General features: G+C 33.3%; 5 protein-coding genes across 6 annotated transcripts; all 5 read right to left on the bottom strand.

The window, feature by feature from the left end:
* Positions 1–24,547: 24,547 nt before the first annotated feature.
* On the bottom strand, positions 24,548–25,771 carry LOC133819962 (protein LIGHT-DEPENDENT SHORT HYPOCOTYLS 4-like). The gene has a single exon (XM_062253351.1). The coding sequence runs from the start codon at positions 25,489–25,491 to the stop codon at positions 24,739–24,741; it is 753 nt and encodes a 250-aa protein (XP_062109335.1). The 5' UTR covers positions 25,492–25,771; the 3' UTR covers positions 24,548–24,738.
* Positions 25,772–30,850: 5,079 nt separating this feature from the next.
* On the bottom strand, positions 30,851–31,414 carry LOC133815753 (uncharacterized). The gene has a single exon (XM_062248557.1). The coding sequence runs from the start codon at positions 31,412–31,414 to the stop codon at positions 30,851–30,853; it is 564 nt and encodes a 187-aa protein (XP_062104541.1).
* Positions 31,415–46,864: 15,450 nt separating this feature from the next.
* On the bottom strand, positions 46,865–52,495 carry LOC133819966 (putative E3 ubiquitin-protein ligase XBAT34). Of its 2 annotated transcripts, XM_062253355.1 has the most exons (11): positions 52,217–52,495; positions 51,980–52,094; positions 51,385–51,465; positions 51,215–51,303; positions 50,982–51,073; positions 50,645–50,726; positions 49,251–49,353; positions 49,082–49,132; positions 48,723–48,808; positions 47,528–48,234; positions 46,865–47,254 (listed from the first exon to the last, which is right to left on the bottom strand). In XM_062253355.1, exons 1-10 carry the CDS (start codon positions 52,316–52,318, stop codon positions 47,560–47,562), a joined length of 1,476 nt encoding a protein of 491 aa, XP_062109339.1. In that variant the 5' UTR covers positions 52,319–52,495; the 3' UTR covers positions 46,865–47,254; positions 47,528–47,559. The 2 variants fall into 2 exon arrangements, with proteins under 2 accessions (XP_062109339.1, XP_062109340.1); XM_062253356.1 differs by lacking the exon at positions 49,082–49,132.
* A 1,166-nt stretch (positions 52,496–53,661) lies between these two features.
* LOC133819964 (PH, RCC1 and FYVE domains-containing protein 1-like) lies at positions 53,662–59,090 on the bottom strand. Its single transcript, XM_062253353.1, has 9 exons — positions 58,697–59,090; positions 58,169–58,255; positions 57,776–57,865; positions 57,609–57,695; positions 57,397–57,501; positions 55,229–57,295; positions 54,986–55,132; positions 54,400–54,809; positions 53,662–54,311 (listed from the first exon to the last, which is right to left on the bottom strand). Exons 1-9 carry the CDS (start codon positions 58,742–58,744, stop codon positions 54,089–54,091), a joined length of 3,264 nt encoding a protein of 1,087 aa, XP_062109337.1. The 5' UTR covers positions 58,745–59,090; the 3' UTR covers positions 53,662–54,088.
* An 831-nt stretch (positions 59,091–59,921) lies between these two features.
* Positions 59,922–63,799, bottom strand: LOC133819963 (uncharacterized). Its single transcript, XM_062253352.1, has 8 exons — positions 63,498–63,799; positions 63,305–63,400; positions 63,127–63,210; positions 62,266–62,426; positions 61,567–61,684; positions 61,184–61,319; positions 60,585–60,763; positions 59,922–60,354 (listed from the first exon to the last, which is right to left on the bottom strand). The coding sequence occupies exons 1-8, from the start codon at positions 63,750–63,752 to the stop codon at positions 60,118–60,120; spliced, it is 1,266 nt and encodes a 421-aa protein (XP_062109336.1). The 5' UTR covers positions 63,753–63,799; the 3' UTR covers positions 59,922–60,117.
* Between the last annotated feature and the right edge of the window lie 8,290 nt (positions 63,800–72,089).

Here is a 72,089-nt window from a genome sequence, read left to right as displayed (position 1 = left end):
GTTCATTATCAATTATGCCAAAAATAAATGCATTTTCAATTTTAACCATAATTAAAAATATCTGATTATTTATGTCTAAGTTAGATTTTAAGAATATATCAAATTACATATTATTCTTAAATAAATATTAACAAAAGTATATTTTGTAAAATAAGTGTATGAAGAAGTCAAATAAATTGGAAAAAAAAGTAATCTATATTTATGAATTTTATGGTATTTATTATAGAATATTTAGTGTGAAAAAGAATGTATTAAAGGAAGATAATAATGATAATTATAATAATCATAATAATAATTAGGTAAGCTGTAAAGCTGAATAGTCCATACTTTGAGGGGCCTTAGTCAGTTGGAGTTATTAATATTAATAATAAGAAGAATATTTTATATAATGTATTTATTTCTTACCATAATTAAACTCTCCAACTGCTTATTTAGAAAAACAAATAACAAAAATAAATAAAGCTTGAACAGTCTTAACAACCACTTGATTCAAATCCAGATATGATTAGCTATGAATGCCTCGTTGATTTTATTTTATTTTAGAGTTATACAATAATATACATTAATAAAATAAATAGTTTGTATTTTGTTTGATTAAATGTTTGGATATTTTGTTTTGACAATTAACTTTTTGAATTTGTGTATTGTAAAATAGTTCAAGTATAAACTTAAATTCGATTTTGGTCACAGTTTTCTGAACTGAAATTATAAATAGTTCACTAACTAATAATTCAAAACAAAAATAAAATCATTCTGTCTAACAACTATGTTGTTATATTCAATTTTTATTCATCAAAATTAAATTTAAGGATCTATTTGAATCATTTTACTAAATGTAGAGTCCGAAAATGAATTTTTCGAAATACAAAATTAAAATAAATAATGAAACAAAAGACATTAAAAATAGAATTTTACAAAAATATGGGAAAAAATAAATTACTTTCTATATTTATGGGCATTAAAGTTATGCCACAAAATATAGTAATTCTAGCAAAAAAAAAGTTTAAAATATGGGAATCCCACAAAATACTATGAACAAAATACCATAAAAAAAATGCACACACTCTTTCTCTTACTTTCCTCTTTCTCTCCATCTCTCCTCTTTCTCTCCATCTCTCATGTATTCTTCACTTGCTCTTTCCATTTTTCTCACAACAATGGCAGCCAACCATTTTCTCTCACAACAATAGGAGCTCTCTCACACCGACAAATTGACGATGTATCTCCGGTCACCGCCGACGCCATCTCCAATTCGTATTCTTCTTCGCATTCTTCTTGGTTTTCACATTCTTCTTCTTCTTCTTTACGTTATTCTGCGTCTTCTTTGTTGTTTCAGATCTGTTTTTTCTTATCTTTTCAGATCTGGTTTTCTTTTACAAATCTGGTTTTTTTTCTTTCTAAATCTATCTAAGTAACGAGTTACTGTCATGATTCTGTTTGGTTTTCAGATCTGAGTTTTTTGTAGACTTAGCTGCAACCAGTTACCTTATTTAATTTCCTTCTTCATGGTTGTTTTTAAATCTGATTTTGTTTTTTAGATCTTGTTTTCTTTATAAAACTACCTAAGTAACCAGTTACTGTCACGATTTTATTTTATTTTTCAGATCTAAGTTTTTTTGTGGACCTAGTTGTAACCATTACCTTATTTAATCTCCTTCTTCATGTGTTATTTTTAAACCTAATTTTATTTTTCAGATTTGGTTTTCTTTATAAAACTACCTAAGTAACCAGTTGCCTTCTTCGATCTTCTTCTTCTTGGTTATTTTCATATCTGATTTTGTTTTTCATATGTAGTTGTTTTTTTTGTTTTAAAGATTTGGCTAAGTAACTAGTTACCAATTAATTGTTATTTTGATAGGGTTAACCAGTTACCACCTCCTTTTTCTTCTTCTTCTACTACTACTACTTCTCAGATTAATTCTTTATTTTCTGAGTTTTTTTTTCTAGGTTTGACTCAGTAACTAGTTATCAATCAGTTATTTTAATAGGCATAATCGGTTACCTTCTTCTTCTTCTTCTTTACTAGATGTATTCTGATCTGTTTTTTTTTTCTTCAAAATCTGACAGTAGCCAGTTACAATTCACTCGAGTACTTGCCATGACAGTTAAAATTGATAGTAGTAACCAGTTAGTGCCACATTACTAAAAAATCTAAATTTATTTTTATAGTGGTAATCAGTTGTTATTTAAAATAAAATTAAATGACATATATACATCTCCAACAATAATCCAAAACATACATATGTATAATGACATAACCTAGACATCATCATCATCACAATTAGTAAAAGTCATTCTCATCACCTCATATTTGAATGTATATATAAAATTAATATAATAACAATAATAATACATCCATATTTATATGTATACTATTTTATAATCTTATATATATATGTGTATATACATATAAAAATAATAATAGCAATAATATATGTATTGTTACACCCAGATTTCGAGCTATGTTAATTATGACCTCGAAAGTTGGATTCGCAAATAAGTGGACTCATAAGGTTGGATACATGCTCCAGGATTGTATGTCGAGCTTGCAGGATATAGACGACCTCGAAGTATTCATGATCTCGAAAGATAGCTTCGGGAACACACTCATCTTTAGGGACTACTTCGGATCAGGGGTCCCGAGCTCGACGCACATACGATCTCGAAAGCCGTGTGGCCTCGGGAGATATTCCTAGCTCGATAGATGACGGGAAACCTGGGAGGCTAAAACCTTAGAAATACGCGATAACCACCTTGAATATCTACAAGTGTTATAAATATGAGATGTAATCCTCATTTATTATTGTAAATCCCCTAGAATCGTGGGATATTATTTGGTCAGTTATACGTCTCCTGGCCTTCAGGGGACGTTTCCTTTTATATCTAAATATAGGCATTTAAAGCCATTTATTTTATTTATACAAAAAGAGTAACTACCCAAAATATGTGGGATAGTATTCTACAGCCTTCTCTATAAATAGAGAGGCCATGCATCATTGTAAAGGACCGAAATTCTGATCCTTGAGAGAAAACTCTGGAGAATTCATTATTGAAGAATTCCTAGAGATAATCTTGAGTTTAATAACAAAGACTCGTGGACTAGGCAGATTTAACTGCTGAACCACGTAAAAATCGTGTGTTTACATTGTTTTATTTCAATTGGCCATTATTAACTATTGTTTATGTACTCTTCTTTCACTGTTTGACGAAAAACGACGTCAACAGTTTGGTGATTTCATTGAGAGCCTTAAGCGTTCATCCCTGAGAAAATCATGGCCACAAACAATCAGAACACCCCTGATGAAAACTACCCAAGGCATCCTGGAAACACAACCAATGGAGAACCCGGATGCTGAGGAGAGAAATGGGTCCTCTGATTCCCGGGGACCACCGCCTCCACCAAGGGATGAGGATATGTACTACAATCCTGAGTGTTACGTTCCTATTGTAGAACTGGAAAACCGGCAGTTGAAACAGTTGTGGCAGAGGCCAACAAACGGAATGAGGAGTTGACTAGGATAGCCGCAGAGGCGTAGGTGGCTCAGCCCCCGCCTCCGCGCGAAAACCAAGTCCCTCCTCCAAGGGACGTGCATGTTCCTCCCCGGAGGCCCCGTGGGCGTCCACAAAAGGATGCTGCCACAAGGAGGCCGACTCAACCTTCGGCGTCAATAGAGCCATCTGCTCCTCCTAGGCCTCAGAGGAATACCCGAGCTCGGGTCCCGCCTAACCCGCCTGTGGAAGTGCCTGCAGGAACTGAGAATAACCGAACCCCTGCAGAGGCTCGGACTCAGGTACCTGGTAGCGCACCGAATGCAACTGACCCATCTCGGGAAAATTCAGGACCCTCTAGGCCGCGACAAGGGTGGCAGCCACCGTCGCCTATACGGTTCCCTCCGTCACCCATAAGATATCCTTCGCCGCCCGGCAAAAACGCTCAACCTGTTCGAGATCAGGATCAAGGGCGTGCAGGGAATGGACAAGGGAACAGGGAGACTTTCCAGGAGCGGAGAGGCGCTCCATCTGAGAAAAGTCAGACGTCTCAGTCTCGCACCGCAGAGACGAGGCGACGTGGAAAGAATCCATCTCGAAATAACCGCGCGATGAGTTTTACCAGTGAAGATTCCGGAGATACCAGGTCGGTCAGTAAGCATGACCGAGGTCGTAAGAATACTGGAAGTCGCAAGAATCGTCCCGACCTTCGCAATCATCTGAATCAGAGTCGGGGGAATGGAGATCAAACAAATCCGGACCTAAGGGATCGCTTGAATAGGCGTAGAGATCCCTCGCGGAGACACGAGCCTGGAATCACGATCAATGACAGTCAATTCCAAACAGTACCTCCTACTAACCCAGTCCAAGAAAGAATCGATCAGCTCGAAAGAGCTTTTAGGCTTTTAAAGAATGAACGAGGAAATGGTCGATATGAGGACTCTGATGAGGAGCTCGAGCCGTTTGCTCCCCATATTTCTGACACTCAATTTCCTCAAGGGTTTCGGATTCCTCACGTCCCTACGTTTGAAGGAAAGACCGACCCGTGTAGTCACCTGAGCACGTTCAACACTATCATGAGAGCCAGTAACGTGGGTTACGAGCTCAGGTGCATGTTGTTTCCAACACCATTGGCAGAAACTGCCAAAAGTTGGTTCGAAAAGTATAAGAGACACTCAATAACCTCATGGGAGCAGTTGTCCAAAGACTTTAAGAAGCAGTTCAGAGCAATGGTAGGGGTCAGACCAGAAGCATCCACCTTAACTAACGTCCGGCAGCAACCGGGTGAAACATTGAAGAGTTACTTAACAAGATTCAATCTGGAAGTAGCCCGAGCTCGGGATGTGGATGACAGTGGACACCTCATGGCTATCCGAGCTAGTGTATTATCGGGAAGTTCCCTTTGGGAAGACATGCAAGGGAAACCGGTAAGGTCGATAACCGAGTTTAACAGACAAGCGCAGAGGTTTGTCAATGTATAGGAAGCGAGGTCGACGCTCAAAGCGACCTCCAAGTCCGAAACTACGACGATAAACATCAACTCTGCCCCAACCTCGATGGACCCAGCGGCATCAAAGCCTGCCTCGGAGAACCCATCCAAGAGGAAAAAGAACGAAGGAAGTAATCCCGAGGCTGAGGGAGGAAAGAAAAAGAAAGGAGAGAGGTATTTCTCCTTGTATAAAGTGCACACCGAGCTCAACGAGTCTCGGGAAAACATATTCCTGGCTAATGAAAACCAGGTCCCCTTCAGGCGTCCGGACCCAATGAGAAATCAAAAATCCAAGAGGGATTCCAGTAAGTATTGCCGGTTCCACAGAGACACCGGGCACACAACTGATGAATGTCGACAACTGAAGGACGAGATCGAAGGGTTGATCTCGAGAGGTTACTTCCGACAGTATGTCAAAAACCAGAATACTGGTCAGACGGCCGCAAGCCAGAGAGTAGCCGCGCCTCCGACGACACAAAATAATAACTCTCGATCTCAGGAAGAGGACAGCCCCCCCCCCCCCCCCCCCCCGATAGATGGAGAGGACGTAATAACCATCTCGGGAGGGCCTCATCTCGCAGGAGGGGGCAGGAATGCCCAAAAGAGATATGTTAACGAGCTTAAGACAGGGGACGAGTCTCCTTATGAACCCGAACCTAGGGCACCTAAAAGCCAGAGGATTGAATCATAACCCATAACCTTCACTGAGGAGGACGCCTCCCATGTTCAGTTCCCACATTATGATCCGCTGGTTATTACTCTTCAGCTTGCCAACAAAAGAGTCCACTGAGTTCTCATAGATAATGGGAGCTCAGTCAACATTCTTTACAAAGCAACCCTCGAGAAAATGGGACTCTCCCTTCGCGACCTGAAGGCATGTGCAACTACTTTGTACGGCTTTTCAGGAGAAGGAACTGCTTGCATGGGATCCATTGAGCTCCCCGTGACCTTGGGAGACTATCCAGTCTCGGTGACCAAGATAATGGAGTTCGTGGTGGTAGACTTGCCATCTGCCTACAATGTGCTGCTCGGGAGACCCGCCCTGTTCGGGCTGGGGGCAGTTTCATCAGTAAGGCATCTGGCCCTTAAGTTCCCGACCCCTAGCGGTGTCGGGACATTAAAAGGGGACCAACTGGCGGGGAGGGAGTGCTATAGCATCTCTTTGAGGGGAAAGAAGCAAACGAGCGCTTAGGCACTCATTATCATACAAAATAAAGATGGAACGGTCTTAGAAATCGACGAGGAGATTGATCCGAGGATTGAGGAGAAAATTGACCTCGAACCTCTAGAGGAGCTCGAAGAAATTCAGCTCGAGGAAGCTGAACCCTTGAGAAAGGTGAAGGTCGGGAAACACCTCCCAGATGAGACGAAATAGCAATTAATTTGCTTTCTGAAGAAAAACCAAGATGTCTTCGCATGGTCGCATTCCGACATGGTGGGGATAAGCCCGAATGTAGCAAGCCACGCTCTAAACATAGACAAAAGCTTTCCCCCAAAGCAACAAAAGCAAAGGCAGCTGGACGAAAACAGAAAGAAAGCACTGAAGGAGGAGGTTGACAGGTTAAAGGCAAACCATTTCATTAGGGACGCCTTTTACCCTGACTGGGTAGCCAATCCGGTGTTGGTCTCAAAGCCCAATGGGACGTGGAGAACCTGTATTGACTACTCAGATCTCAACAAAGCTTGCCCAAAAGACTGTTTTCCGTTACCAAGGATTGACCAGCTCGTAGATGCCACGGCGGGGCACGGCCTGATGTCGTTCATGGATGCCTATTCTGGATATAACCAGATTCCCATGCATGCCCCCGACCAAGAACATACGAGCTTCATCACGGATAAAGGGCTATACTGCTACAATGTCATGCCATTCGGGCTCAAGAATGCTGGAGCCACATACCAGCGGCTCGTAAACATGATGTTTTCAGAGCAAATATGGAACAACATGGAGGTTTATGTTGATGACATGCTTGTCAAGTCTCAACTTAACAAGAACCGTGTTGATGACCTCGAAGAGTGCTTCGGCGTGCTCAAGAAGTATAACATGAAGCTAAATCCTCAGAAGTGCACTTTTGGGGTATCTTCAGGAAAGTTTCTGGGCTTTATTGTAAACTCTCGTGGAATCGAGGCTAACCCCGACAAGATCAAGGCCCTAATTGATATGCCCTCACCTCAAAGGCATAAGGATGTCCAAAGTCTGACTGGCAAGATGGCGGCCCTAAGCAGATTCATCTCGAAATCTACAGATCGTGGTCTTCCATTTTTCAACTTATTGAGAGGAGGTAAGAAGTTTGAATGGACGGAGGAATGCGAGCTGGCCTTTCAGGAGCTCAAAAAGCACCTTGCGGAACCACCCATCCTGTCAAAACCTGAAACGGGGGAAATACTGTACCTATACCTTTCAACTACCGAACACGCAATAAGCGCAGTGCTCGTCCGAGAAGAAGAGAGGGTGTAGAGACCTGTTTACTACATCAGTAAAAGATTACTGGGGGCAGAGTCAAGATATCCATTGATGGAGAAACTCGCGCTCAGTCTAATTCATTCATCTCGGAAGCTCCGCCCCTACTTTCAGGCACATCCCATCCATGTGCTGACTGGTCAACCACTTAGACAAGTCCTATCTAAACCAGAGGCTTCAGGTCGACTTCTTAAATGGGCTATTGAGCTCGGACAGTTCGAGATCACCTACCACCCGAGAACGACCATTAAAGCACAGGCATTGGCGGACTTTATAGTGGAATGTACGGGTATAGCCGATGACGAGGTAATAACCACGGCCCACGAGCTGTGGAAACTCTACGTCAACGGCTCGTCAAATGAAAATGGGTGATCTCTTGGGAAGTTGTCCCAGGAAGCGTGCGAGTGAGGACAAAGCACTCTGGAAAGACTCGTGTTGGTTTGCAGGGTCAGTCGTCATTCCAGGAAACAACCATAGTGACGTGGGGCGTTACATTCCCTCCCCTACCCTTGATAGGGAATATGCAAGGATAAGGGGACAAAGATTAAAATAGTAAGTGGGGATGGGGTGGGGGAGCACCCTCCACCAATTCCCCACCTTGTTTATTTCCTTACTTCTCTAAATCATCACAACAAAGATCTAAGATTACTTAATGGTATTTAGGTCTTTTTAAGAGGGTATAAGGTTATTTTTGTAAAAAAAACATTAGGATTATGGGTATAAAGTTAACATTACGGGGTATATAAATGTTGTTTTGTGGAGTTTTCCTCTTTCAATTAGGGGTACACAATGGCTAGGATAAGTTGAGGAATGCCTCCTCCACCCATCTTTGACGAAGATCAATCCTGAGATGGTGGAGGCCCAATAAAAAAAATAGGTCGATGCTGATTGGGCAAGTTCAATTGATTTTCATCAATCTACTAGCTGGTGCATGACTATAGGTTCTTCTTTCATTTCTTGGAAATGCAAAAATTAGAAACGTATCTCTAAATTTTCTTCCGAAGCAGAATATTGTTCCATGTCTTTTGCAAGCTCAGAAATTGTACGGCTACGAGGACTCCTTAATTTGTCTATTTTTAATTTTGTCAAAAAGACTGTATCATTATTATAAATGAAATGAAAAACTAATACAAATAGGTGTAAGATTTAATCTATCCAAATAAACTCATTATCTAACTTAAGAACATGTTAAGCTAACCCATGAGTCAGTTTAATAAAATTGCGAACAACATGAAAAAGAGATGTCATCGGAACCCTAATTTCTCATAATATTATCGAGAACACAGATTTGGATTATAAATATAAATATTGCTCATTTATTTAAGAAAATCATAAAAAGCAAAGGGATCTCGTGTCTTTACAAAAATAAAATAAGGTTTGTAACAAAATAAAATGAGCAACATTAAGATATAAAAATAAAACTTAAAAGAAAATGCTTTAATAAAATAGGCCCGTTAGAGCATTCCTCGGCTATATGGTCCCCACGAATACATTACTAAGCTCTTAGGTCTCACTCGCCACCGACCTTTCTATCCTCAATTGTCTACACAACAACATAATAAGGAGTGGGCTTCTAAGCCTAGTAAGGAAAATACAAACAAAAGTCATATAACAAGTAATCATAAATCACATAAAAGTTCATAATACCCTAAAACATAAACATAATCTAGATCTTAACCATAGGTCATAAGAGGTCATAATAACAAGACATGTATAAGAAAAATATAAGTGCTTATATAGGGGTGGCAATTAAGCCCCGGACATAAGTTCGTCATACAATTTTGGCAACCGAGCCTGCCGGACATCAACTTAGGTCCGTCATACATTTATGAACACCTTAAGTCTAGCCACACTTATCCTCTTTTTGTACCTGAAATTTTAGAGTCATACATATCACAAACTAGGTCATAAACTAAACTACCCAATTTTCCTTACCTTGAGAGTGTGGAAAAAGAGAAGAAAATATATTGTTTTTGCTATAGAGAATCGCCCAAAACCTTTATATATGACATAAAAAAAATTATGATTAGAGACTTATAATAAACTAAACTTCCAATAACTCTAAACCTTATAAAGTTGTATCTTCACCCTAGAACCACAAAATTGAAATCCCGAGCCTATACAATATTGCTTATCTCCAACACAATGATATTAAGAGATTTAACACTTGGGGTATTTTTGGCTATACAGTGTTTTGAGAAGCTTGGTATTTCGGCTATATATGGTCTATAATGGCTAGAGTTTTTGAGACTATTTAAGAAAATAGAAGAAGAAAGAAATCCTGAGCACTATAAAGGCTATAGTGATTTCGACTATGGTGTGTTTATAGGGCAAAAATATGAGAGCTTTTGGGAGAGTGATTTTTTGAAAATGAGAGCTTTTGAAAGCTTTGTTTTGAATGTGAAAAATGAATGGTGAAAGACTCTATTTATAGGCTCCAACCCCAACTCATTTCCTTAAACTTCTCCACTACCATTCAACTAGTTTTTAAAATTCAAACCTTCTCTCCACTATGTAGTTTCGACCAGCCCTTGTTTTACTCATTCAATGTGGCTACAACATCTCTCAATATGACATATACATCAACAAGTAACCAAAGTAGTCAAAGGTCTTCACTTGGTTCTCTAAGATCATTCCCACACCTACACATGTACCATTTCAAATTCAAAACTCTTCAAATGGTTTCAACTATCACCAACATAGTTACTTAATTCAAGCTTAGTGTGACACCTATGTAAATTCAAAATTTAGTCCAAATCCTAGCCTAAATATGCTCCACACGCCTATGACTAAGCTAGATCTTCAATTTAGCTCTAATTCTTATTTCAATTAATTCACAAAAATTCTACCTAATAAAACTATAGGGAATTTTGGCTATGGCTATTTAAAATTAAAATTTTGTGACTTATTTTAATGCCACATGCACACTACTTAAGTGTCCAAGTAATATGTGTACATGTTTTTAATAGACTTAAAACTATACTTTATTTAATCATATGCTAAAATCTTATAAGTACTAACAAAAAATAATTATAATTATCTTAACCTAATTATAATTATTTTATAAGTCATAAAAATCATAACTCAAAATAATTAATTTAAAACTTAAAGTAATCTTTTTAAATTCCACCACTCAAGTTAAACTATAATAAATACAAACCTATGGTAGAAAATAATAACTTTAGTTATTACATTATCATAAAATAAATGTTGGAAGTCCAAGACCTTGAACTCAACTAAATCCCACCAATAAAGCAAAAGTTTTCGATTATTGAATTACAAATGTAACCACCCGAAAATTAAATAAGATTAATAAGTTATAGTAAAAATTAAATAATGGCTATGAAATGGGTTTTTAATACATTAAGCATGTGATCAAATTGGAGTTACTAATATTGAATATGAATAAGGATCCTCTCAACACAAATTTAATTCAGGAGGAAAGTGACGCTCGACAAAAGTATTCTGAAGTCCACAGGGCTTATTGTTCCTTTTTGCATCAAAAAACTAAGATCAAATGGAGCCAGGAAGGAGATTCTAATACTGCATTTTTTCATACAAGCATAAGGGAGAGGAGTAGGCAGAATAGAATATATTCTATAACTTCAGAATCTGGAGATTGGCTTGATAAACCTGATCAAGTTTCAGTTGCCTTTTTAGAGTATTATCAGACTTTATTAGGCAGCAAGATGGAGCTGAGAACAAAAGTAATTAAAAGGGTGGTTCAACAAGGTGCTATTTTATCTAGTGAGCAAGATAATTCCCTTCTCTTGCCTTATAGTAAAGAGGAAGTGCAGAAAGCTATTTGGGAGATTCCTGGCTCAAAGGCCCCGGGCCCGGATGGTTATGGTAGTTATTTTTTTCAGGATAATTGGCATTTGGTTGGATCTGAAATCAGTGATGCTATCTTGTCCTTTCTACACTCAGGGAAAATTTTAAAGGAATTAAATAGTACCATTCTGACCCTAATACCGAAAGGTGGTTGCCCCAAATTTGTGAGTGATTTTCGGTCTATTGCTTGCTGCAATGTTCTGTATAAGGTGGCTACAAAGATGATTTGTTCTAGATTGAGCTCTATTTTACCTGTGATTATTGCTCAGAATCAAGGAGGTTTTGTTAAAGGGAGGTCTATTGCGCATAATATTATGATATGTCAAGATCTTGTTTGCCACTATGGGAGAAAGAATGGTAAGCCGAAATGCATGATAAAGTTAGATTTGAGGAAAGTTTATGACACGATTGAATGAGACTTTATTGAGGAAATGCTTGATGCTTTTAATTTTCCTAATCATTTTATTCAGCTGGTTATGCAGTGTGTTAGAACACGCAAATTTTCTATCATGTTCAATGGGTCCTTACATGGTTTTTTTGGGTCCAAGAGTGGCCTGCGATAGGGAGATCCCTTGTCTCCTCTATTGTTTGTGTTGGGAATGGAATATCTCACCAGAATTTTGCATGGAGTGGGAAGGAAGCAAGACTTTAAATTTCATCACAGATGTGAAGGGCTTCAACTTAATCATCTCAGTTTTGCTGATGATGTTTTATTATTTTGTCATGGTGATTTCAGATCCATCTACTACTTGCTGCAAGGGCTTCAGTTATTCTCTAACACTTCAGGACTCTTTCCAAATAAATCCAAGTCAGCCATATACTGTTGCGGAATGAATGAAGTTGAGTTTCAAAGGATTCTTGTAATATCCAACATTTTCATTATACATTTTTTTATTATAAATCAGAGTTTTAATACATAAAATGTACAAGTTTACAAATTTAAGAAATAGTAATGGAAAAATAGTGTTTAAAATATCATTTTATGTTTTAATGAGATTAAAGAGAGAGAAACTTGAGTAGTCAAGTATTGGACCCAAATGTCATATAATTTTAATTGGGGATTTTTTTATAAAATTAAGAAAGTTTTGCTAAAGGGCTTATTTGAAAAGAATTTTAGTATTTTGGGTCCAAGTGTAATTTAAAAAAAAATAAAAAAAAAATAAAAAATAAAAAAGAAAAGAAAAGGCTTCAGCCTTTCTTTTTACCCGAGCCCCTCTCTCTCTCTCCTCTGAAACTCTCTCTCTCTCTCTCTCTTTCTCTCTCTCTACGTGCTACTGTTGCCGACGACGCAGGAGTACTTTCTAGCCACCACTTTTAGCCACGCGCCGGACCGTTTGATTCAGAGGCCTCCGAACTATCGTCCCACGCGGGAATCTAGAGCTCACTCGCCGATTAAACGCCTCAACCACTCGATTTAAGTTCGGCCACCCCGCAACTTCAAAGTTGCGATTCGGCCACCTCGGGCATCCGTTTGCCGATCCGTCACCACCACCGTGCTCCTCGTGTTGTGGGCTTCAAAACCCAATAACTTGTTCCTACATCTACCATAGTTGGGTGGTGGGCCCACCACGAGCCACCGCGATCCACCGTAGACCGACGGTCGAAACTTAGTGTTCGAGGTTCCGAAGTACGTTTTGAGTTTCAGAAAATCACCGTTTGACTTATTGTGGAACCCGATCATTGTGGTATAATTTCTTTGACCTATATTGTGATTTAATTGTGATTGATTTTAGTAATTGTTATTATGTGTATTTATAGTATATAATTATATATTATTGATATATGGAATATTTTCAGTAATTTACTGGTTGTCTGGGATTATATGTATTTTTTATACAGGTTTTGATTTTGGGATTGTCCACTTTATAGCCGTTGTACTGTCCAATTTTCTAGAAAATATTAGATATTAAATAAAGTATAAAAATACATATTTAATTGATTTTATATTAATATGGAAATTTTTATGATTAAGTAATTTTAATTATTATTGTTATTATTTTGTTAAGTAAATCAATAATATAGTTTCATATATATATATATATGAAAAGTGTGATTTATAGTAAACCTATTATTTAACAATTATTCTTATATATTAATATTTTGTTAATATTTGAATATCAAAATAATATCAGTATTAGTTTCTTACAGTTATTGATATTTGTAAGACCAGTAAATTTTGGATAAAGTATGTTTATTATATCACTGGAATTGATATTATGACTAATTAATAATAATATAAATATTTATATTTATATTATTATCATTATATCGATTATTACAACTTTATGTTAAAAATATGATTTCTTTTATAAAATGACTATTTGAATATATACATTCATATATGTATTGTTATTGAAGTATTTTTGTTATTAATATTGAAATAAGTTTATTTATAGACGATAATTATTATTCTTGTTATTATTATCATAAGAATACATTATCTTATGAGCAAGGTTTAAAGCATGGTTTTATATGAAGAGTTATTTGTATTACGTTGATAATAATTATTATTATCATTCATATAGTTTATGGTATTGTTAATATACACTATCAATAGTGTATATTTACGATTTTGATAGAATTTAATAAATGATGTGCTTTGAATAGGATTTGTATGGAATTGATTGATTGACTCTTGCTGAGCAATTTTAAAATAAGCTAAGGACCTAAGGTAAGTAAATCTCACCTTTTGTGCTTAAGTGTAAGATGCATGACTACATTGATTGTGTACATCTGATGAGTTAAGTATGGTATGATGATGATGCATATGATAAGTATGTGAAGAATGGTTATATGAACACCATAAGGGTGTTGTGTGATATGTAATTGATGAATTCCGTGATATGTGAAAGATGTCTTACTTGGTTAAGAATGATATGAATTATGTGCAAGTATGTGTTCTTATGTTGATGGATATGTGGATTACTTTATGTTCATGATTTGTTATATGTTATGATATATGAAGCGTTTAAGTTTTTAGGCTGGAAACCTTAGACCTGAGCCATAGCTCTACGTTAAGGTATAACAACGCCACCAACCCAAAGCTTCATGTATTATGACTAAAAATGTTTTGAGTTATATGAGATGTGATACAATGCCTTGATTGAATACCATCAACATGAATCATGAACATGAACATTGGCATTTCAGCATCAGCATGTATGCATGGCATGTACAGTTATGTGATACATTATTATGTGATATAAGACCATGCATATGAATATGAGAAAAGTTATGAAATGCCTTGAAAAGTCTTATGTAAAATTTAACATTTTAATGACACAAGACTTAAGCAAAGTGATAATAATATGTTTAAAAATGGTGCCACTGTTTTGATGAAGCAATTAAGTAAGTTCAGCAAAGAAGACGGAGGTCTATAAGACTAATAGTGGCTGCCCACTAGTATGGGCTAGGTCAGAGTTGACCATTCAGACATGCTTGCCATGTTCCCGACTTTTCTCCTCCATATGTGTAATAAGTATGGCAGCTATGGCGACGATGAAATGAGTGTTATGATGAGCCTAGCTGAGATGATGGCTAGCCGGAGAAGAACCCATGGGATTCTATATGATATGTGTAACAAGCCCTGCAAGCATTGGCCGAATCAAACAGTGTGCACAAGTGATATTGGGCCCATAAAAATGTGAAACTAAAAAAAAGAGCATACAAATAAAGTTTGAAAGTGCATGAGCAATAAATGAAATGCATAAGTATATAAGTCAGCATATTAGTATATGTGCACTACAAACTCACGACATTCATGTGTATGTGTATGCATGAGATTTGCTTACTGAGCGTTAGCTCATTATGTTATTTTCCAACATTTTTTCCAGGTGTGGCTTTAGCTGTTGAGCAACTTGTGAAGCACGGACTCAGTAGCAATGCAATAATGGTTTAGAGTTTTCATATGGCTGCCTTAAATTTAAAGTATTTATACGTGTAATAATTTCTTCTAATAAGTTTATATAAAAGTTTTAAATTTTTCTATATTTCTTCGTATCATTTTATTTAATTCTTTTGGTCAAGTGCCTTACATACTCGTAAACCCTAGAATTACAAGTATGTGGCAGACGTACCCTACCTTAGGGACGTTATAATTCTTGATGCCTCGGGATACACCAGAAGTAATCTTCCTTTCAAATATCTTGGAGTACCTATTTGTTCCCAGAGGATTTCAACCAAAGACTGTCAAATACTTATTGATAGAATGCTTGCTCGGCTAAAATGTTGGAGTTCTAGACATATTTCTTTTGCTGGCCGTGTTATTTTGATAAATTCAGTTCTGCTGTCAATTCATTCATATTGGAATCAGCTCATGATTATTCTGAACAAGATTTTAAAAGAGATCTCTGCTATGTGTAGAGCTTTTCTTTGGAGTGGTCAAGTATCCTTGGCAGGTCTGGGTCGGATAGCTTGGAATTCTGTCTGTCAGTCGAAGAAAGCCGGTGGGTTGGGTTTTAAAAATAGCTTAATTTGGAATATTGCAGCTATTGGAAAACATGTTTGGGCTGTTGCTGAGAAGAAGGATAACCTCTGGGTCAAATGGGTTCATCATGTCTACTTAAAGCAAGAGGATTGGTGGAATTACTCGGCTCCTGTTAATAGTAGTTGGTATTGGAGGAAAATTGATGAAGTCAAAGGGAAATTGAGAAGTTTGATAGAAAGGCTGCATGTGCACAAAGAAGATTGTCAGATTAGTAAAGGTTATGTTTATATTCACTCTCCTCTTGATAAAGTGTATTGGAGTAAGGAGGTGTAGGGAAGATTAAATACTCCTAAGCATAGCTTTATTCTTTGGCTGGCTATTCATAATAGATTGAACACCAAAGATAGACTTAAAAGGCATGGAGTTATTGATCAATCAAATTGTCTGTTTTGTGGTGAAGCTGAGGAATCCTGTGAGCATTTATTTTTTAATTTCCATTTCAGTTTAAATTGTTACCATCAGATTTTGCAGTGGCTGAATTGGAGAACTAAGCTAACCACCTTGAGGAAAGTTATTAGGTGGATTGAGAGAGCTTCTAGTAGCAGATTTCAGAAGCTAGTTTTTTCAGCTGTTATAGCAGCTTTGCTTTACAACATTTGGAAGGCTAGGAATGATACTTTGTGGCTTGGGAAGAGTATGCAACCTGAGCTAATTGTTCATAATACCAAAGTTAGTGTTAAGAATAGAAATTCGTACAATTTACCAAAGGAAATTAGTCAACAGGATAGAAATTGGTTTGGGAATTTGTAATGGGGCTGTGTTTTTCTTTCTTTGCTGTGTTTTGAGGTGTTTTTGGAGTTTGTATGATTTGTTAGAAGTAATGAAATTTCTCTGATTTATAAAAAAAAATATTGAATATGAATAATTATTATTTAGGTTATAAATTGGTAAAATAAAAATGGGGATATTATCTATACTAAAGTGAGTCATTTATTATTTAGATTATAATTAAAAAAAAAACCACAACCGACATTATAATGGGGTTATATGTAATGCTTCAAAATCTCTAATAAAGTTTAGGACATTGATTAGGAGGTTGGGAGGGTCATAATTGATTTATTATATAATTAAATGATTATATGCATATTTATGTGAATTATGTTATAATATGATGATAAATGCATGTATATGGGTCCAATTTTAATTATAAGGGTATTTTAGTAATTTGGCCCATTGATGACGTAATTGTGTATTTTCATGCATGTTGGAGAATTAAGAGTAATACCACATTGTATGTGGATTTGTTTGAGCCATTCGGCATGAGACGGGGTTAGTTTCGGGGCTCGGGGTGAGTCTCGGGGTAATTTGGTGATTAGAACATTATTGGGAATTAAAGGGTAATGTGATATGATTTATTAGCATTTGAGAATATTGGAAATAACGGGAATTGGAGGGTGTTGATTATGATTAACGAGACAGGTGGGAAATGACGGTTTTGCCCTTGGTGGCCTTAAGAAGACTTTACATGACCTAGGGGTTTTTTAGTCTTTTCACTCTAAGGTTATATTTAGCCATTAGAAGGCTGTGGAATTTGTAGAAAACAGAGCATCTCCTTCACCTTCTTCCTCTTCATTCGTTCATCATTTTCTTCTTCATTTCTCTTTGGATTTTGAAGCTCTTTTGAGGAACCAAGCTAGGGAACCAAGCCTTGAGGGTTTTGGGTTGTGTTCCACCATTGAAGATGGTTCTAAGATGAGATTGAGGTGAGTTTCTAGCCATTAAAATTATGTTTCTTGCTCTGTTTTCGTTTTGAGTTTCAGCTGGATTTTGAATTGTTTAATGGGAATTTATGGGAGTTTTTGGCAAGGGTTACTTGGGTTATGATGCCTAGGTCATGTGTAGGTGGTATTTGGGTTCATTTGAGGGTTTTGATGGAGTTTGGGATCTTGTTTTTCAGGTTGGAAATGGAGGAGTCGAAGGAGGGAAGAACTAGGGTAGTTCTGCCTGGCCCTAGCGCTACAGCGCTAGCCAGGGCAAAACTTCCCTGCCTGTAGCGCTGGGGCGCTAGGGGGCAGCACTGTAGCGCTACCTTGTTTTTCTTGGTGCATATTTTAGGCATTTTTGAGGGTTTTTGGCTCAAGGTTTCAATTCTTAAGGCTCAGGATCGAATCTACTCACCGTTTGGGTACAATTCGGGGTCCCGGGAGTAAGGTTTAGGTCGAGACCCTTTTATTGTTGATTTTGATTAATGGATATTGTAATTGGTTATGACTAGGTGACTGTTAAGGGATTAAAGGATCAATCGTTATCAAGGGTCATTCAATTGTTATTTCTCGCTTGAACCAGAAGTAAAAAAACTGCACCCAGTATGTGATGCATGAGAAACATGTTATTAGGGCATGTCGTGAATGTTGAATATGAGTTTGATCAGAGCTTGAGTCTTTGCATTTGTGCATGATCACAAGTATGCTAGCAGTTGTTAAGTAAGCATGTTGAATGCCCTACATTTGGATATTTGACATATGATATATGCCTGGTTGCATTGCTTACTTTTGCGTGGCACTGACTTATTAGTCAGAATCGACAATGGTGTTAGAATTGACCATGAAGCTGTGACATACTAGTCAAGTTCGACAGCAGTACAGAGCACTGGTCGTATGTTATTGACCTATGAGTCAGGAGCGACATAAGTGTCATGAATGCATAGTCGAAAAGATTAGATCTAATCGGCATCTGCATTGAATGACTCATCATGAGCATTAATGCCGGACCAACCTCAAGTTCGATGAAAACTAAAAGTGCTTGTCTAGCCTATGGCTAGTCACTTAGAGCTAGGGCCAGAAGGTTCAGGTGACTGCATCGTCACATGGCTATGGGTGCTGAGCCCACGTAGTGTGACAGTCAGAATCCCGTGATCCGTAAGGGGAAAGACCGGGTAAGCTGTGCAATCCCACACTGCCTGGGGAAGGTCAAGTGTGATGATTCTAAGACTGTGTCGGTATGGGACTACATAGTTGAAGGTGGCTTAAATGGAATGATGGGTACTACATATATCAACAAGACGCATCTTCTTTTTGGTAGCCCATAACTTGAGAACTCCAAAGTTATGCGTGCTTGACCTGGGGTAATCTAGGGATGGGTGACCTCCTGGGAAGTTTTCCTAGGAAGCATGTGAGTGAGGACAAAGCACGCTGAAAAGACTCGTGTTGGTTTGTAGGGCCAATCGTCATTCAAGAAAGCAGTCATAGTGACGTGGGGCGTCACAAATGGTATCAGAGCCTTGATCCAGCTGGAAGTGTGGCCAACGGGGACGTCGGGCCCGTAAGGGGGGGTGATTGTGACAGTCAGAATCCCGTGATCCGTAAGGGGAAAGACCAGGTAAGCTGTGCAATCCCACACCGCCTGGGGAAGGTCAAGTGTGATGATTCTAAGACTGTGTAGGTATGAGACTACACAGTTGAAGAGGGCTTAAATGGATTGATGGGTACTACCTATATCAACAAGATGCATATTCTTTTCGGTAGCCCATCACTTGAGAACTCCAAAGTTAAACGTGCTTGACCTGGGGTAATCTAGGGATGGGTGACCTCCTGGGAAATTTTCCTAGGAAGCATGTGAGTGAGGACAAAGCACGCTGAAAAAACTCGTGTTGGTTTGTAGGGCCAGTCGTCATTCCAGAAAGCAGCCATAGTGACGTGGGGCGTCACACGTAGTGACCCCTTCATCAGTCACTCATTTGAGGGCGTGGAACCCATGTTAGTGACTTGCTCATTAGTCACTCGTCTGGTTTAAGTTAGTAACTTGCTCATCAGTCACTCATCTGAGGGTGCGAAACCCATGTTAGTGACTTACTCCTGTGTCACTCACCTGATTAGGGCTATAAGCTCCATTATGATTAACAGAACCTCAAAGTGTTAAATCACTCATCTGATTAGGGCCATAAGCCTCATCATGGTTAACAGAACCTCAAAGTGTTAAATCACTCATCTGTTTAGGATTGACTTGATGGTCATCCATACAGGAGGGCATGGCCCACAACCATTATTATTTGGATTTATTTGCATGCATGAATAGGGCTATTATTGCTAGGCATGCCTGTTATGATTTGGTAACATGTTATTACTGTTCATGAGCATATTGAGTTTTCTTGCTGGGCTTCAACTCACGGGTGCTATGTGGTGCAGGTAAAGGCAAAAGAAAGTTGGACCATCTTTGAGTTGGAGAGCTTAGGTGACGATGTGTACATGTGTGGTTGCTTGACCTCCACGGCCGAGGGTTGAAAGAGGAACTAGGATTAAACATTGGTAGTTGAAGTTTTTAGAATCAAAAATATATTTCACTAAATTTGTATACATTTCTTGTTTAATATTTGGTGATGATAGAATTTGACTGTAGTATAAACTATCATGTAATATGATTTTGTAAGCCGAGTAAACTAAATATTAAAATTATATTTTTGAATAATTAGTAAAAAATTATTTTGTTGTATTTTCTTTTGAAAATTTTAGAAATCTAACATATATAATACATTTGGACTCTCAAAGGGATATATATATTTTTTTAAATTTACTTTTAAGGGCATGCAAAGCGAGTCCTAAAATGTTAATTTAAAGATACTCAACGGGATCTTTTAGGACTCGCATTGCAAGTCCTAAAAACATTCTTCGAGTCCTAAAATATTACTTAAAGGCACTTAATCCGATTTTTTGCGAATCCTAAAACTTATTTAAAGGCACTCAACGAAAGTTTTTAGGACTCTTAATGCGAGTCCTGAAAAACCTCAGTTTTTGTAGTAGTGTCGAAATCCCATTCATATTTCTATGTATTATAACATAGCTTTTATTAGCTAGCTATGATCGAGTATATGTATATATATATATATTTATAGCATACTTGATGTGCTTATATTCAAGCATATATATATATACACGATTTTTTTTAGTTAGGGATCCTATCTTATCAGCATTTTCTTTTATTTTTGGTACTTAGAAAAATTATAATCTATTTTTTCATATGATGTCGTACATTGTAGTTACAATAGTCATCCTGCCAAATTTTGGGAAATTCCAAATAATTTACGGTGCCAAAATCAGATTTCAAATAGTCAGTTGCATGCGTACTTGATTTTTTTTATTTGCATGGAAAATAGATTGTTTGAACTCTATTTCACCACTATAAATTATTCATAATTTCTCGAAAATTAGCATGATGCTTGCTATAATTATTATGTACGTTGTCATAAAAAAAATTAGGTTGTGATTTCTCCAAGTACCAAAAATAGAAAATGCCCCTACGATGATAAGGCCACTACTACAAAAAAGACTTTTAGGACTCGCGGGGCGCGAGTCCTCTATTTGAGAGCTTTAAAAATTGAAATTTTTTAGGACTCGCGTTGCGAGTTCTAAAATAATGCTTTTAGGGCTCGCAAAGAATTGACGCGAGCCCTAAAAGAATGGCCGGAGTAAGTGGCGGCGCCACCACTCCACGGTGCCCATTGGGTCTAATTTTTTAGTGGGTTTTGAAGCCCAAGATACAAGGAATATGGTGGTGGTTCATCTCATGGTGGCTTGAGGTGGCCGGAAAGTGGTTAGAAAGTTTGGGTAAACCCAAAATTGCATAAACTCCGACAAGCACTTTGAGGGCCTTAGGCCGCGCATGAGGGGCTGAGCTTCGGGGGTTGGAGGTTTTAGAGGACGGCGTGTCGATTGGGGTGGCGCGTGGCATTCGGCGGCGACAGCAAGGCGAGAGAGGGAGCTTCGGGAGAGAGAGAGTGATTATTGTGTTTTTTTATAATATTGAGTGATTTGAGGGAATTTGTGATTTTTTAAAATTTAAACTTTTAGGACACATATAAGCTTTTAGGGATTGCATCGCGTGTCCTAAAAAAATTATTTAAGGACTCGCAATGAGTGTCCTAAAAAGTTCAGGAAGTGTTTATTAAAACAAAAATTCAAACTTTTAGGATACATAGTTTTTAGGACTTCCTCCGCGAACCCTAAAAAGACTAAAAGCTGTTTTTAATACTTGCATCGATGTGAGAGCTTTAAAAAAATGTCCTAGAATAGTGTTTTTGTAGTAGTGTGCTCTATTTAAGAGTCGCTATATATATATACATAACACTATAGAAATATATATATATATATATATATATATAACTAGAATATAGCTAGATTGGTAGTGCATATATACATATATACCTAATACAAATTAATTACGTTTATCGATGAATATCATGAAGATGTGTGTATGTGTATATACGAATGCATGATTATAGTTATATATATATATATGTATATACGTAGAAAATTGCAGTACTGAAACCGAACATTACATGATATACTATATATATATATATATATGTCCTCTATCTCAATCTGGGCCAATGATATATATATTTCTAATGATTCCAATCACAATATCTTAATAATTTGATTGCAATGTGGATGGATCGATCGACAAAAAATAATGCTTCTTAATAATGAACTAGACAAAGTTATGATTAAAGAAAGGTAATTAATTAAGGGGACCCAAAATCCAACCTTAAAATTTTGATGATATTTAATGATAACCAAATTAGAGAATAATGATAAAATAATCCAATTGCAAATATATATATATATAAATATTTCAAAAGTGCAAGTACATTAATTTATATATATATATATATTCTAAATTATAATCACAGATTTTCATTATGCCTGGAGATGACAAGATTTCAGCTATGAGTTATATAAGTTCGATCACTATTTAAATCTATATATATGAATTAAAGGAACCAAATTCAGGATGAGACAAAAACACAATTGGAAATTAATATTCCAACTAATTAAATTGACACTACTCTAGCTATATATTATATATATACTCGATTAAAAGCTACTTCAATTACAATGTAGTATTATATATATATATATATTTATAAACAGAAGTCAATATATCAAATTTGATATGTATGTGAAAATGAAATGTGTTCTATTAAGGGCAATACAATTTGTCTGCTGCTTTAATTTCCAAGATCTGAAATCCAATAATAATTAAAAATGCTTAACCAATATAAATATGTATAGATATATTAATTAATAAAAGCTATATATGTTATCATGTAGTGATGATTAACACCCAACAAATTAATTAATTGCTATCTGTTTATAAGTACATATATAGCACACCCTATATATGCTAAATATATATACACTAATAATTATTTAATAAATTTCTGATCACTAGCTCTAGCTGATAGTATACATACATATATTCACATATATATATATATATATATATGTATATGTAAGAGAACATGTTACATTAACTTGCTAACTTCAGACAGACAATCAAATAAAAATCTTTGTTCTTTAAAATTAATTACACTCCTTCATGTCTCACCATTCAAAATTTGACAATACAACTATATCTATATATATATAGTAGTGAGATATAGAAAAAACATGTAATTTGGAGACAAAATATTTATATAAATATATTAATTAATTAGTTCATTAATTATTTAAGAATGTGTAACTCTATATATATATAAGATGTGATTTGTATCATATAATCAAACTATATATTTTGTATGAGAAGTCGGTTAAAAACCGACCTATAAACGTTCATAAGCCGGTTTGGAATCGACCTCCCAAATTATATGATAACTCAATTCTGTATAATAAGTCGGTTCAAGAGGAACCGATCTCTCATGCCAAATGACTCAAGTCCCATAGTAGTTTATGTGTCCAATTAGTATATATATATATATATGCTAAATATATATACACTAATAATTATTTAATAAATTTCTGATCACTAGCTCTAGTTCATAGTATACATACATATATACACATATATATATTTATATGTAAGAGAACATGTTACATTAACTTAACTTCAGAGACAGACAATCAAATAAAAATCTTTGTACTTTAAAATTAATTACACTCCTTCATGTCTCACCATTCAAAATTTGACAATACAACTATATCTATATATATATATATATAGTAGTGAGATATAGAAAAAACATGTAATTTGGAGACAAAATATTTATATAAATATATTAATTAATTAGTTCATTAATTATTTAAGAATGTGTAACTTATATATGATTTGTATCATAATCAAACTATATCATTACTACAAAAATTACATGAAAAGTCGGTTTGGAACCGACCTCCCAAACTATATGATAAGTCAGTTATGTATAAACCGACTTATGAACATGTGTTATGTCGTTTTAAGCGGAACCGACTTCTCGTGGCCATATCCAAATTATAAGTAGTGTATGTGTCCAATTAGTATATATATATGATATAAATTTCCATTATTATATATACAAAAATAAAAAGAAGGAAAATAAGGATGCTGATTCACTACTATATAAGTACATTGCAGACAAATAATCTGTCAGGCTCAATATCCTAGTTATTTTATAGCTATACATATTTATAGCAAAAAATTATATTATAATTTGTTTTTTATTTTTTTACAAAAACTTTTAACATTATGTAATCTGAAATCTGAATGATGTGCCAACACCCCACTAAGAATTAGAACAAATTACGAGAAAAAAGAATAAATAAAAAAGCTAAAAAAAAAGACATAGAACATGATGTTCTGCAAAATCTTTCACTTGTCATGAAAAAGAAGACTTTTCAAACTATATATATATATTTATACATATATGTATATGACAAATATAGTGTGTTTTCAGTACTTCACTACTCATCATCATGATTATATATATATATATAGTGATGATCTCAACAACAATATTTACTAATAACTACCAAACATAACATAATAATATCATCTCTGCTAAACCTGTTATCTTTTCCAATATTCCAAATTAACTCGATCATCAATCACCATAATCATCATCATCATCATTATCATATATATAATTATATAATAAGAACATCAACTTAATAATAATTAAAGGAAAAAAAAAAGAAATGAGCTCAGACTTGAATTGAACTCAATTACTACATGATTCTATAATATATAATAATAATGATAGTTTCAAATAATAACAAGTAGTAGTGTAACTCTTACTCAAATAATATGATCATGATGATGATGGTGACGGTGATGATGATCGGTAGAAGAAGCACTAATACTTGCACCATCATCATCGTCATCATCAGCAGCTCCACCAAACGACGTCGTTTCATTCGCCTGAGCAGTAGCAGTAGCAGTGGTAGTAATCGTCGGCGGTGGCGGAGCTAGTGGCCGTTTCCGCTTCTTCTTCTTCTCGTAACTGACACCTCTCGCCTTAGACTGAGAGTCCCTAACCTCACGCAGGTAAAGCCTGACAGCTCTGGCTCCGAACGGGTTCGCCTCCGGCTTCCCGCCGTGCTCCTCGAAAGCTGCCCGGAGCCGGCCTATGAGGGCGTCGAGGCTGCCCCAGGCCTGGCGGAGCGGGCAAGGGCAGGGAGCCGGAGGGTTGGGGTGGCCAAAGAAGGGGCAGAGGTGGGTGTGGACTTTGGTCTTACCGAACTGGTCCAAGTAACGGAGAAATTCCAGCACGTGAGCTCCGCTGCATCGGGCCAGGGACAGCGGCGGCCGGTGGTTCCTCAGGTACTGCCCGAACGTGTTCCAATCCCTCCTCTTCTGGTTCTCGTACCTGCTCGACGACGACGGCGCCGCCGCCGAGCCCGAAGCTGCAGCAGCGGCTGCAGCTGGTGGTGGCGGTGCTGGTGGTGTTGGGTTCATCAGCTGCAGCTGCTGGTTCACATTCATGGAGTTTTGATCTTCATTATTCAAACTAGGGCTTTCGAATTCTTGATCAACTGAATTGATATCCATATCTCTCTCTCTCTCTCTACAATTTCTTCTTCTTCAAATTCTAGTTAGGGTTTTCCATATATATATATCTCAAGATTACTAGTCCAATTCAGAAAAAAAAAATTAAGACTTTAGAATAGGAAATGAGTAATTGAGAAAAGTTGAGTACTTACATATAATAAGCATTAAGGGATTGTGTTATGAAGAAGAAGAGGAAGCTTTGGCTATGGCTATGGCTATGGCTAATTATAGAGAGAGAGAGAGAGAGAGAGAGAGAGAGAGAAGGGGGTAGGTATATAGTGAAATATTGGAGAAGAAGAGAGAAGGGTATAGTGATGATGTGTGATGATATATAGGGAAGTTGAAAACAATAGTAGTACTATTACTATTAGTAGTGTTTTTTTTTATTTAAAAAAAAAAAATACTATTGCGTCAAAATTATACGGTAAAACATTACACCAACTGATATCTCATTACTTTTCAAAAGGAAACTCGCTCAAATGAGAATATGATTCGTTAAAATAAACTACCACGTTAGTTGGTGTAATGTTTTGGTGCAGATAAAAACTATGACTCTTCTGTTTTATCTAAAGTTTTTTATTAATCATAGGAGAAAACCTTAATTTGGTTGTAATCATGAAAAATGTTCTTTTTAGACTCTGTATTTTGTTTTATATTACCTGTTTAGATTATGTATTTTGATAAATTACTTTTTGAACCATATGTTTTATAAAATAATTCAAATAGACTTCTAAACCTGATTTTGATCAAAGTTTTTTGATCTAAAATCACAAATAATTCATCAAACTAACAACTCAAAACAAAAATACAGTCATTCTACCTGAGAACTGTGTTGTTATACTCAATTTTTTGTTCATCAAAGTCAGACTTAGGGGTCTATTTGAACAATTTTACAAAACATAAAGTCCAAACAAATAATAAGACAAAACATAATATCTAAAAATGAATAAAATGTATAAACTCGGGTGAAAATGATGGAGTGGGGGGCTTTAATAATTTGTCATTAATAATATTTATAGAAATATCTAAAATTAAATGATAAGAAAAATAGATATTATATTATAGCTAGCTAGGGTGAGATTAAAATGGTAAAATGTGAAAAAAGGGAGAGTGAGAAGGAAGAAGGGTTTTGGTATTTTTTTTTGGAAATGAAAAGAGGTTTTGACAGTGAGAGAGTGATAGGGACAGGTTAAAGGGAGAGATGGGTTGATTAAATGGGTTAAAAATGTGAGGGAATAACATGATTTTGTTTCCTTATTCATCACTTTTTGTATTGATTGACAACTCCTTTACTTTCTTTAATTTACTATTTTGCCCCTCTTCTCTTCTATTCTATTCTTCTTTCTTATATCTTTGCTTTTATTATTACTTTTATTTATTATAAATAAACTACTATGGTTTTGAAATAATAATGATAATATGAACTAACTTGAATAGTTGCATTTATTAGTTTCATTGAATATATATATATGGTTGGACACCAAATACTCAACTCAACTCTGTCTATTACACTATATAGGTCTGCTCTCAAACAGTGTTTCTTTGCAGGAATATTATGGAGTATATATATATATTATTTATATAAAAAATATCTTAAATCACTATTTATTTTCTGTTATGTTTGGGTGGAGGGATATGTATGATTGAATTGAGAAGAGTAATCAAGGGCTATAGCTATATATATTGTATTGTGTAGTAGAGTCTATTGTTTGGCAAAAATTGCATAGAGACATCATTTTAGAAATTAACGACTTATTTTTTTATAATTATTAATTTCAAAATTAACATACAAATTCAAAAGTGAAATTTGACTTCTAATACATACGAGGGAATTGTATTTAAAAAATACCATATCACTTATATGAGTCTCATTTTAGTCTTACTATTTACCTTAGTACCCAAAATACATCTGTCATTTGTTCCGACTCTCTCTCTCTCTTTTCTCTCGGTCTCTCTATATTCCCTCTCACTCTAACTTGGTGAGAGTACTTACTAAAGTAGTATCCTTTCTAACTTGGTGTTCCCAATATTCTCTTCAAGAATAATATTAAAAAGAAAACTCTCACCTTCGCGTACTTGGGAGTTGTTTCGCCTACTTCGGAGTTGTTTGGTTGCCTCTAGGTGCTTCCGGTTCGATGTTCAAGTCCTGCATCCGAAGACCTTCTCCGACAATGCTTCTCTTCTCTGATTTCGTTGGGTTGCGGTGGATTCAAATGTGAGTTTTGAGAGTTTTTTTGGTTCAGGATCAAGAGTGAGAGAGAATATAGAGAGATCGAGAGAAAAGAGAGAAAGAGAGAGTCAGAACAAATAGCAAGGGTATTTTGGGTACTAAGGTAAATAATATGACCAAAATGAAACTCATATAGGTGATAGGGTATTTTTTAAATACAATCCCCTTATATGCATTAAAAGTCAAATTTCTCATTTAAAATTATTAATTTAGGAAAATATCAGTCTTGACCCCTATATTTTTTTTCGAACATGAGATTGATTTTTGTGTTTTGTTAAATGACAATTCGGACTTTGTATTTTACAAAGTAGATAAAAATAATACCCTACACCCAATTTTTGTCAAAATATTTTTAAATATATTTTTTCATTCTCAGCTCATCGAGCACCTTCTCCACTACGGTAAACCTCTCATCTCCAATGACCTAATTATTGATCTTATAATTGAAAATAGTTTACAAAAATCAGGTCTAGGGAACTATTTCGATCCATTTTGTAAAAAATAAGATCTGAATTATCATTTAACAAAATACAAAAGTTAATCGCATATTCGAAAAAAAATACAAGAACCAAAATAATATTTTCCCATAAATACATATAGAGCCTACTAAAAAAAGCTTGATTTTGTGATTTAGAGAATGTTAAATTTTTTTTTTATTATTTATAAAATACTAAAAATGATTCTTAAAAATAATAAAAAACAAAGTGAATGTACTAACTTGTCTTTATATATATATATATATCAATTACATATTTAACCATATATAGTTTTAGAGAAAGTTGTATTTTATTTTCTGTTGTATATATTGCCATTTTGGCATTCAAATCATCCACTTCATGTAACCTTGGTAGTAGACACTGACTTGAATTCGACAAGACAGTTGCTTGTACAATGAAACTATGTATAAATTAATTAATTAACTAATTAATTGTTAATTAGAAGACCTAATTAATAATTATTGATCTCTAGGGTTTAGCAGACTCCTACCAAATTAATACTCATCGTAACTATGTCATTTACAGTAAATAATAAGACTGCTCCATTAATAAAAGGTAAGATATTAAATTGAAATGTCTCTTGTCTAGGCAATTTAAGGTAATTAATTAGTCTAATTAAGTATTTTTTTGGGTTGTAAGTATATACTTTAAGATTTGGCAATTACAGCTTTGAGTATATATAGTTTTGGGATTTTGAAAAAGAAAAATATTAAATTGTATTTTCTTATTTTACATTTATTTTTGCATTTTCTTATCTCAATGTTTGACATATTTATTCCATTATTTTTAAAATAAAAGGAAATTGATAATATTAATCATGGGACATGCATTGGCACATCATTATTCTATTTTACAAGGAACATAAAAGAGGTTTTTCTATAATTAGTGGACTACAAATGAAATTTAAAAAATGATTCCTAAAAACAGAAATAAAAATTAAAAAAAATCTGGTTTATTCTCCATTTACTATGAACACACCCAAAATTATACAGCCAGAAAGAAAATAATGAAAAAGAATTCCAATATTAATCCAAAATAATTAAACAAGTAAAGAGAAACCATACAGTAACTTTTAATGTATTAAAAATAGTTACCTATAAATTAATATATAAAAACACTTTGGTTACTATTTAATAAAATTGTTCTCTATTTTATTATGGTATATTTAAGTAACACATTAGTTATGGCTGAAAATTTTGATGTCATGATTAACAAAAAAATCAACCATAAAGTTACTACTTGCACAAAATCCTCAATCTTATAAAAACATTAAAAAATTCCAAAAAAACCAATCACAGTCCCCAACAATGTTACTAATTAAAAATAACATAGTGGACTAAAAAGTCAACACAACCTATAATTTTTTTAGTTTGATATAAATTAATACAACTCATTTCAAAATTAGATGGTACCTAAAATTAAAAAAAGAACACAAAGCAACTATAATATAACCGAAAACCTAAAACACTAAAGAGTTTCTAAAAATACCAACAATATAGTCTAAAATAGTAAATGGAATCCCCCATTTTTACACTTACACCATGAATCTATTATATATATAAATATAAATATAAATAGCTTCATTATTGGTACAATATTGGCCATTTGAAATAAATTGGACGCACTACAAATAAATGTACTCTTTAGTGAAAATATTTTAGTCACAATATATAGTTTACGTGACTAAAAAGTCATACGTAATCAGAAGTTGCCATTAGTATAGTTTTAGTTACAACTTATAACTTTTAATGATAAAGTTTGTTGTGACTAAAAATATATTTAGTGATTACAAATTGTGATTTTTGTGACTAATACTTTTAGGCACATATTTTTTAGTGATGACATAGGTAAGATGTTTTTTTTTAGTTACAAATTTTTTACCTGTAGTTATAAATTTTATTGTGACTATAACTAAGATTTTTTGTAGTGACATGTGATAAATGGGTTGATGAATAAAATTGATAATGGTTATAATAAATGTATCCAAATAAAATACGAAAAAATATTCAATTTATAAAAAAATTATAAATTCAGGAGTATAATAATTTAAAGGGTTTATGCCTTTTTAGACCATGTGTTTTACCCCATTACCTGTTTAGACCCTGTGTTTTGACAAATTACTTTTTGGACCCTGTATTGTCTAAAATAATTCAAATAGACTCCTAAACTCGATTTTAATCAAATATTTTTGAACTAAAATCACAAATAATTCATCAAACTAACAATTCAGAACAAAAATACAATCATTCTGCCTAAGAACTGTGTTTTTATATTCAATTTTTTGTTCATCAAAATTAGGTTTATGGGCCTATTTAAACCATTTTACAAAATATAAGGTCTAAAAAATAATTTATCAAAACACAGGGTTCAAACAGGTAATGAATCAAAACACAAGGTCTAAAAATATATAAACTCTAATTTAAAAGTGGAGTTAATACATTTGCAAGTTTATAAATATGTATTTATTAATTTCATAAAAAGGTGTAAATTTCCTTTTATTTTTATATGTATATGTATCAAAAGCCCTCCTTTTTTTTGGCGAATAAGAATCATTGTATTGCTAAAAACCAAATCATGTACACTTATAGGTCTTCTTCTACCCCTATGTTTGACTTAATCCATGTATCTAAATTTATAATTTTTGAATCCATTCTTTATCCCTATTTCGTTTTCCCTTGTACACTGATACAATAAATCTCAATTTTAACTCTCTTTTAATGACCTCTATAATATGATTTACATACCAAATCTTAGATGACCACAAGACATCATTTCGGACCCTCCATATATGGTATACTAGTGCAGAAACAACAGCTATGAAAAATCCTTTCCTGAGTTTGCTGAGATGTTTTGCTTTGGAAATCCATTGCAATAATGCTTGATAATGCTCTGTTTGTACTCGGCAACCAATCCACTCCTTCATCTTCACAAGACAGATTTTGCTGTAAGTACATTGAAAGAATAGATGAGTAATATCTTCCTTGTGATCTCCACACAGCAAGCATACTGTGTCCATCGCCGGAAAGTATTTGCTGAGTTGCTCTTTGGTTCTCAACTTCTGATGCAGAGCTAGCCAGAGAATATATCTATGTTTCGGAATACTGCATCTCTCCCACACAAATTTACTCCATTGTACCTTGATATGTTGATCATATAGTATTGCATACCCAGATTGGATACTATATTGCACTGCCATGAATGCTGATTTATCCAGTTTAGCTCTAAAGAGATCCTTAAGAAAAGCCCTCTCTTTTCTTACTTATGTAAAATCATAGTTTTATATCATTAGATTATTATCTAACCATAGTTAGATAAATACAATTAATTATATATAATAGAGAGTCCTAGCTAGCTTAGCTTAATTTAAAGTCTTAGCCAAAATCTAGCCATAATAATGGCTTATATATATATGATATATATAGCAAATTAATATTATTAACACACCTAGAGTTCTACGCACATGTAACTAAAACCACATGTTTAACAATTAAATTAATTAATTAATTATCTGGACGTGAAATTAATATAATATCAATTCTTTTAATGAGCTGCTTATTGTGGTCTCCAAATTAAGTAGCATAAATTATTCCATTTGCTAGCCCTAATTATATTTCATGATTATCGACGTAACCAGCAAAGTTTAAAAGTTAAAACTCTCACATGAAGATTAATTATGATTAATTAAAGCTTTGCTAATTAATCCAATATTAAGCACCATTAAAAGTATAAATATATATATCGTTTTAATTACACATTTTCGATCCATCATGACTTTTTTATCCAAACCTCTCAAAGTGTGTTCCTTTTTCGATATTTGCAATTTTATCTATAAATTAAAGATACTAATAGCTCACTTCATTTTAATTAATTCGATCTTTACGGTGTTTACACCATACATATATATATATATATATATATTTATATATAAATATAGTAAAAATAAGTGCTTACATATGAGTTGTATATTGTAACGTTTCACGTCACTACGACTGCTTCCTGGAATGATGACTGACCCTGCAAACAAACATGAGTCTTTCCAGCGTGCATTGTCCTCACTCGCACGCAATTTTCCAAGAGGTCACCTATCATAAGACTACTCCAAGTCAAACACGCTTAACTTTGAAGTTCTCAAGTAATGAGCTACCGAAAAGAAGATGTATCTTGTTGGTATAGATTACTCTGCATATGCATATTTATAAATATATATCTTTGGTTTGGTTTAGTTGGATGGTCCATATCTTTAGTTTTTTAGGGTTTTTGTTTCTTTGTCGTAATAACAAACTTTTGGTGATCGTTAGGTGTTACCAAAAAGTAAAAACACAGGATTTTTAGGTGGTTATTGGCAATCACCTCAAATTTGTTTGTTTTTTAGTGACAATCAACGCTTTTGATTGATGCCAATAAGTAACGCGATCAAAAACTAATTTTGTAGTAGTGATGGTATGTTGTGTTAGAAAAATACACATATAATGAGGTATTTTATGGCATTAGTGAGACATTATATATGTTTATTATTTAAAGTGAGCTAAATAATAAAAGAAATAAGATTTGTTAGAGTGTCCTATATCGAAGAGAAATGATAACAGTTTTATCATCAGTTGACTAAAACACATATAATCTATTTATTGTGTGTTTTAATCAACCGGTGATAGAAATATTAGTTATATTTTGTTTATTAAGAAAATGAATAATGTACTAAGTTGCTTCTCTTATAGTGATTTTATTATGAGAGACAAATGTTATTATCATATTACCCAAAGAAAAAATACAAGTATATTAGGAAGATTGTGTGAAACTCAAGTTAAATTAATTCTTTTTATATACATATTATTCTATAAATACCTAATTCTAATGCTATTATTGATATATTATATCATAATATCTTTCCAAAAATATGCTACAATAATTGTTTAGAGATTTCATTATTAAATATGGTCATATTTTATAAAAACCATTAATTTTCTCGATTCCTTTTAGATTTGCAATATTACCAATATTTGTAAGAGTATATTACTTTAATTTTTTGTTTGGTTTAGTATCGAAAATAAAGAGTTCGTTTACGACAAAAAAACTTAATTATTGTGTCTCACTAATCTTATCATTTTCCTTTTATTTTTATCTTATATTAATTATTAGTAACTTAATGGATAAGTTCTTATTTCACTTTTATCTAAGTGACTCCACCCACCTTGTCAGTTTTTTATTTTATTTAAAAAAAAAAAGAATTATTCATCATATCCATTAAATTCATCCTGAGATAAAGTAGATATTGAAGATTCAAATAAGGGAATTATATATATGTTAGCAGAAGATATATACATAAAATTTCAGATATATATATATAAATATATTTTCAACACTAAGAAAAATTATAATTCAATTTTTTGTTACGATGATGTACATTATAGTTACAACAATCATTCCGTTAATTTTTCAGAAAATTCCGAATAATTTACTGTTCCGAAATCAGAGTTCAAAAAATCAGTAACACGTGTAAGACAGATTATTTGAACTCTGATTTCGACATTGTAAATTATTCAGATTTTCCTAAAGGTTGACGGGATGCCTATTATAACTATTATCTACGATATTATACAAAAAAAAAAATTAGGTTATAATTTATTCAAATACCGAAAATAAAAAACGCCCATACGATACGATAAAAATAATGCTCAACCCTAAGAAGAAGTTCTTTATATATATAATTGTACTTGTGTATATTTTTTATATTGTTTGGGTAAGAATATTTATCACCACATCTACTACCTACGTAAGTACTCTCTCCTCTTTCATTACTATGTTTTTATTTGTTTATTTCCACTTCATCTCAACATATAAAAAACTACCACATACAGGACACACATCTGCCATTAATTTAAAGCTACCCTTTATATATATATATATATATATGTATATATATATGTTTAAATATAAATACATAAAATATTATGTAGGTAAATATACGGTATAGTATTATTTGCACAAAATGATTTATCATTATTGTACATGATTAATGATATTTCATATCGAACAACATGTAATGCACGTTTGGTTAGTTTTGAAATTGTAAATATTGTCTATAATTTTAATAAAAATTAGTTTAATTTTTTTTTAAATATATATATATATAATAGAATGAATTATAATTCTACAGTATATATAAATATTTATATCAATAATTTCTACATATATGACATCTAAACACAAGATTGACATAGATATATATTTACATGACTACATGACATATATATAAAATACAATAATATTTTAAAAAAAATTAATAATATAAATAAAATAAAAATAGAGAAAGTCATAGTGTAAACAGTAGTATACATGCATCAACTATTTTTAGTTTCTAATGTATCTCGCAATGTCTTTCGGTGAATTTGATGAAGAAAAAAAATATCAAATTACTTGATAAAAAACAAACTATCACATAAATTTATAAGATAAAAATATGATATGAATGCCTTTATTTTTTTTAAATAAATATGATTTAATTATTTAAATTATCATAAAATATCTTTAAAATATCATATTTTAATAAATCAATTAATTTATTTTTGTTTAAGTTTATGTTTGTTCTAGTTTTTGAATTTGGCAGTGACAACAAAAAATTATATATATTATATGTTTAATATAATATTAAGTTTAATTAAATTTTATTTAATTTATAAAATGTATGATTTTATTATTTTTAAATAATTATCATGGTAAAATATTATATTTTAATTTGTTTAATTAATTATTTATTTAAATTTAAGTTATGTTTACAATCTACTATTAAATATAAGACTATTCTGTTAAATATAAAAATATTATGTAAGAGTTAACGAAAAAAAATATTAAAACCAAAGAGATATATTTTATATTATTATCACTCATGTTTAAGAAATATCTACACTAATTGATATAGACTTTATAATTTATCATTTTTTTTTGCTAGCATAGACTTAGCCATGTATTATATTTAATATAGTTTGTATGTATTTGACATATATTTTATTTATTTATAATTTAAAAAAAAAATTCTTGACAATCACAAAATTGGAACCTTTTAAAAAAACAAAAATGTACAGTATAAGTGTGCACTAGTAACAGACATGAACAATAATGGTGCACCTTATTGCTGTATCAAAATATAAAGTTGTAATAAATACACAAATAATAATAGCCCTATTTAAAATAATCGTACAAGCTATATATATATATATATATATTCATATGCCAAATTCCTCTTCTTACTAATAATAACACAAATAATCAAACCTTTTCTTTTTGTTGGCCAAATGTGAAAAGATCCATTTTTAAAAAGGAGTTTCACCACGTCAAGATGACCTAGCTAGACAACATTGTTAGATTAATGTTGTAAGTTCATTAAAAGTGGTATTTTAATTAAGTGTCACTAATTACTTATATCATATATATATATGGCAATAGTAATATAGTTTGAAAATTATAATAAGATCATTTCAACTAATAATTAACGATTGGTGAAGATCACAATATGTGATTTCAAATCTTTTCAATATAAACAAAAATTATATATATATCATGTTGTTAATTTAATTTATAAAATAAATAAAATATACATCTTCTAAAACACAAGATTAATATAGTCAGTAATGTCACTAATAAAACAATATAAGTAGTGTTTATGAATTTATTTTAATGTAGATAGTTATCACGATACTAAATTTATAAATAAGTAATGGCAGACCGAGCATAAATCAGACAACTTTTCTGATGAAGTCTTACAAACATTATGCCCCACTAAAGATTATTAGATATTTTTTGCTTTTTGTTTATATTTTTGTCCTAGCTAGGCAGAATAAAATCATGAGTTGGGGATCATATATTAATCAATACTCTTAATTATGTCATTGTTCAATTTTGATTTATACCATATCTATAAATGATAATATATTTTCATTGTTAGTACATAAGTAATATCTAATTATAATGTAGCTAATAATATATATATATTAAAAAAGATTATAGTACTAAGAAAGAATAGGATCAAAATTACAAGCATTTTTTTGGAGGGATCATAATTATATATATATATATTCTTGTATATAATTAGGGAAAAAAAAGACAAAGGTTGAACATGATCGATCATGACTGAGCTGTCCCCAACATATATATGTTTCGTTAATTGATATCAATTATGGAATAATATCAAAGGCAATTGCAAACCCTACAAGCATGAATGATTAAAAATTAAAGAAAAAAAAAACTTAATTTATATATTATTCTTTCTCTTGTGTTTATTTATTTATGCTAATTATTTAAATACAAGCCTCTATAGTAGATCGAATTTCTTCTATTACACGCTAATTAGTACTAATTTACCTTCCCTAATATTCCAACTATATATCGTACAAAAACATATATATATATATAATTATACTTTTTCTCTTAAGTAATAAAGGGTTTTGTCCTTTGAGCATATATATATATAGCTAAGTAACTTGCATTTTACAGTATGAAAATATCAAATTGAAGATCATGGTAGTGAGAAAAAGATTATTCTATATAGAGAAATCGGTGAAAATGATCTATTTTTTCAAGTAATTTTTTGTACTCTGGCCTACTTTTGATAATTTTTTGCAAAATGATCTCTGTCTAAAATTTTCGATCGGCTGTCTACATTTTCGACTAGCTGTCTAAATTAGAAGAGATCATTTTACAAAGAATTATTAAAACTAAGCTAGAGAGGTCATTTTACCAAATGATCCTTCTATATATAATATATAATTAGAGAAAATAAATATCTTTTAATATTATACTTTGCAAAGATATATATATTTAACTTTGTCGAATGATATTCTAGATAGGGTGTCGATCGAGTATTTTCGATTGAATGTTGTGTTAGATAGATAGATATCGAGTGTGTTTGGAAATCAATTTTATTAAAAATTATTTTAAAAAATATATATACTATCTAATAAATATTATATCTTATAAAAAATACTCGATACTTGGCTAGAAGACTACCTTATAAAAAAGATTATATATATATATATATCACCCACTTTTTCTTTCTGTCTATTTTGTTAAGAAAAAGCAAAGTGTGTGTCATTTGAGAGATATGATGTCGCAATCTTTTCACATACGAGATAGAGAGATTGTTTGCATAAAGCAAGACTATTAGTTGTTATAATTATTATAGCATTAATAATAGAGAGATTAACAACTAATTAAATTAAAACCTTAAACAACATTAATTTCAAATTTTAAACATGAAGTTTGCTTTGTAAGTATGATTTTTGCGAACGAGACAAAAAAGTGTCATTAATTAAGCACTACAAACAAAAGCAAAAATTAAAGATGAAGATGGAGAAGCAATGAATATGAATGTACGATCGATAATATATATTGTTCATCAAGTCAAAAATAAAAAAAAAAATAGAAAAAAATATTTAATATATTAATGGAATCTTTTGTCCCGTAGTAATTATTCACTGCTCAATAAGAATAAAGTAATTTTCTCATTTTAACCGAGTTTATTACTATTTGATACTGACCGTTTATACTATTTCGTACATCGAATATATATATAAAGCCCTATCGATGATGTTTCTCGACCTGTGAACAGTTTTCGGCGCAATTTTTTTATAATAGTGTATATTGTAGCTATTTAGAGCATCTTACAAATTTTTAGAAAATTCCGAATAGTTTACAGTACCGAAAACTAGGTTCAAACATGTTGTTTTCCACGCGCATAAAAAAAATTAGTCACGCTTGCAATAACATGTTTGAACTTAGTTTTCGATGCTGTAAACTATTCAGAATTTTCTGAAAATTTGCAGGATACTCTAAATAGCTACAATATACACGGTCATAAAAAAATCGCTCCAAAAACTGTTCACGAGTCGAGAAACACTAAGAGCTTCACTGGTAGGGCTCAAAGTGAAACCCCTATAGGAAAATTCCCCTATATATATATATGACGACAAACGACAAATTTTTTCTTAGAAAATAATAAGTAATATTAATTTTGACTGATTTTTTTTAGAGGAAATTTGGCCTCAAAAACCCAAGAGCAAAGCAATATCATTGATCACGAGCATCAACCCATAATCATGGTTCAATTCACGAAGGGTAGTAGCGCCACCATATATAACGTTCATTTATGGACAAAACTAGTTTAACTAAAGAACATGCAACACTGAAGATATTCATAAAACTTTTTCTCTCTCTTGCAGTGTGAGCTGTGGCCATGGTAGGGAGGGGGAGGAAGCGAACTGTGGTGAAGAAAATCAATACTCCAGTTAAGGAGAAAGGAGACAAGGTCAAGAAGAAATGACTGACTTCAGCTGATGAGGTCAAAAAATCGAAAACTATGGATGAGCTGCTGGGTATAGAGGCAATTGATTTTTTGGATGACCAAGAGGAGACCCATGAAATCATTCTCACTCCTCAGGAGACGGAAGCTGAGTTGCAGAGGCGTTTGGCAATTAGTAAACAATTTTCAGAAATCATGTCCAGAGCGGCGAAGTCAAAAGGTATGATCGGAAACCCTTCTTCTTCGTCTAAATCTCAGGCGATTCTAGATGAGGTAAAGGAGTTTTCAGGGGAATCTGTGGAGGTTAACCCGGAGTCAGGGCTTTGTGATGATATTGTGAAAATTGAGGATGAAGATATTGAAGATGAGGTTAGTTACTGGAATTCATTTGTGGTGTGTTGGGTTTTGGGGGCTGATCCCCCAATTCAAGTAATGGAGGGTTTTTTCAGGCGCATCTGGAGGAATTCGGGGGTGGATAAAGTTAGTCTGTTGAAGCAGGGCCTCTTCATAGTGCAGTTTACATCTATGGAGAGTAGAGACAAGGTGCTTGCAGGAGGATACCATTTTTTTGACAGGAAACCATTGATGCTTAAAGCTTGGGATCCTAATGTCTGTCTACATAAGGATGATATTAGATCAATTCCCATTTGGATTCAAGTTCATAACCTGGACCTAAAATACTGGGGTACTCGATCACTTTTCAAAATAGTTGGGTAGATTGGCAAGCCTATCAGAGAATATTCAGCCACAAGGAATAGAGATCGGTTGCAGTTCGCTAGAGTGATGGTGGAGGTTAATGTGTCACAGGTTTTTCCCTCCTCCATTAGTTTTGTGAATGAAAAAACTGAAGTAATTCGTTTGGATGTCATATACGAATGGAAGCCTACCTGCTGTTCAGTATGCAAAGGCATGGGACATGAGGATACTAATTGCCGCAAGAATCAACAGAATATGACTCAAGTGACAGTAGTTTGGAAACCCAAGAAAATTGCTACGGTGGCTGAGGAACTGAATAAGGAAAACAAATCTGGAATGGAAATTTCAAGGAACTCGGGTCTGGGAAACTCTAATGTTACCAACACAAAGGAACAGACCAATGATAATGAAGGATTTCAGGTGGTTCATGCAGCTAAGAAATTTGTCAACAAGAAGGAACCTAATGTCAATATTGGTAATCCTTTTGGAGTCCTTGGGGATGCTACAAAGGAGCTAAGGTTTGGTCAGATTCTGTATGAAATGAGTAATAACATAATGGGAGGGGGAGTACCTCCAGCTGCCAATGGATAGAATTTTAACATGGAATGTGAGAGGTATTAATAAGTTGCAGAAGCAACAAGAGGTACAAAATTTTATCTATAATAAAAGAATTGGTTTGGTTTATTTGCTTGAGACTAAAGTCAAAGAATCTAGAATGGGGAGGATTTATTTGAAGCTGTTTCAGGGTTGGTGTTTCACAAGTAACCTTGCTTGGCATCCTAATGGCCGGATTATCTTAGCTTGGAAACAGGATGTTTTTGATGTTAATGTGTTAGTGAGTTCGGATCAGTGTATTCACTGCTTTATTCAGCTTAAGAGGGCTAGTGGGTTTCATGCTACTTTTATCTATGCTTTTAACAAGTCTAATGAGAGGAAGAGTTTATGGGATAACCTGAGAAGTTTTAAAATGAATTTGTCTGGTCCTTGGATTATCATGGGTGACTTTAATGCTACTTTATTGGGGGAGGACAGATTCTCAGTGAGGGGTCACAGAACCGGCTGTCAACATTTCAAAGATTGCTTGGACTTTTGTGAGCTTAGAGATGTCAAGTACTCATGTAACTTTTACACTTGGAATAACAAGCAATGTGGAGATGATCGAGTTTATGCTAAATTAGACAGTCTTGTCAAATTTGGAATGGAATTCTCTTTTTCCAAATGCAGAAGCAGTGTTCTTGCCGGAAGGAATTTTTTATCATAGCCCAACTCTTTTGTCAGTTTATCCGGAGGTAAAGGGGGGTAAAAAGCCATTCCGTTATTTTGATATGTGGAGTACTGCCCCTAGATATCAAGAAATAATCCCAAGTTCTTGGGCTCAAGAGGTTTCGGGCACATCTATGTTTCAAGTTGTGCAGAAGCTTAAATCTTTGAAAGGAAGACTTAAGGATCTGAACAAAAATCAATTTGGGGATCTTCACGCCAAAGTTTTGATTGCTATGCATCATATGCATAAGGTTCAGGAAGCTCTTCAACAAGACCCCTTAAATGTTTTGAAAATGGAGGAAGAGGTAAAGGCTTGTGCTCAGTATAGGGAAAGTCAGGACGTATATAGAGCTTTTTTACACCAAAAAGCTAAAGTAGACTGGATTAAGGAAGGAGATGGAAACACTAAGTTTTTTCATCAATGTCTAAAACAAAGAAGAGTCTATAATATTGTTTATTCCATTAAGGACAGGCATGGGAATTGGGTGGATTCTAAAGAGGGAGTAAATGAGGCATTCCTTTCCTTTTATAAAAATCTCTTAGGCTCTCAAAAGTGTTTTCGGACTAAGGTGCTGCAATCTGTTCTGGGTATGGGACCTTTAGTTACTAAGGAGCAACATCAACTTCTTCTACAAAAGTATTCTCCTGAAGCAGTTAAACGGGCTATTTTCTCCATTCCTAATCAGAAGGCTCCGGGGCCGGATGGCTATGGAAGCGGTTTCTATAAAACTAACTGGGATATTATTGGAGGGGACGTTTGCAAGGCTGTTTTATCCTTCCTACATTCGGGCCAATTTCTCAAAGAGGTAAACAATACTACAATTACCCTTATTCCGAAATCCAATTGCCCAGCAAATGTTAGTGACTTTAGACCAATCTCTTGCTGTAATGTGTTATACAAAGCAGCCACAAAACTGATTTGTGAGAGGCTTAAAACTATTTTACCTGATCTTATAGCTCAAAATCAAGGGGGTTTCATTCATGGGGGATTTATTGCTCATAATATCATGATTTGTCAGGATATTGTGAGGCATTATAGGAGGAAGAACGTGAAACCCAGCTGTATGATCAAACTGGATCTGAAGAAAGCTTATGATACAGTAGAATGGGATTTTTTAGAGGAGATGCTCTTGGGGCTAAATTTCCCTTGGAATTTTGTTAACCTGATTATGAGTTGTGTACGTACTCCTCGTTTTTCCTTGTTGTTAGATGGCACTTTACATGGTTTTTTTGAGGCTAAAAGAGGTTTAAGGCAAGGGGACCCTTTATCTCCACTGCTTTTTGTCATTTGTATGGAGTATCTATCTAGACTCTTAGCCAAGACTGCTTGCAATCTTGATTTTCACTTTCATTACAGATGCAAGGAGCTTAATCTCAACCACCTATGTGTTTGCTGATGATGTCATTTTGTTTTGTAGAGGTGATTATAAGTCTATAGTGCTTCTCTTGCAAGGTTTCAAAAGGTTTTCTGACACATCTGGATTACAAGCGAATGTGACTAAATTAGCGATTTATTGCCATGGTATGAAAGATGAAGAAGTGAGACGTATCCTCCTGGTTTCGGGTTTTAGTCAAAGCCAGCTGCCTCTATCTTGGTGTGCCGATCTGCCCAAAAAAATTTAGCTCAGATGAGTGTTCTGTTTTGGTTGACAGGATGATCCATAGAATTCAGATTTGGAGTTCGAGACACCTATCTTTTGCAGGTAGGCTTACCCTCGTTAATGCTGTCTTAGTAGCCATCCACCTGTACTGGGCCCAGATTATGATTCTGCCTAAGGCTCTTCTGGACAGAATAAATGACATCTGTAGAAATTTCCTCTGGCATGGCTCGGCTGAGTTCAGTGGTCCTGGTTTAGTCTCTTGGGCTAATGTTTGTAAAAGGAAGATTGAGGTAGGTTTGGGGTTAAGGAACATTGTTTTTTGGAATTATGCAGCTATTGGAAAACATGTGTGACATATTTCAATGAACAAGGAGAATCTTTGGGTGAAATGGGTGCATTCGCTTTATATTAAAAATCAAGATTGGTGGGAGTATATTGCTCCCACAGATAGCAGCTGGTATTGGTGTCAGATAGTGAAGATTAAAGAGAAAATTAAAGGCGTCGTTAACATGCAAAGGTTTGAGAAGAATTATTATTCCATACCTGACATATATAAAGCTCTTGATGACAATTCTCATTCCAGATTTGCTTATAATGACCTTTGGAACAGATTAAGTGTTCCAAAGCATAGAATTTTCATCTGGTTGTACTTTCTTAAGAGATTGAAGACAAAGGATCGTTTGAGGGAGCATGGAATGAACATTGACCCTTGCTGTAGCATCTGTGGTGTTGAGGCGGAAACTCATCAGCATCTTTTCTTTGGCTGTAGGTTCAGTGACCGGTGTGTTCAAATCCTGCTAGGATGGCTGGAAATTAGGACCAGATTTTGTACAATTAAAGGTATTTTCAAATGGATAAAACGATGTAAGCTCAGTCGTTTCAAGAAAGTAGTGTGTTGGTCTATTCTGTCTAGTCTCATCTACCATATTTGGAGAGTTCGTAATATCGCGGTCTGGGATGATATTGTTTGGTCTATTCATTATACGATCAAAAGGGTTAAATGGACTGTCTATAACAAAATTCTTTATACAGTTTCTTTAGGAGTGAAAGAAGATGAGTGGATCTGGTTTCATAAAATGTTTGATTGTATCTAGGCTGTTGGGTTTCTGAGTTGTATTTTTTAGGCTCTATTGGTGGTTGTGATGTATTTAGTTCCTTGATGTAGCTGGTTTCACTCAGCTTTGTACTTTTTGGATTTTTGCAATACAATTGACTTACTTACAAAAAAAAAAAACACTGCTAGCTACTCTAGGACAATGATCAAATGATATAACACGATAAAGTCATTACAAATGGAAATTAATGATCTCACCAACAATAGTTTCCAAGTATGAAAAACTTGAGATCTGATTCTTAATATATAACATTAATAGCAGCTAAACAATCAGACTCGAAGAGGTCAACATAGCCCAAGGACTTGCACAAAAGAAGGGCATGAAGGATTGTCAGAACTTCAGCGATCTCAGGCGAATAAGTAGCAATCAGTGGCCAAACAACGGATTAAATGTTTGTTTTTCTCTATTAACAAATAACTTTGTCACTTATCAAATTTATTTGATATATATATATATATATAAATGTTTTTTTGGCTTTCAAAACATTAATGTGAGATAATCAATGATGGAATTAGAACTAAAATATAAAAAGAAGTAACTTTTTTTTTTTAAATATATAACAAAGATTATACTAATATATATATATATATGTATAAAATATAAATGTATAATTTTTTCTTTAATCGAGAGTAATCTACACATATTTTTTTTGAAAATTATCTACAAATATTTTAAAAAGTAGCATTTATATATGTATAGATTAACAAAGCTCTTCATGATAGATTAATTACTATATTATGTACACCATCTCAAAGTCAAAAGAACTACAAACAAAAGTTTGGCTTCGAATATATATTTCAACTTTTTTGTTAAAGGGATAAAAATAGTCAATAAATAATGTATACAACGCATTTAGTTTATAAGTATTTTTCTTTTTCTTTCTAAACTTAATTTTTGGATTGACACAAATAAGCATATTACATAAGAAAGATAATGTGAAAACATGAAAGTATATATTAGTTATGAATGTAGTCATGGGGTAAAACAACAGCAACACTTCTTTTTTATTTTGTTTACTTATGCTTTAATTAAGCATCATTAATTGGGTCAAATGGCATCTTTCTTCACAAACCTTTTTTACCGTTGAGATATATACATGTTCCTTTATATTATTCTATATATACTTACACATATATATAGGAAAATTTTAATATAGGGTGTTACTTTTGTCTCTATCGGTAGGTCTGTCGGTAGGGGCATCTCTGTTCTTGTCACGAAGAAATTATAACAATTTTTTTTTATATAATAGTGTATATTGTAGTTATAGTAGGTATCCTACCAAATTTTGGAAAATTTTGAATAATTTACAGTGTCAAAATCATGGTTCAAATATAGTCAGTTGCACGAGTACCTTTTTTTAATACACGTGTAAAACAAACGTTTTAAACCCTAATTTCAGTACCGTAAATTATTTGAAATTTCTCAAAAAATAATAAAATGTCTATTATAAGTACAATTTACAGGATCATATAAAAAAATTTAATTTATAATTTTTTCAAGTACCGAAAATACGTAGACTAACGGTTGAGGTAAAAATGATGCCAGAAATTCCCAATATACATATATTTATAGAACACTGTTAATTAACTTTTAAGAACAGTAGAGCTCAGACTAAGATGGAAGAATGCAGAAAAAGTTCTGAGAGAATACTATTGAACGTACCACTTAAATTATTATATGACTGAAGAGAGGGCCTCTTGGTTTAAATTTCTCATTAAATATAAATATATATATTTATGACATTATTTGGTATTATATATGCACATGGGACAATATAGACATGATCCAATTTTCAAATAAATATATATATATATATATAATATGTATGTATATACACACATAGATATTCTTTGAAACCCTACATATCTTTATCTTTTATGGAACTTGTGTACTCTTTTTTATCAACATCTCATCCTTTTCTACCATATATATTTTAGCTTTAATTTCCTTTTTTACTTTGGTCTTTTGCTTTCAACAATATCTTTCTGTCGATTGTTCCCATAGAGATTTATTTCTTTGTAGATATTGTCTCACTATTTTCTAGATTTGTGTACGTATAGATTTTGTTTATTTTTATGAAAAATTTATTTGTGTATCCAATAATGAACTTCATTTCTATATATTTAAGAAAATTTGGTCATGAATTATTAATAGGTTAATATATCATGTTTACAATATTTGTATATGTTTAAAAATGATCATGATTTTGTAGTAGTGGAGCCATATAAGGATATGAATATCAAATGATGTGATATACATATATAATATATATTTGTATCTATTTATGTTCAAAAATGGATTTTATTTAAAAAAAATATATGAGTAGTTAAAAAATTAAATGTGTAAAATAAATTAATTGCAGGTGTTTAGACAAGTGTACTTAAAGTTTTCATGTTTTTTTTTTTTTTTTTTTCATTGGTAGAGTACTTGGTCATCCTATGTATATTTGTACCTTAAATTTAACTAAAGTAAACAGAGAATGGAATAGCAATGTCTTTTCAATCTTTTTTTTTTATGGGTGAAGGAAGCAGCTTTTGAAATATTGGGACAAATATTAATGTCTTCATTCAAAGTGTTGGGACCTTAGACACAGAATATGCTGTCCACTCACTTTGTATTGTTATTATTATTAGATAAATTAGTAAAAATGATCTATTTTTTTAAAATAATTTTGCCGACCTATTTTGATAATTTTTTTGCAAAATAAAATTCGACCAGTTGTCTAAATTTTTCGACCGGTTGTTTGAATTTTTCGACCACCTATCTAAATTTTTCAACTAACTGTCTAAATTATGAAAGGTCATTTTGCAAAAAAATGATTAAAACTAAATTAGCATGCAAAATGACTTGAAAAAAAAGAGAGACCATTTTGTCAAAATAACATTATTACATATGAGAAAGTGAGTTTCTTATTAAAATAGACAAAGAACCAGCCTAGCCTTGCAAAAACTAAGCTTTTAAAATCTTTTTTTGCCACCTTAAAAAATGCCAAACCAAGCAAAACATGTATAAGCTCTCCAATACTAGATTTCAAATGAAGATTGTTGTGTCTCATAAAGGAGACTATATAATGCTATAAAATGATGATGATTATGATAGTGATGATGATGCTAATGATGATAATATATGAGGGAAATAAGTGTTTTGGTTTTGAGTAAAAAAAATGAAAAGAAAAGTGGTGTGATTATATACAGTAGTAATGGGTCCCGGTCATAGGCATCCTAACAAGATTCCTAAGACCCTTTAAATCACTTTAACAGATCAACGATCATAGTTTCATAAGAAAATTACAAAAGAAAAAGGGAAAAAGGCAAAGCCAAAGCCAAAGACAAAGACAGCAAAGGGCTATAGTCAATGAGGAAATGAAGCTATGGCATAGCACAATTTGCCACCAAGTATGTGTGGTTCACATCCAAACATTGTACGTGCAAAGTCAAAAGACACCCAACATCATAGCCCTACAAGTCCCACACAGTCATCTCCTAGTTTTCTTTCTTTTTATATTCATTTTAAAAAAATAAAAATAAAAAAAATTCAGCATCTAGTTCAAGTTGAATTCTTGGAAAACTCCCACTACAAGAAAGGGAAAAAGAAAACTAAAAGTGCCTCATATAATAGACCAAAATCACTATTCAGGAGAGTATTTAGGACTCTTTTAAGGATATTTATAAAGAAAAAACTGGCAGTGTAACTGTCATTGTCATTTGCTGCCTATGGCATCAACCAAAAGTTTCACAAACATTTAGTATTGTCTATTACAAGATTTCAAACAAGGCCTTTACACAAAGATATGGCGTAATTTTTTTCCTTCAACAGTAATTTTCTTATTTATCTATACAAAAGAACAGCATACACATATTGGTGGTGTATATATATATATATAATACAAAAACTTACACAAGAAAACAATTGCAAACTTTTCCAGAATAGGCCTTTTTCTTCTGAACAAATAAGTCTTGTTCTTACCACACCAGCTATGAATAAATAAAGAAAACATCCTTACAAACATAGAATTGATGCTGCTGGAGCCAAACTCCCTCATCCACCATAGCCGGCCACATATCGATCACCTGCATAACTGATCGATGAGAATTCAAGAATTTATCTGAATATCAGTATTTAGTCCAGTTATGAGATAAAAATATCACAGCTCCTATGACATTCAGAGTTTGTCTCACCTAGTCTATTTGTTCTATTAATTCAATCATGCGTTAAACTCAATTTGGTCACTTCTATACTAGTGTAGCTAAGTAGATAAATCAACTCTAGATTGAGGCAACAATATATTAGGAAACCTCTCTTGTTGAAGCATGTATAAAAGGAAGGTTTCAAATCTCACTCACCATGTAGGGCTTCTCACATTTTGCTTTAATCATCACACAGCATAAAGCTTTACAACCTGGTCAATCTTGGCTCGACAGACGGGACATCCCCATTTCTTGGCCTTTATTTCATTCAAACAAGACATGCATCCAGCCATGTGGCCACAAGGGATGCAAGCTCCTTCAACAGGAGAATCCAAACAAACTACACAGGATGAAGAGTCTCCATCTTCTTTACTATCACCAACTTTAGCAGGTACACCCTCAACAACTGAGGAAGATATATCAACAGGACTTGAATCAATTGATGGATAATAAATGGGGCCATCTGGAATTGGTGGCGCTGATGCAATCCCATCTTGGGGTTGATTTGTTGGGACAGCTGATTCGTGCTCGATCTGGTCATGCTCGGTTGAACAGGAATGGCTACTTTCGGAGGTTCCTTGCTCTGGCCACTCAATAGTTTCCAAAGGAGCAGGTGCTTTTGATGCACCCTGATTAGAACTGCTTGCTTTTGATGCACCCTGATTAGAACTGCTTGGGTTCAATGAGATATTCTGAGCGCAAGATGAACTGGCTCCAGAGCTCATATTAGCATTAAAAGGGTTTTCCTGTGGAGCAGACTGAATAGAGGCACTCAATGCCATAGCTAATTCTAAATCTTCAGCTGATGGTGAGGAGGCTGGTTCAATTGTTGGTTGATCATTATGCAAAAATGCAGGATGTGCCTGAAGAGTCAATTAACTTTTAATAAAAGAAATAGCACTCCAATATTGCGTAACATAAAAATGAAAATTAAATTAGGGCAGAATACAGATGTAGCATGTTGTTTATATCTCAGAATATCAGAACAAGATAATGAACAAAAGCTACGGTAAGATTAAGGCACCACTTATAGTACTCTACTGCTAATGAGTCCACCTTAAAAGCTTCAGAAATCCATAGTATAGAGGTCATCAAATTTGAAATCCATAAAAGTTACAGTACCTAAGCAACTTATTTAGAATAAAAGCATTCACCAACAGAATTCCAAGAATGTGAGTCCGAGTCAATATAATCGCAAACTTCTGCAAGCAATTTCTTCTATATGATCTTTTATTTACCATATGAAAATTTTCACACTTGGCATGAGAGGTTTTTTCACGTAATAATGCGGTAGAAAGAGTAGACAGATAATAGACAAGAATAACATCTGTAAAGGAATTTTGAAGAGCACCTGTGGAATTCCTTTGCATGCATTACAGAACTGCTGAAGTTGTTGCCAGTCACCTTCCTTTTCAGGAGCAAGTTTAATGCGTGTTTCTGAAAAGGAAGCACACTAAGTAAATTATACATAAAAAAAGAATAATATGACTAATCCCAAGAAAAACTATGATAGGTTGTACACACACACATATTACATTTCTGTACCCTAGCTACAGGCAATTCTATTAGCATTGGAGGCTGGAGAATGATATGGGTAATCTACCCTGCAATCCCTTGATTGCAATACCAACTTAATAAATCACTAGTTTCTTATGTTATTCTATCATGATATTCTACAGAAGAATTCACAGTTATTGAATTTGTACTTACGACTAAGCATTTGACGCCTACACCTTCTTCTCCGCCTCCTGCCTCTTGGTACTATGCATAGAGACCAGACATATTAAAGACACAGCAAGAAATGAAATCCGACATAACTCCTAAACTTGTTACGAACAAAAAGAAATACAGAGAAAATTTTATAGCATCAAGGAATTACTAGTGAAGTTCTCAAGAATTGACACGAATGGATCAGTCTGGAGTGACTTCGGTTCTTCCAAATTGGCTTTCCACAATGCAATTACAGCTCGTGGTTTCGCATCCTGCCATTATTCACAGAGCTCTTTCAGATCATAGCTTATATATTTATATATACATATATATATCACTCGTTGTCTTGTCTCTAAAGCTTAGGCTAATAAGCAATAAACCAGCAACAGACATGAAGTTCAGAGATAACACAAATACCAATTAATACAAATTTGCCAATGATGCCATAACTCTGACATTAGACTACCATGGAAAGAAAAACCCTTTATGTGTCCACTTGGAATCCAAATTTAGAGTACTTTCTAAACTGTATCACCCAATGCAGATACCAAGTAGCAGAGATGAGGACTACTATATTCAGCATTTAGTCACATCAATAGGCAAGCTTCAGAACAACTACCATTAAACATGGTCAGAGGGCATAGTGGTACCAAAAGCATGCAAGCTCTCAAGCAGGCCAGCAGCAACCTAGCTGCTGAGCGTCATACAGAGCTAAGGCTTTACGATGATTTATAATAGTAAGTACAGAGTAATAGCAACTATGATCAAAGAAAAAAAACAGACCACGGTACAATATGACCCTCTTAATCTCAAATATGTAAGTAGAGCATAAGGCGCACTTCATGATTTCTAGACTGAAAAAAGAAAAATGTACAACAAAAGTAGGTGATAGGATCAGAGAGAAAAATGGACTCTATAACCAAGTATTAGATAGATTCTCTTGCCATGGGCCTTGAGCAAAGCTCACTCACTATACGTCAAGGATTCAGAGCCCATACTGACCCCTGCCCTCCCTTATATAACTCATGGCTAAAACAAAAACAACACAAAACAACCAATGACAGAGCACTATACTAGAACAGAAATAGAAAAGAAATTCCCAAAAATACCCTCATAGAACAAAACAGCAAAAGACTATGCCTACTCATTCTATTTCTTCTTAAACCTAGCATATGTAAATCAGACTGGGGAATCATCCACCAAAAAGTTACCCAAAAGTTAATGGAATCCACTTGATCATAGATACTTAAGTAGGACATAAGAAACATGTGAACATTTACAGTGATCAAGGTCTTCTCCGTATAACCTGGACAATTACAGATATATTGACGGAAATGTAAATCATATGAATCTGTTCTAAGAAATTCAAATATGAACAATAATCTAGAAAGTTGACTCAAGCTCGGCTTTCAAAATTTTACAAACAATTTTTTAGCAGAATATGCACCAGAAAAAGAACAAATAATTGCAGCATAAAATAAATATAGAAATAAAATACGTAGAATGATTGAGATAAAATACAAATGCTACTCTGGAAGAAATGCAAATTATACTCTTCAATACCTGCACACTAGGATATAGGGCAAGCTCCAACTTATAAGGCTTGGTAGGATTGCGGGAGCCAGATGGTAGAATGACAACCCAACTACAAAGACCAAATAGTAGACATAAATACATAGTAATTTCTTCAGGTATCCGATAAAAAAAACACTGATAAAAGTTGAATATTTATTTGTAGTTTTGGACAGCTCCAGCCATCTGCCAATTACACAGGCAGCTTGTGGGATTGATACATAACACGGAGGTAAAAGAAAAGAAGTGAATAAAAGATATTTCAACTAAGATGACATGTAGTTTATTACCAAAAAAAAAAACTAAGATCACATGTATGAATACTCACACTTTTCTTAAAAGCAATTGAGGAACGAATGCTTCAAGAAAGCCAGGCCCATAAAACTCCCGCATCCAACCAGAGAATAAGCGAATATGATGCTACATGCATTAAAATTATATTAGATACAATAACTATCCTTTGAATATATAAATACACACACATAAAGACATGAGGTACATCGATGCGAAGCACAAAGATATATTTGTAGAAGAGAATCACTGTACAAACTTCTAATATACCTCAATTGCACGGACAACATTACCATGCCCTTTGTCCCTAGCAACATCAAGAGGAGTTTGACAATCATCATTCATGACTAATGCGTTGGCTGAAAGTTTACATGTGAATTATTAATTTGCACACTAAACAAAGCATATCTGCCATAAACTTCAACAAAAGAACAGTGTACCTCCATTTGTTAGAAGCAGTTTAACAGTATTTTCCAGGCCTCTTTTAGCTGCATGATGCAAAGGAGTGCCGGCATGACGACCTAAAAAAACAAAGGAGAAATAGAATTAAGAAAATTGGTGATACATTCAGTTAAATGGTGCATCAGTCAAAAACCCAAACAATAGCATTCAAAGCAGGACTCTCTTCATTTTACATTTTTCATAAGAAACTAACTTTGAGAATCTTTTAAACAAATTTAACTAACTTCTCCCTCCCTCTAAAAAAGAGATATAAAATCAAGGTACAGGAATCTCGAATTTCTGTGTGGTCACACACAATCTAGATGAAGAACATGTTCATTCTTTTCTTCTCTTTCACTCATTTCTCCCCACTTATATCTTCTTACACAGACACAGAAAAATGCATTCCTATCTCTTGTTCTAAATATCCCTTATAATATTAATCCTTCAATACACAAGCCTAGTACACATATTCACACATTAGCTTCTTAAAACAATCTCTCTCAATGAATATTAATTCATTATTACTTGTTATTTACCAATTCAGAAACATAGTAAAAAGAAAAGGAGAGGGCTTTAAAGCCTAAAACATACCGGCACGATAAGCATTGACGTTGGCACCAAGTTCAATCAAAGTTTTTGCTACATTGTAAAGCTCCGGAATCATAGAAGCTACCATGAGAGGGGTTTTCCCATCTCTATCAACCCACTGAGCATAAACCCAATCCAAAATTCATCATTTAAAAAAAAAAATCATCGCACTGTAAAAAAACAATCTTTGATATTTCTTTCTCGACATATATATATATATATATTGGTATAGCGGTTTACCTCGAGGCGTGCGCCTTCTCTGAAAAGTGATTTGATCCCTTCGGTGTTTCCATAGCTAACTTGCTGATACAGAAGCTCATCCTTGGATTGCTGTTGCCCCATTCTATACGAAACAAAACCTAATCTTTCAAAAAAAAAAAAATTTCGAAAATACTAGTAGTAGTGGATAAAGAGTCGAAGAATTCTCGATTTTAACAACTATCTTAGGTCATCAACCCATAGAAAGAAGAATTTTTACTTTCCCGGGAAAATCTCACGAACTTTCCGGGAATAATAAGATATACAACGAGAGAACCATTTTTACTTATTTTACAAAATCGGGGCAAAATTGCAAATACGAGTTTATTTGGGGTCAAATGCGAAAAATAGAGATTTCTTAGTGAGGAAGAAATGGAAAATGTTATATAATTTAAGGTCAAAAAGTCAAATATAGAAACTTTTATTTTATGTGATTGGCTGAGAATTTAGATCATGAAATGAAAATAATAAGGAAGCTTCCTTTTTTTTTTTAAAAGAAATTATTTATGATTTTTTAATAATTAATTTGGGCAGGTTACAGTTGATAGGAATTCAGTTACTGAAATTAGGTGATCCATTAATGTTTTTTTAATAACAAAATATTAATAATAAATTGACGCGTAATATAATATCACACACTATTTAATAAATAAATATATATTGCATATCTTACTATTACTTTTAATATGATCAATATTAATATAATTCATTTTATTTATGTCATACAAATATAATATAATTAATTAAACGAATATTAAATAAGTGTGATGTGAAATAGATAAGGCACTTTTATTTGTTCATTTAATCTCAAGTTCAACTAACAAACATTTCAATTTAATGGAAGAAATTTTGACTAACTGATTATAAATCACTTTTTTGGCCATTTCAATTTTAGTTATTTAATTTTTAAAACAAAATATACAACTATGATTCATGTAAGAAAAAATTACAAGGCATCACTAAATCAAAGTTTTGTGAAAGTTGTATTTTTTTTTAATTTGTAAATTCTATTTATGTATTTGGTACTTTCCCTAATACATTTAAACTTAAAATTGATTTTCTAATTTATCTTCATATATTTTTTTAATTTTGATTTGAAATGTATGTTAACTTATATAGATCATGAGACTATTATAGCTCAAGTACGCTTAATTTTGAAGTTTTACTGAAAACAAGATACATCTTCTTCTCGGTAGCCCATCATTTGAGAACTACAAAGTTAAGCGTGTATAACGTGGAATAGTCTCGTGATGAGTGACCTCCTGAGAAGTTTTTCTAAAAAGCGTGCGAGTAGGACAAAACACAAAAAAAAAAAAAAAAATTAGTGTTGGTTTGTAGGATCAGTCGTCATTCCAGAGATCAGCAATAATTCACATTTGTAATCACTTGAAATATATATATATATAAAAACTAGAAATATTGGACATTATAGATAACATGGCAGTTGGCACCACATATAAAACATCATAAGAAGTTCACCAACTATACAACAAAAAATGAGAAACAGCAAGAGTATAGCATCAAGAAGAAGATTACAAAGTTTTTTTGTTTTTTTTTTTTAAAAAAGAAAGAATTATGTAAAAGTTTTTCTGCAACCCCAATTGCCTAATCTTCAAACTCATCAGGACCCTACATTTTGAACAAAATTCAAACTAATTTCTCCTGTGATAGTGATAGAATTAAAACTTGCTTTGTCAATTTTTTTTTTCTTTTTTCTTTTTTGAACAAATAATTGTCTACACCTAGTTGGTTCAGTTCACAACTGCCATTCTAAAATCAATGTGTGGAGAGATCCTATGCTTACCAACTTTCTACTACATCATTTCAAGAGACTAAGTCATAAAACAACTATGTCTAGGAAGATGACGCAGCCTCAGAGCTTTCTTCAGCCGCTGCTGGTGCCGGTGTTGGTGTTGGTGTTGGTGTTGGTGTTGGTGTTGGTGTTGGTGCTGGTGTATCAGAAGATGAAGCGGTTGGAGCATGGTGTTCCTTCTTGGCAGTGCTATACGTCTTAAGCAGTCTGTCTTTGTTGTGATTCCACCATTCCTCTGCCTGATGCTCGCTGAACCTTCGTTTACTGCGAAAAAACTCGGTGTTAATATGATCCAAATGAACTAACTCATCAAAGAGCTTGACATGATCAGATAGATATTAGTTTAAAGTACCTGAATTTGACACGCCTAAAAATCCTGGTACCATTTCCAAATTGAACAAGAGTGACATAAACACCAGGTTCAAATTGCTCAATAACTTCTTTTCCTCTTTGAGTCTTCGTGGTTGAAGATTCATGAGATTTTGATGCATCTTCTGAGCTATGTGTAGCTTCGTCACCTCTAGTACTAGAAGAGGATGATGGTCTATCATATTCTGGATGAGCGTGATGAGCGTGATGAACATGATGACCATGCCCATCTTCATGACGAGATTTTTCTGTAGCTCGTGTGGCGTGATGTAAAGAAGAAATTTCTGGTGTTGCGTGTGTTGTATCTAGAAATTCTTCAGCTTGAGCTTTCAAAGAGTTAAAAATTTCTATATCTGAATCTTCTGGTGGCAACTTCTCTGCTATTATCTTCAACTGCATCACAAGGGTTCAAATTAACTACTTAACAAGTATCTGTTTAAGTAAAGGAGTTGGCCTAAGAATTGTACTACTTTTGCAATCTGAGTCATTTCCTAGAGCATCATTGTCATATTGAAAAAATCCAAAAATTTAAAAACCAAAATGGAATCTTAACTTAAGTAATTCCAGACCTGTTCTGTGAAGGTCTTGACAAGTTCCCTGGCTACTTTGCACCTTGAATATTGCCCCTCAGCAAACAGAGCTGCTTCTTTGGCATTTTTCTTTAGTTTGTGCATCTCCACATCTTGAGTATCACACTTATGCTTTAAACTTTTTACCTGGTGAGGAAGAGGAAAAAAACATTCAGGTTTACATTCCAATATCAACAATAGACATAAGAATGCAGCTACGAGCAAGAGTTATAAGATCAGTACTTGGCTTTGCAACTTCGATAATTCGTTATTTAAATGTTCATTTGACTTCTTCATACTCTCGATAACACCCCTAGAAAATACAGGAGCAGCTAATCTTGGAGGGCTTGTTTTCCCTGTGTTGTATGGAGAAGATGATCTTGAGCTGACACTTTGATGAGGCGATGATGGCGTAATGGGTTTCCATGCATTTTGAAGGGCACTCAGTGAACTTGGAAAGGCAATATCTTTCAGCTGTTGAAGTGATGGAACCTGGGACACCCTGACCATTGATGGATAGTCAACTTTGGCCCCAGATCTTCCAGACTTGATCTCAAGATACTTGACAGGCTCTGTAGTGGGAGATATCAGAAGCTTTGAAGATCTTACGTCTCCCTTGGTAAAATGATCTCTGGCATCCATGGACCGACGGGGGGTGGTAACTTTCCTGCCATAATTAGAAACATTACCAGCTTCAGCAGCTTTCAGTTTTGCATAACAAGCATCACAAACACGATGCGGTTTGCCAGGAGTGGGAGCCAATGCGGCTCTCAGTGCTTTTTTGGAGCTACAAGCATGGCAATGCACTAGCCCACAATTATAACAGTTATGCCTCTTTCTGGTAAAACCAAATGCTTGTCTACAACCTGAGCAGACTGATTGGTCAGCTCCAGAGACCCACTTATGAATGCATATACTAGTTGTGAAATTTGAGCCACATGATATATTCTTAACATGCCTATCTTTTAATGCTTCAACCAATGTTGGAGTTTTTCGATCTTCTGTATCCCCATGTCCTAGTCTTCCATTAGCACCTCTTCCCCATGTGAATACTTCACTTCTTGATGTCAAAACAGCAGCATGATTTGCCCCACAAGATATTTCTTCAACAAACTCACCTACCAATTTATCTTGTACTAAACAAGGTGTCTTTCCATCAGAAGCTGGATTTCCTAGTTGTCCATATGAAGTACCACCCATGGTGAACACATGACCTGATGTAGTGAGAGCAATGGTCATAGTGTGTCCGCAACCTAGCTGTTGGAAATTGTAGTCAATAAGTGAAGAAACACAGGTTGGTAGAAGATAAGTTTCCTTGTTTCCATGACCCAAACGATGTTTGTCACCGTCGCCCCAGGTGAATAGCTTTCTGGACGAAACACTAACAGCAGACTGGCCAACCTCTACTATAGCAGCAGTATGCCATACTCCACATGCAACCTTTATGGTTCTTAGGCCATTTAATAACTGAACCTCTCGTGGAAACGAAATACTTTGGCGATCTCCATGCCCCAAAACACCAAATGTTCCATCACCAAATGTAAATAGTTTCCCATTGGAAGTTGCTAATGCTGAATGCCAAGTCCCACAAGCAACAGATAAAACTTGAAGTCCTTCCAAAGGACCATTAACCCTTTTTGGTATCCAGTGACTAATATCAGTACCATGACCAAGAAGTCCAGCATTGTGGGCACCATCACCCCAAGTGAACAAATCCCCAGCTGCAGATACAGCACATGAGTGATATTCACCACAAGCAACAAATTCTATGTTGTTAATTGCCAAGAACTCAACTAATCGAGGGCGACTAAAGTCTTTATCAATCCCATGGCCTAGTCGTCCCCCAGATTCCTCTCCCCATGTGAAAACCTCACCTTGCCTTGTAACAAGAGCAGCATGCCTCACTCCACAAGCGATCTGATGCACGTCAAGAACAACATTTGATTCTAGGGACTTTGGGGTTAATACATCAGATTTTATAGGAACTGAGCTCACAGTCCCATCAGTTAAACTTCCATCAAGCCAAACCTCTCCCCACACATAAACATCTCCTAGTGATTCTATATCATCTGGCCCAGATCCTCCACTTGAACAACTAGGAGTGCTTGAGACACTAATGCGAAAACCATCTGGAGCACTTCCTCTTAGTTGCATACTTGCACGTTCTGTGCCCACATCTGAGCTTACTAAACTAACTGAAGATTCGCGAGGATTTAAATCAAAAGACACCCTACCATGGGCAATACTTGCAAAATCTAAGGATACACTTAGGGGACTGCCATTTTGAATAAATTCATTGCCATCTTGTTGCTGAAAAAGAACAAACAGTTGTATCAAAAACAACTATTGAGAATGAACCAACACGAAGACTTAATGTGATTATGGTGAATTTGATCTCAATAAGAACTTACTTCAGAAGCATCACTCTTAGAACGTCTAATGCGCTTTGGTCCTGTGGGAATTAGTTCCTTAAGCGCTGCAAACCATAATTCTGCCTCGGCTTTGTCCTTGCAAATCTATAATATGGTAAATAAAATGAAACAAAAAAGATTGCACCATTCATAATTTTGATCAAACTTCAGAAAAGTAAATAATAAATCCATCAGAAAGTAATTTTACTGACCAGATCAAGTGATCGTTCACCGTTATTATATAGAAGAGAAAATGACAAATAATCCTTTTCAGGGCGCAAATATCTTCTAAACACAGCCTGTTAAAGAAACATAAAAACCCATCAGCCAAGGAAAGTTTATCTTCCAAATTATGATCACATAATAGTATTTAACTCACAGTTCTTTGTCCAGGTATGATTCGTGTAACTAAAGATAATTTCAAAGTCCGTTCTTCTCCATGAGAGTACCAGATTAACGTTGTTTCATCCTGTTAGTGACACTAAAACTGAAATCATTCAAGCACTTCAGATATTTCCCTATTATCCATAGAGAATTTGAAGCTAAAGCAGAGATAAAGATTAGCAAGTTAGTCTGCTCAATCCATTTAGAATATAGGCTAGTTCATATAACCCAAAAAAATAGATTGATCAGGCTTAATTACAGCCATTGATACATAATATTAATTGATTTTTTCTTAAATGTAATACACCAATGGTTAAACAATGACTAACAAGATAGCCAAAAACTGTGCAACAAATTGAACATATTCACTACATAGGGAATAACCTACCGCAGAAATTCTGAATGGGCAAAACTTTGGCTTCCCTTTCCGACTGTACTTGATTAATTGAGTACCTTTCTTCAAAGCAACAAGTGCCTACAAAAGAGAGGATAATAGATAATATTATAGTAAAATATTTTCATGAACCAACCTCAGTTTTATCTATATGTATATGTATATGTATATAAATATATTTATACATATTTACATATACATAATCTTCAATGTAGAAGATGTAGCAATAAGATACAAAAGTTTGTGAAAGGAAAATTTAAAGTTCTACCAAGCAATTGTCTTCCATCATTGCCAATTTCTAGTCCCTCAAAGAAAAGTAAAAAAGGGTCTTAAAATTTGCATACAAAAACTGCAAATTTGTGAATCACATTTTCAGCGAACTATATATATATATATGACCAAAATTTTAATTAATAAGAAAAATTATGAAAAACTTCATTAATAATCTATGAACTCTTCAGTTTCCTAAGCTAATTACGAGATCAAACATTTTCTAAATACAAATAAAGAAAAATGACTCACTTGCTCGATGTCACGCTCATGATTGCCATAGCTAGCAGGATCTGCCATTCCATCTGAAAATGTTGTAAAAAGCAACTGATAATCACAAAAGCGTAATGAGAAGAAGAAGAAGAAGAAAGCTCAACCGGTGGCAACGGCATCGGCGATGACTCCCGTCCCCAAGTCTTCATAGATGACGATGATGATACCTATGCTTTCTTCTACTACGACCTCTCATCAAAATTCAACCACTAGCCCTAATTCTCACACAAATATATTAACAATCAAAAACTCCCCCTGATTCGATTCGATTTCGAATCCAAATCGGAACAATTCTGAATTCTATCTGGTCAATCGAAGTGACCGTGAAGACGATGCAGATCGAGAGAGAGAGAGAGAGAGAGGGAGAATGAGAGGGCAGTATGGGTTTCAGGGAAGTTTGAAGCTCAAAAGAAGAGAGAGACAAAATGGCGCGCTTCTTTCTCTGTTGCCTCCACGTGTACTCACAACCAATAACTAATTAAACTACTTTTCAAAATTATATTATTATTATTATTATTTTTCATTTACACCAAAAATATTTAGCTAAAATTACAGTTTCACCCTCTAATTCAAATTTGGCTATTTTATTTATTTAGATCTACTCTCACATAAGTGTGCTAGTGTATATGACTAATTAAAATAATTTAGGGATGTAACAATTTGGTAATTGTGTTTTTGCAAAGTATCATCGTGGTATCATGTGTTTACAAATAATGCTCATTTGGTACCTGCATTTTGAAATCGTACATATTTGGTATCTTAAATTCAAATTTAATTAATAAAATTTTACCAATTTAATCAAATTACTCTCAATCATACGAGCTACAAATTATATATAAATATTGACAGTTTTGTCATATTGACAAAATTTTATCAATTAGGATACAAAATATTTATGTTTTCAAAATACGGATTACCATATTAACATTATTGAAAACAGATGGTACTAGAATGATACTTTGCAAAAACAAAGGGTAACAAATGAGGAAATTCCCAATAATTTATTATTAAGTGTGCTGGTAAATTAAAATAATTTTTTTATTAAAATTAAAGTAATGTATCTAAGTGGTGGTATTTTTGTAATTATATTTTGGGATAGCATGTTAATGTTGCAACTCAACAATTTATTATTTTTTTTTTTTAAGAGAAAATTGGTTCATTTCATTCATATGAAAGATCAATTGTTATAGCAGAAGAAATAAAGTGAGATCAATTAGAATTTTATATTAAAGAAGCCAAAATATACATATGAGCATAAACTGGTTTATAACAAAGGGAAACATAGGGGTGTTGATCACAAATCTCATGGTAAAACAAGAGAATTAATGTTGTGTTAAGCAAATAAAATAAATAACTAAATGAATGTAATAAAAACACTTTGATGGCTAATTAAAAAGGTTTCAAAGAGGAGGATCTTTGTGCCTCTTGAAGATATTTTCAATCTCTGTCATCAATTCTGCAGGCAACGGCCGTTCGGTTGTCAAGAAAGCGTCGATGTTTTCCTTTAGTTGTTCCACAGAGGTTGCACCGATGATGTTACTCGTCATGAATGGTCGGTCTCGTGCAAATCCAAGAGCAAGCTGCACTGGTGTTAAACCATTCTTCTTCGCTAACTCCATGTATTTTATTGTAACTTCCTGGATAAAGAAAGTCACACAAGGTTTTGTACTTAACTAGCTAGTTAGCTGTATCGAAAAGTTTTGCTACTACAGAATTTGCAGAAGGAGAAGAAAAAGTTCATCACAAATACCATGAAAATCAAATAAAAAACACTAAACTATGTCATCTGGCACATGCATAATCTTGACACTTTGCTGCTATGTTAGGGACTGTTCTGTCACATGAAAGAGTTGAGCTAATCACATACCCTGGTAATAGATTTTTTATATCTTTCCATGTAGCCAGGAAAGAGGTTCAGCCTTCCTTTCTGTGCAGCTACAGAATTGTCATCTATGTACTTTCCAGATAGTGTTCCACCACCTAGTGGAGAATAAGCTAGCAAACCAATGTTGTGGTTTTTTGGGTGGCATACTTCAACAAGATCCACTGTAAAAACATTTCAAGTGGTGATTGGTGAATGAAGCTTTAAATCAGTAACAACCCCTTTATTTTTTGGGTTTATACATTTTTAGACCCGTGTTTTGACTTATTAAAATGGTTCAAATAAGCTCTTAAACTTGATTTTGAGGAATAAAAAATTGAGTATAACAACACAGTTCTTAGGCAGAATGACTATATTTTTGTTCTGAGTTGTTAGTTTGATGAATTATTTGTGATTTTAGTTCAAAAAAACTTTGATCAAAATCGAGTTTAGAGGTCTATTTGAACTATTTTAAAAAACACAGGGTCCAAAAAGTAATTTGTCAAAACACAAGTCCAAACAAGTGATGAGACGAAACACAGGCTCTAAAAACGTATAAACCCTTATTTTTTTAGATATTTTTAAAATTATGTTTATTAACTTACTCTCAAAATGACATCGAACAAGCAGACTGTAATTGTTCTGGATGCTAACTATCTTTGGTAGTCCTTCGACCTTAGCTGCATGTACAAACTCCATCACCCCATAGGAAGTCTCATTAGAAACACCAATATAACGTACCTGTAAAGATTCAAAGCCATTTCATAAGTAAATAATTAGTGGCACCGACAACTTATTATTAATAAACATTATACTTTGAAATCACAGCTTTCAATGTCAGAATGCCAATCACTAAGCAATCTCCAATGAAAAGAGAATATAATTCAATGTAACTCCATCAACTTTTCATAGTTTTATCCAGTTGGTAAGCATTTTTTGGCAGGTTGATTATGAGTAGAGAAAGATTGACACTAAAAATCCAAGTTACCTTTCCTTCATCAATAAGCTCTTGAAAAGCCCTCAGTTGCTCCACAAAAGGCACACTCTCCCTCCATTTTGAAGGCTCATAGAAAAACTCACCAAACAATGGCACATACCGATCTGGCCTGGATTTAGAAAAGATTACAAAATATCAGAACATACAACTTAAACAAGTTTAGGTTCAGATCGATTTCCCTATGCATGACTTCCGTTTCTACTTCATATGATACATAGTAGAATTGTGAGATATAAAAGAAATGCTAGAAATTGTTTTTTGTGCATATTGGTCCAAAGATTAGAGCTGTTGCTCTCCTTCTTTAACAGAAAGTTGCTTGTTATGAAATCTGTTGTAACTTGCTTTCTACACTTGTTTAAATAGGTTTTTGTAAAGAGACGGACAAAGAAAGAGCAAACTGGTTGTAACATGGATTTCGGGTTGAGAGTTTTGAGAGCTTAAAACACAGTAAGATTGATTTTCTCTTGTAAGAGAGAATTCAGAACTAGTCTTTGGTTCTAGAGTGTGTAACATGTTCTTGCATAATGGATTGGAGGCAACCAGTTCTGTAAAAGCTAAGTGTTCTTTCCTTGTTTCTTGCATTTCTCATTTATGTTCTTGTGTGCATGATATTATGTTTGAGCAAGTCAAGCTCAAAAGTAATCCAATATAATGGAAGCTTATAGACAAACCAATAAATTAGAAACTTACCAATGAATTTGCAACAGATCAATGTAGTCTGTATTGAGACGTTTAAGACTTTTCTCTACACTTTCTTTAATATTAGCAGAATCAACCCGCAAAACCTTCGCATTCTCTCTTATATAACCTGACCTCTCTGAATAACCACATACTTTTGTTGCCACAACAACCTATTCATTATCATTCAAGAAATTCAATAGTGAATACATCATTATGACTAACATGCTAATAATATGAATTTCACAAACATAATGGGCAAATTATGTTAGAGAATAGAATTCAACATAGAAAGTATGTGGGATCATCATACCATTTATAAGAGCATAGATTACTCCACTCATCACCAATTGGTTTTGAGATGGAACACATACTTCTTACCATGCCCCCTTTCCTACTTTCTAAACTACTTTCCACCATATTCTAACATGGTATCAAGAGCCCAAAAAAATTCTAACGAGTATGTATCTGATCCAAATTCAAAAATCGGTCCAAAAAGAGAGCCAAAAGAGCCCTTTGTGATTCAGGGATAGTGAACCAAAAAGAGCCAAAAGAACCAACGAACCACTTGCGATCGAGTCGTCCAAGATTGGTGAACAAAAATAGCCACCATCTTGAGGGGATGTTAGAGAATAGAATTCCACATGTAAAGTATGTGGGATCATCATACCATTTATAAGAGCATGGGTTACTCCACTCATTACCAATTGGTAGATGAACCCCATACTTCTTACCATGCACCACCCTTTCCTACTTTCTAAACTACTTTCCCCCACATTCTAACAAATTATTCTATTACATGAGAAATGAAATTGCTTTCATATCAAATAATGTACATTGTTATGCAAAATAGTTATGAAGAAGTAACTGAACCTTATCACGAGGTTGAGACTTGAGCCAGCTACTAATATAGAGATCAGTTCTTCCTTGTGTCTCCTTCTTCATTGGAATTGGGTACTGTAACATAAAGTTCAAACCTTTATCGTTTAGTTTGCACCAAAATTCACCCAATTTTACTTTAAATCAACTAGAATAACAAAAATTGACTTACGGCCTCGGCAGAGTCGAGAGCATTGATGCCTTGCTCAAATGCGTAGCTCAGCATCTCGTGAGCTTCTTTCTCAGTGTTCTGCTCTCCAAATGTCATCTGTACAAGACAAAGAAGAAGAAGAAGAAGTTAACTCCTTTGAAACGACATCAGAATCGTCATACGACGACGAGAGTTTGGGAGAATTTTTCTTAACGGTTCCAAGAGTGATCTCGCTGATTTCAAGGTCTGAATCCCCAACTCTCCTGTACTCTAAACCGCTATTCTTCTCGCCGAGCTTGGCACTGATGGCCGTTTTCGACGAGCTTCGCCGCCGGAGGATTTGGGGAGCGGCATTTGAGGATAAGGGAGCTGGGCGAGGCGTGAAAAAGCGGTGGGAATGGCGGCGCGTGGCTCTGGTTAGAGAAGGAGCTGAAGCAGGGATTGGTGTGAGAGTGGCGGATGTGGCCATTGCTAAGCCTTTCGTCTTTTTCTAAAAAATGTGGGACTATAACTCTTTATATAACCTTGGGTATCTGTGCACATCTTTATATTCAGTGTTGCTATTTCTCACCTTCCTCGCTAATATCACACAAGACAAGATGTCGCTTCATAATTACTTAGTGATACTCTGTAATTTTCATTTAGTTTAAATAAATGAGGTCCGATATTATATTATACCAATAGCACTATGTTACTTATTTATAATGTTAGGCATCATTAATGCTCCTTAGCAATTCTTTTATATTTTAATAAAATTTGTGCATAAAATATTGAGAAATGATAATGGCACTATTAGTAGCCAACAATACAAGAGGTTACATACTTTTATTGGTGCAATCTTCGGGTCTCATATATTTAAATTTAATAAATATTATGAGATATCGTTAACCAATTATAAAGTATTACCTCGTGTGGTGTTAAATAGTAACAGTCTAAAATATTATTGGAAATTTCTACTATGAAAATGTATCTCAATAGATAGGGACAATTTCATGACCCTTGATTTATAAGACTATAGAAGGCACACCACCTATAATGTAGACATTCACACACATAATAAATTTCTCTTGGTTTGATTTTTTTTTTTTTTTTTTTTGTGATTTGTTTTTCTAGACATTCTCATTTTGCATGACATTCTTAAAGTTGTTTGGTATAATAGGAAAGAAAAAATAAAGTTTTTACTATTTAAAATAAACAATAATATTAAAAATTAGTCATTTTAATTATTTAAGAAGTTATTTATTTATTTTATTCTACAATTCACCCATATATGAAAGAATTGATTTTTATCACTACTACAAAATAATAGTTTTATGACTTTATTTTAGAGATATTAAAAGTCACTACTAGAATTATAGACTTTTACTTCATTTTATAGGCATAGAATATAAAAAAACTGAAGTAAAAACATTTCAATGGGTTTTCATTTCGCTTTTAGGAATGATAGTACATAAAAATAGGCTATTACTTCGGTTTCTTAAAAAAACGAAGTTAAAGTATAAAATAGACAAGAGTCATGTTTAATTTGCACTATATTGGGACTTTCCACTTTGATTTTTATGAAAAAAACCGAAGTAAAAAGTTGAGTAAAGAAAACACGCTCCTGAAAGGTATTAAAACTCTTTTACTTCGGTTCTTAGATGAAAACTGAAGTAGAAAGTCTACTAGAGTTTTTATCTAAGAACCAAAATAAAAGGGTTTTAATACCATTAATATCTAGCTCCCGCCTCATTCATCTCTCTGAAGTAAAAATCTCAAACGCCGAACCCAAAAAACCTTCATTAATTGTTGTTGTACTCCCACGAGAGTTTCACTAAATATACTATTTTTTATGTTTTTTTACCGTTTGAAACCATTTTTCTTACTTAAAAACAGAAATATTAGTTCCATTTTTATTTTTGAGGGAGAAAAAAAAGACTTTGGGTGTGAGTATTTTTATGGTTCAAAAATGGGTATTGTTATTGGACTTTGACTGATTTTCTTACATTAAAATGTGTTCTTGAGCTTCAAAAAATGTATGAATTACTAAATCTTTGTTTGTATTATTATTTTTTATTTTCTATATTATTTTCAGATTTTTTTCTTATAGATATAATGTGTTTATTATATATAGGTTTTAGAGTTGCTAATATTGATTTAGAGGTTATTTTGAGCATCAAAGAATATTTGTTACCTTAAAACTTAGTTTATGTTATTTATTTTATATTATTCCAAATTTAATACTTATTCTTTATTATATATTTTTTAATTATTTTCATGACCCTTGATTTATAAGACTATACAAGGCACACCACCTATGATGTAGACATTCACACACATAATAAATTTCTCTTGGTTTGATTTTTTATTTTTTATTTGTGATTTGTTTTCCTAAACATTCTCTCATTTTGTTCACTCTAACACTATGTTTTCAATATATTAATATTAATTAATAAATTTCAATTTTAATATATTAATAATTATTTAATTTTTTAGTAATATTATTTAATTATAAATTAAATAAAAATTAAGATTTTATAAATAAATAAAAAATATTTTATAACTATTAATGTTTATTGTCGCTACTAAACATGAAAATATAAAAGTAATTTAGTAAATTAAATCTCTAATCAATTAAACTTTAAATAAATAAAAAAGTTCTACGAATGTGTACTGTCCGCCTCATCATCCCCACCCCCGTGAGCATCATCGTCACCTGGACCATCGTCCTCGTCCGGATCCTCTTCTGGTAAGTCGACAGTAAAACCAGGAGCCAATACACCAACTTGCTTCAACAAAGCACTGAGCAGTACATCTTGGCGTCGTTGACGACTCTCAAGTTTAGTCAAATACTTCTTTAGATTCTGATTTTCCTGCATAACGTCCTGAGTTTGCTGCAAAATACTGTCCACTTCAGGTGGCAATTGCCCGAACATTTGAGAAGTTGGTAAAGATGTTGCCCTCTTTGCGTCAATTGCCCTCGACCTAGGTAACCCCCCAAACCTTTTCTTATAACGCGAGCGGGGCCCAAGGACATCCGTGACAATGTCCATATCAGGACTGTTGACATTATCGCCGACACAAGAAGCAACAGATGATACAGGGGTCGTACTCTGCAATGCTCGACGCTCGGTCATCTCAGTCTGCACAATAAAAAACACATATATCACATTCCAATATAACATTATTTGAAAACCTAACTTATAAATTTTTAATATAACTACATATAAGGTATAACTTTATTATCTATATGCTAACATCCTATCATCAATGACTGCAGACCAATGATTGGAAAATAATGTAATTAATTTTGTTCATGTATCAGAGAGCAAATAGGTTAAAGTTAATTTAGTCATGAAAATCCATGTCTAAATCACAATAATGAAGATATTGTTGATATATACAATAAGAGCAGTTGATTCCATTAATGGAGAATTTACGTCTCTAAACATATACATCAACAATATTTGCATGTTTGTGATTTAAATATAGATTTTCATGAACAAACTAACTTAGCCCATAAGCTTCCTGATATGGGGACAACATTAGTTACATTCTTTTTTTTTTATCTTAGTCCACAATCATTAATCATAAAAATATTAGCACATAGATTATTTAATTGTTATAAATTTAATTAATAATTAATAAGTAATTATTAATTGACACCAACCAATTAATAATTAATATTTATGACTATCTATCTCCATAATTATCACTAAGTGATAGTATAATATCATATCTTTGGCAAAAATAATTATTTATATTTACCAAAGAAAATGTAGTTAATTATTAATTATTACAATTTTTTAAATCATTTACTTATTTATTACTTTTATTGTTAAATTAATATAAGTATACATTAATTTCATTTTGTAATTTTTTATTAAATTTTTCAAATTGTATTTGATTATTTACTTAATTAATAACAATTTTATTATATTTATATTTTACTTAATTATATTTTATTAAATCATTTATATTTTAAACTTTTTTTCAATTACATAACACCTAATATTAATGTTAAAATTATTTGTCAATTATTATGATTGGTAATTTTATTTTATTTAAATTATAATTAAAAATTATTTTTTAATTATTTTTTTTAATTATACTTAAATTTTTATTTAATTAATTATTAAACTTTTATTAATTTTACTAAGTCTAACCGAATTTGAGCAACATAACGACTATATCTCAAACTATCCCAAAAATTTTAAAACCTATAAATTAAACACATATATAACTAGAATATTCCCAGATTATACAAAACATATGTATACATTAACAAATACATCAATTTACATATATATATATATACAAATATTTAACCACAAAAAAACATATACCAAAACTGATTTTTTTTATTAATACAAAAAAATTATTAAATACATATTTACAAACATATCACATTCAATATAAAACAATTTAAAAATATAAACACACATTATTAATCTAATTTTTTTTTTAAAGTTCATACTTTAACTAAAATACATATATCACAAAATACAATATAATAAATATTAACAAGAAAAAATAAATAATTTAAATTAAAATTAAATTTTTACAGTGAGAGGCTTTAGCAATGGTCGGGTCTCTGTAAAAAATTTAAATAAATAATTAAAAAATAATAATAAACTAACAAAAAATATATAAAAAATAAACTAAAATACCAAGAAAGCTAGGGGCGGCGGGGTGTTATTAATCAAATTTAAATACTAACACATGATACAATTTTATACATATATATATATATAAATATATCACTAAACACATCTTAGTACACACATTCACATATTAATTAAAATAATAACATAATTAAAAAATAAATACCTTGATGCCACAAAATTATAAATACTTTAGTAATCAAATTTCCAAAAGATACTCCTAAAATTTCAACACAAAATCAACCCAAAAAATTAACTTTAAACAAAATTAAATCAACTTAAGATTGTTCTATTTTTAACGTCAACTGTATTCTACCAGATCCAGTACTCCCGACGAAAAAAAATCAATAAGAGATAAAATTAGTAAACATCTAATCATTTACTGTTAAAAAAAACATATAAATATCATATATGAAAATCAGTAAAAAAAAATTTATCTTATATGAAATTAATCTATTATTAAAACCATGTTTAAATATAATTGAACTCGTACAAAGTAATTTATCAAAACACAGTGTCCAAACAGGTAATGAGACAAAACACATGGTCTAAAAATGTATAAACCCATCATTTAACATTAACATATCTGTGTGGCTGCAGCTAGAGACCCCAACAAACAATTTTAGTACTTCACAGTCAGCATGTTTTCCCTTAACTGATGACAAAAGCACTAATGTGCAAATTTAGAAGCATGAGACAACATAAGCTATAGAACTTACCTATATCCTCTGGCTTTGGAGAGTCCAATAAGATGTCAGAATCGGATGGAAGAAACTGAGAACCAGGATAGTTTCCTAGGGCTCCCAAGTAGGGTTGGCAAAACAGGTCACGATACGATAACACGACACGAACATAGCACGATTAATTGACACGATTAACTACAAAGTTTAATAAAATATATAAAATAAATATATGTACAAATTTTGTTTAATCATTTTCATATAAATAAAATGACAAGCATAAACTTCACGAGCTAATTTAGTTTTTTTGTGAGAACTATTTCATAAAATTCATCCAAATTAATCATTATATTGATTAATTAATTTTTGACATACTGATCAGAATGACGATGTTCATTAAACGGGTCATAAACAGGTAACACGACACGAACACGATTATAAATGAGTTGACACGATAACACGAATTCACAGTCTTACACCTAAGTCTGCAGAAGTATCAAGGTATTACAGATTAATAAAAGCCTTAAATTGCATAAACAATCTTTAGTAGTACAGGCATAAACAAAAAACAAAAAGCTATCCCATTTATTTATACCATCATCATCATCTTCTTATTATGTCTTTCTTGTCTATATATCGATCTAGCAAGTACAATATTTAAGTTCTTTCTTTCTGATATGATTTTCTGAGATGGGTAAAATTATGATTCTCATCATCAGTGTCTTCGGTTACATGTTCTTCAACAAAATTATATTATATGATCATCTCTCACTTTTCTCTTCATCCAAACAAAATTATATATATTTTACTCTTTTATATTTTAATTTTTAAAAAAAATAGTTTGTGATGCGTGAGGGTTTGCTGGCCTTTTTCTATCGAATTTACAATTTTTTTTTCTAATATATATAATTCAAAAATACCACTTTATGGTTTTGATCTGTTTGGATCAAATTGCAGCTACATGATATTTATAAATTTAAAGTTACAGAATCTATTTAATTCTTATAAAAATAACAAATATTCTCAGTTTTTTTCCTATAAAAAGGTCATTTTAAACACAATGGTTGACCCAAACTTACAGCAATATAACGAAGACTCGTAAATGACTTTATCACTATATATTACCTCCCAAATTTGATAAATCTGCTGTAAGATCTGATAAGCTAAAATTCCACTGAATTTGATCAAGTGGTCTTAGGGAATCTCGAGAATTTCCAGGTCCTCCATCTGGTGCAAGTTACAACCCAAGTGAACTTTAAATTTATAACAAATATTGAGCATGGAAATTCAATTACGAAAGAACATAGGCATATATATATATATATATATAAGCAGAGGCATATTTATATATTTTATATTATATATGCTGAGAACCACGAAAGAACAGAGGCAAAAATATATACCGAAGCGACTGTGAGGGGGTTCACGGTGGTCGGAGATGCGCGCTGAGTGGAGGAGCGACTGTGGGGGATTCACAGTGGTCGGAGAGGAGCGGCGAGTGGAGGAGCAACAGGCTACGGTATTCGCGGTGGTCGGAAAGAAGCGGCGAGGGTCCGATGGAGTGGTGGCGTGATGGAGGCGGAGAAGCCAAGAGGGGGAGAGGGCGTGATGGAGGCAGCTAGGTGGGGGCGACGTGGTGGTGGTGGCGTAATGGAGGCGGAGAAAACGGGAGGGAGAGAGAGTTAGAGAGAGGGAGAAACGGAGAGGGGCGGCTGGGGTGGTGGCGTCGACTGAGGTTGTGGCGTGGTGGAGGCAAAAAGAAACAGAGAGTTAGAGAGGGAGAGGGAGAGAGAGTTAGAGAGGTTGGGATTTTGAGAATGGGGGAAGAAGAGGGGGGCGGCTGGTTAAAATCGTGAAGACTTTTGCCGGCGCATTTCGTTGCGCCGGCAAAAGTCAGAAATTGTGCCGGTAAAAGTCATTCATGTTGCCCTAATACAAAACGGTGTCGTTTCATTTAAGTGGACTTTTGCCGGCGCAATTTATGACTTTTATCGGCGCAACGAAATGCGCCGGTAAAAGTTTAAGTAGACTTTTGCCGGCGCAATTTATGACTTTTGCTGGCGCAACGAAATGCGTCGGCAAAAGTTTAAGTGGACTTTTGCCAGCACAATTTATGACTTTTGCCGGCGCAACGAAACGCGCTGGCAAAAGTTTTCACCTACTATGTGTGTTTTAAAATGCGAAGGCGGGAATTTTCCCGCTACACTTTTGTCGGCGCATTTCCTCAATGCGCTAGTGAAAATACTTTTACTGGCGCAATATTGGGCTGGCAAAGGTCAATTTGCGCCGGGAATTTTTTTTTAAAAAAAATTTCACGTTTAATTATTAAAATTATTTCACTTATCCGCACATGATAATTAAACACATGTAAATGTCTAAACAACAAAATAATAGTTCAAATGCTTAACGTACTACTAATTTCGGGTATTATAACGAAGGAGATCGAAACAGGCATGCTTAACATACTACTAATTTCCAATATTTTAACACTTATGGTTTAAACAAACTATTTATAATGTCCATAATTAATAATATATACTAAATATATCTAAAAATTGATATGCTTAACGTATTTTTCGGATGTTATATCGAACGAGATCAAAATACGCCCTACCAACAAACTAGGTTACTAAACTACTTTTATATTTACATGTTTCGTAGAGACAATAAACATTAATAGTTATACAATATTTTTTATTTATTTATAAAATCTTAATTTTTATTTTATTTCTAATTAAATAATTATTAATATATTAAAATTGAAATTTATTAATTAATATTAATATATTGAAAATAAAATCAGTAATATTATAAAAAAATATTTTTACCGGCGCAAAATTATGTCGGTAAAAGTCTCTACCTTTATCGGCGCCAAAACGCGTCACTAAAAAACCTACTATTACCGGCGCAAAAAAGCGTCGCTAAAGATATCCACCTTTGCCGGCGCGATATTACACCACTAAAAGCAACAATTTTTGTCGGCACAACTGTACGCTGCTAAAAGTGTTTTTCACAATCCCGTAGCAAATTTTTTGTTGGCGCATCCGTATTTTTCCGAGTGTTGTTTTGCGTCACTAAAAGATATATTTACCAGCGCAGTACGTTTTGCGTCGGCAAAAGTCTCATTATCGACGAATGTATGCCGTTACTTTTCGTTGATGCAAAAGCGCGTCGGGAAAGCCCGGAGGGCTTTTGCTGGCGTAAAACGCGACTTTTGCCGACGCAAAAATGTGCCGGCAAAAGTCTCATTTTTTGTAGTGAGTACTGCTTAACATTTAGAATATTTTAACACTTAGGGTTTAATTGAGCTATTTAAAATGTTCATAATTAAAAATAAAATACTAAATATATATAAAAATTGATGAAATTTGATGAAATTTGATGACATACAACAATATTTATATATTACAAGAGTTTATCTGCTTACACATTCAATACAATTAATATTAATTCTTGTTGATGATAATAAAAAATCAGTGGTAT

Source organism: Humulus lupulus, chromosome 2 (assembly GCF_963169125.1).
Source record: "Humulus lupulus chromosome 2, drHumLupu1.1, whole genome shotgun sequence".
NCBI classification, from domain to species: Eukaryota; Viridiplantae; Streptophyta; class Magnoliopsida; order Rosales; family Cannabaceae; genus Humulus; species Humulus lupulus.
This window is presented reverse-complemented; position numbering and strand designations above follow the sequence as displayed.

Bases quoted from the DNA above. Each gene is read 5' to 3' on its own strand.
- LOC133819962 (XM_062253351.1), bottom strand. From the start codon at position 25,491: ATGGATATCAATTCAGTTGATCAAGAATTCGAAAGCCCTAGTTTGAAT.
- LOC133815753 (XM_062248557.1), bottom strand. From the start codon at position 31,414: ATGGCAGTGCAATATAGTATCCAATCTGGGTATGCAATACTATATGAT.
- LOC133819966 (XM_062253355.1), bottom strand. From the start codon at position 52,318: ATGGGGCAACAGCAATCCAAGGATGAGCTTCTGTATCAGCAAGTTAGC. The intron at 52,095-52,216 runs GTAAACCGCTAT...GTTTATGCTCAG, and splicing joins GAGAAGGCGCACGCCTCGAG to TGGGTTGATAGAGATGGGAA. The intron at 49,133-49,250 runs GTAATTCCTTGA...CTCTATGCATAG, and splicing joins AATTCTTGAGAACTTCACTA to TACCAAGAGGCAGGAGGCGG.
- LOC133819964 (XM_062253353.1), bottom strand. From the start codon at position 58,744: ATGGCAGATCCTGCTAGCTATGGCAATCATGAGCGTGACATCGAGCAA. The intron at 57,502-57,608 runs GTCAGTAAAATT...ACCATATTATAG, and splicing joins GTGAACGATCACTTGATCTG to ATTTGCAAGGACAAAGCCGA. The intron at 55,133-55,228 runs GTACTGATCTTA...CTTCCTCACCAG, and splicing joins TATCGAAGTTGCAAAGCCAA to GTAAAAAGTTTAAAGCATAA.
- LOC133819963 (XM_062253352.1), bottom strand. From the start codon at position 63,752: ATGGCCACATCCGCCACTCTCACACCAATCCCTGCTTCAGCTCCTTCT. The intron at 61,685-62,265 runs GTAAGTTTCTAA...TTCTAAATCCAG, and splicing joins GATCTGTTGCAAATTCATTG to GCCAGATCGGTATGTGCCAT. The intron at 60,355-60,584 runs GTATGTGATTAG...TTCTTTATCCAG, and splicing joins ATAAAAAATCTATTACCAGG to GAAGTTACAATAAAATACAT.